This window comes from Sphaerodactylus townsendi, linkage group LG03 (genome assembly GCF_021028975.2).
Source record: "Sphaerodactylus townsendi isolate TG3544 linkage group LG03, MPM_Stown_v2.3, whole genome shotgun sequence".
NCBI classification, from domain to species: Eukaryota; Metazoa; Chordata; class Lepidosauria; order Squamata; family Sphaerodactylidae; genus Sphaerodactylus; species Sphaerodactylus townsendi.
Genome location: NC_059427.1, coordinates 125976290 through 126047881, shown reverse-complemented (window position 1 = coordinate 126047881; position 71592 = coordinate 125976290). Strand labels below are relative to the sequence as shown.

Below are 71592 nucleotides of genomic sequence, written 5' to 3'. Positions count from 1 at the left end.
AGAATGGGAACCTGCTCCCATAGGTGTAACCTGATGTTCTGATCAGTTCCCATTCTGAAAGAATACGGATGATTACTTCTTCAGATCGTCCTTTTGGTACTGCCCCATCACGATCTTAAAGGGCACGACTGGTCATGACATCATCCTGCAACCTTTCCTTGGTCTACAAATGCCATTTTTTGTGCACATAAGAGAGAGGCTGTTCCAGCCACATTTGCAGTTATCATCATGTTTTGTTTTTTGGAGTTCCAGCCTGAGGCTTTTATAACCTGGATTGCTATTCCCTGATTCCTCACAGTTTTAACCATGCTCCTTATCTTCTTTAAAATAAGGGGCTTGTTAATTTTGCTGTTGCCATATGGCCACCAGGTGGCATCAATACAAATGACCATGGTGGTGTATTTCAGTTGAATCACACATTGCTGATTTTAACTATTTTTAACCTGAGCTTGTATGTTTAAGCATTCAAATAAAAAAAAAACCTGTGCTTAGATTTGTATGTATGCATCTGTTACCCACTGCAAAAAACCCTGACATTAGCCACCTTTACCAGGTACAAGTTATGTAGCAAAGGGGGGGTATAGGCGTAGCTACCACGGGGTGGGGTGGGGACTTGCACCCCGGGCAGCCACCGTTGGGGTCACATGGGGGGTGGAAAATCCCACACGCCCCTCCTCCTTCCCCCTTGCCCACCAGAGGCCACTACATGCGCCCCGACCCTGACCCACCAGGCCCTGCCGCCAGCCAGCCTGGGAATTGTGCCTCCCGTCCAGGTTACCTCTCCAGTGACCAAGCACACGCTTGGGCACCTTTTACCTCCGGATGCCATGAAACACTCCCAATCCCGCGGGTTCTTCCTATCAGGACCCATCGGGTCTGCCCTGCGGAAAGCCATTGCAGAGGGATGACCCCCTTCTCTCTCCCCCACCCCTGCACTCATCAACTGGAGGAAGGGGAGGAGTTTCACTTCCACCTGGCTGCAGGAACCACACGCCCCCCTCCTTCCACAAATATCAGAATAAAATTAATATAGTATTTTCCCGGAATTGCAGGGGGAAACAAGCCAGCTCCCCCCCCCCCCCAGCTCAGCCTTAGCGCCGTGAGGACCAGGTGAGGCCCCATCCCCAATCTCCTGGTCCAGAGCAGGGAGGGTGCGCCCGGGCTCCAAGCATCCTTCCAGATGATGTTTGCATGGCGCCCTCCCTGCTGCTCCACCGGCACACCTGGGAGAGGAGATCAGCGTTTTTCCCCAGCACAGAAAAGGCAAGCGCGAAGGGTGGTAGTTTGGCCCAGGGGAAGGTGGCGATTGCTCCAGGTCCCTTTGCTCTCCGGCCCTTCGCTTGCTGTTGCAGGCAGCCGCTCTGAACTGCAGCCACGAGGGTTTGGACTGGCCGAACCTGGTCATGTTAAAGTGCAGAGGGAGATAGTCTCACAGTCTGCTCAGAGCCAACCAGCTGATCTGAATGGAGGATGCAGGTGAGGAGAGTTTCCAAGGAAAGAGGTGGTTTTCCACGGCCTGCCTCTGCCTCTGCATAGCAACCTTGGGCTTCATCCGAATTGTAATCAGGTCAGACCTGGCTTAGCGTCTGAGAGCAGACCGGATCAAGCTAGCCTGGGCAATTCAGAACTGCCCCGCCAGGCCCTGCCACTGGCTAAGGTAAGTGGGGCATGGGGGCCATGGAGGGGCGAAAATCTGGGAGTCTGCCCCAGGCTCCATTTTCCCTAGCTACGTCCCTAGGGAGGGGTAATGGCTTTAATTGTACCATCCTTTTTCGCCATGCTTCTCCTAACAGGAGATTGGGGCCTTACTTGTTAACTTGTTTTCTACTGCCCCTATTTACCTTTAAAGGTGAAAATCTTTTATTTATACCTTAGTAAATAATACTGTTAGCCTGATCTCATCAGATTTCAGGGTCAGCCTTGATTGGTATTTGGATGGGAGACCACCAAGGAAGACCAGGCAGTGATGCATACAAAGGCACTGGCAAACTGCCTCCGAATGTCTCTTGCCTTGAAAACCCTATAGGGTGATCACAAGTTGGCCCTGTCTTATTTTCGGGGAAACACATATCTGCCTTATTTTCTTTGCCTTTCTCTCTTTTTCTCCACATAGGAGCTTCTAATGCCTGAGCTGTGCAGTCCAGCCACCAGGCCAAGTCTAGTTACACAGTGCTGCCTGCTTCGCCAGGCCCAGTTGTTGCAAGGATTTTTGGGGGGGAGGGGGGCTCTTCATTTCCCCCTGTATCCTCCTTCCCTCCTCCTGGCAACTCCCATATCCTCATCTTTCTTTTCTTTTTTTCTCTCCTTCACATCCACCAACCATATGACTGGGGAAGCACACATTCAAGTATCTTGAGTGACTATTATCTATCTAAATCTTATGGAGGCACTGCAACAGAACACTGGTGTTTGTTTTTCTTCAAATGGGAAAATGTTGGAGACACACACACACACCCCCCCCCCCCCGCTCTTCTTTCTGTAAATTATCTATATAGATCTTACATTCTTTCAACTATTGCCATTAAGTATTAACATAAAGGAGGTTCTTTGGATTTTGAAAATGCTTGTCTGATGAAATAAACATATTAGGAAGTACAGAATGCACTGCTCTTCATCATTAGTGGTTAACATTGCTGAGCTCTTGGATTCAGAAATGAAATATGTTATTTGCTAGAATACGAATATGCGCTTCACTTCCCCGTCACCTTTGACCTTCAGATATTGCACAACTGTCGTCAATATCATCATATACTGCTAGTGTCAGGATTTATTTTGGTAATTCTGCTGGACAAACAAATTTTTCTTCCTCAAACTGGACACTGGATGAAGAAGATGGGATTTCCAACATGCATAATTATGAGGCAAAGGCCAAATTTATCTAATATCTCCACTACTTCCTTTTTTCTCTCTTTCCCCCCTCAATATTTAGACACTCTCAAGTGTCTGACAAGGGACCTTCTTTGTTATTCTGATGTCTCACCTTATTTCCAGTTGTCTACAGTTGTCTACAAAACTTGATCACTGAGGACAACAATAACCTATTGAATATGAATAAAACTCAAAGGAGAGCACAGCTCAGTAGTAAAGCAGGTGCCTACCCGGACGTTTGCCCTAGGTTCAAAGGAAAAATAAAAGTGGCGTATGTGTGGGTGTTAAGTGCTATCAAAATGCTTTGCAGAATGTTATAAAGGACACAATGCAAACAAAATCCATGAAAACAATTCTCTTTATAATGTTTGCAAGGTGTTTTATTTGTGTTGTGCAGAAAAAGCCAATGCCCTCCAAAGCACCGTATCATTAACAGCCTTTGTCAGGTCCTGCGAACTGAAGGCTATGGTTTCCTTAGTTGGGGGAGCAATCCCAAGAAGGTCTATGTCAGGAGTGGCGGCTGTCTCCTCCTGGCATTAGACAAAGGACATTGGGGATGACAACTGGGCAAAAGCGTATCATTTCTGCTGGGGTGGGGGCTCGAGCATTAACCTTCCATATAACCACACCTGTCATATGTTAATGGGCCTTTTCTTTGTTTAATTAGTAAGAGCAGCAGTGGCGTAGTGGTTAAGTTTGTTAGTAAGAGCAGCAGTGGTGTAGTGGTTAAGAGCAGGTGCATTCTAATCTGGAAAAAACGGGTTTGATTCCCCGCTCTGCCGCTTGAGCTGTGGAGGCTTATCTGGGGAATTCAGATTAGCCTGTGCACTCCAACACACACCAGCTGGGTGACCTTGGGCTAGTCACAGTTCTTCTGAGCTCTCTCAGCCCCACCCACCTCAGAGTGGGGAAGGGAAAGGAGATTGTAAGCCCCTTTGAGTCTCCTACAGGAGAGAAAGGGGGGATATAAATCCAAACTCTTCTTCTTCTTAATCTATTTCTATGAGCATAAACATGTAGATAACTAGGCTCATCAAGAAGCTCGAGTCAATGAAGAAATATGGGAGAAGAGGCTACAGAGAATGAACTTACTGCTGTTTGTGTGACAAAACTATGAAGACGAAGAAATGGGGGGAGGGAGAAAGGGGGGAAAGTATTGTTTGAAAATGTATGAAGAAGGAAATTACTATAAACTGTAAAATTCAAATGATACAATAAAAATGTATTTAAAAAAATAACTAGGCTCATCCTGCTGGCACTCCAGATGGGAGGAGGGTGTAGCGAAGGCCCGCAGGCACAGCCCAGCAAGGGCCTATTGCTGCCTTGGCCTTGGGATACTTGTCTTCGAAAACAAAGTCTTTCACACCTCATTTTCTCACAATCTCTGGGAAGTTGGGAGGGGGGAATTCAGGGGAGACAGAGAGGAATAAATATGACTATAAAAGCCAGGATTGCCAGAACTGGCTTTCTGAGGTTGAGTCTTTGAGGCCAACTCAATAAAGACTACTGATCATGTATCCAGAATCCGCTTATTGATTATTGGCCCTGATAGTCTACTCTGAAGGAAACCCCAGGTTATTGAATGGAGTTTACTCCCAGGATTGCAGCCTGAATCAACCCATCTCATTGTAGGTCATCCTTTGTTCCTTCTGCCTTCAACTTTTCTTAGCATTATTGTCTTTTCCATTGACTCTTGACTATCTGTGGCTGTTAGTACCAGCAAAAATGCTGTTTGAACAGATCTTTCTGTGCTAATGGGAACAAAAGACTGGTTCGGTGTAGTGTTGCTTGCTGCACTCATGAGAGTGAGTGATTATTTTATATAATGTCAGTAATTGGGAAAGTTCCAGGCCAGGCTTTTAAGTCATGTGATTGTGTTAAGGAAATGCCTCCTCCTCAACTTCTTCAAAAGTGCTAGCTCCAGAATTCCACCTCTTATACTTCTCTGGGTCAATTATGTATCTCCTGGTAACTGGCATTTTGATGGATAAGTGCAAGGAGAAATTTGTTGCAGGAGAGGGTGAGTACAGAAGGGTATGTATGATGGTCAGAGGTGCATACATGCCTATTAATGGATATTTTCTTTGTCCTAGGGGCTATGAGCCCTGCTTGGACTTTCCTGTAGTCCTTGCATGACCAACAGATAAGATACTGAAAGCCAATTTAAGCTTCAAGTTTGACTTTCCTTTTATGTGTTAGAGCACTAAACTCAAGAACCTAGGAAATCTCTGCAGATAAGCATAACTAAAGCTAAAGATGTATCCCTCTTTCTGGTGGAACAAGAGAAGACACACAGTGCTGGATTTGCAACTGCTGAGTACTGCGATTTAATTTAGCTTCATTTTATTACTCCAAAGTTTTTAAAAAGTGGTCAGAGCCCAAATGTTTTGGGGGTTGTTGGTAGAAGCTGGTGCAAAACAGCATAACAAAGGTATATTATGTCTTTGGAAAATAATTTCCTTCCATAGTTACAAATGAAGTCTAAATAGTGAAGTGAGATCTTTCTGCTGGACCAGACCACTTTGTGGGTAAACATACGGAAGGTTGCTTAAAAGGGTTCCAGATACAAACTCAGCTCCTTCTACAGTATGATACATTGGAAATGAATTAGAAAGGCAAGGAGGAGCTTTGCTAGAGTTGTACACACTGCCTGTCACTGAGATTTTTGTTTAAGAAAACACTACTCAGAGTTGGTTCCAGTACTTACTCTTTGATTATTCAGTTGCAACTTTCTCTTAGAATAGGTTTAGCTATCTCTGGCATTAAGCCCCATAATTTAATGAAATTAGGCAATGTTAACTATGACAAATCCAGGTGTAATAACTCTGCACTGTGTTAAGTTGCAGTAATGGAATACTTGAATCCTGTAGAAGATAAGAAGCACACAGCTCAGAAGGAAAGATGAGGTAGTTAGAGGAAGCAGACAAACTTGGCAAGGTGTTCTGAATGGCCCGAGTACTTGATGGGAAAGCATTTGTTGAGGTTCCTCACACGGATGTCACAGTCAATTCCTGGGACATTAGCTCCATTTCCATCCTTACTGCAGAACACTCCTGAGGGGAAAAGAATCAGAGTAAATGAGCAAATGTGGTTTATCAGCCTGATTGCACCACAAGCAAAATATTAGTTAACATTATGTTGTCTGGTTCACTTATTTATTTATTTATTTATTTATTTATTTATTTATTTATTTATTTAGTATTTCATTTATTTGCTGCCTTTCTCCCCAGTTTGTGGACCCAAAGTAGCCTCCTCCTCTTCTGTATTTTTTCCTGACAACTGAGATAGGTTAGCTTGAGAGTGTGTAATGTCGGCTCTGCCCCCAGGAATGCCCCCAACACTGGGATCAGAGTAGGACGCCGGCGCAGCCCTGCCGCAGCCCTAACCTCTAGGTTCTGCAGCAGCAAGGCTGCAGGATGCATGGGCGCCAATACATCTGCTCCCTCTGCCGGGGAGGGCAAACACACCAGCACAAGGCTGAACTGCTCCCACAAACACTTTCAGGCCCTCTCCTTTGGATGGGGCTGCCCATCAAAATACACCAAGGTGGCTTTAACTACAAGAAGAAGTATTAGTCATGACATGATTTTTGAAAAGAAATGGATTATGCATTGTGATAGTTTACACTTCTCACAAGGGGAATGTAAAATGAAAACAAGAACAGTTCTGGTCAGAAGGCATCACTTGTGATTGGTTTTGCTACACACAAATTATCTGAGAGATTCAAATTACAGAAAAGATTGCACGGTTTTGATTATACTGAGTGAATTTGATCATGTTATTGCAAAAGTGCATAATTATTGTTGAGATTTGGAACAGAAGAAGAACAAGTGAAACAATGTATGTCAATTTTCGGCTATTAACTTTAGGTATAATATTCAGTTAAAACAATGTGGTCAAAGGGGCTTAAATTTACATTAAGCTCCAGTTTGAGGAAGAACTTTTATAAAATGATTTATCATTTGCATATGATACCAGAGAAATTGACACAGATGTATAAAAATGTTTTGAATAAGTGCTGGAAATGGGATCACCAAAAAGGGACTTTCTAATGGCGGACTTGTGAAAAAGCTAAGAAATTTTGGAGGTTAAAACATTCAACAGTTCAAAAGATTTTAAAGATAAATATACAAATAAAACCAGAGGCTTTCCTTATCAGCAGACTTAAAGTGGAGCTACTTAGAGTAGAGAAAAAGGTCTAGTAGTCTTCCTGCACACACTGCAGCCTCCTATCACTTTAGGAAAATAAAACTGTCCACGCAAGAAAACTGTCCATCTTTCCAATAGGAAGGTTTTACTTAGCAGTTGCAAGGTTACACAAGACTATACTAGATAAGACTACAATGCTATACAGAACACTTCAGCAACATTATAACACTAGAGCTAGAACAGACTAGAAGACTAGAAACAATGCACAGCTTTCTTTATACATTCAAGCTAGGTACTTATCCCCGCAACAGCCTCCCATTGGACCAGAGTCACAGTTGAATGCACCAATCACATTAAAGGTCAACTGTAGCTGGTTGCCCCTAGACTTCCCCTCTCCTGGCCCTTGTTGCTGGACAAACCTTTTTGCTGCACCTGCTTTGTGAACCTTTATTTTATATATCATGACATTCCTGCTGGGACTTACAGACTATATATATATTTGGTAGAGATGGCCAAACTCACTTTAAATCCTGTTCTATTTATCAGTTCTGTTTCTTCCTGTATTCTCATAGTTTTGCATAAAACCTTTATTTTCCATTTATGAATTTTAAGCCCTGATTCCTTCTCGGATTTTTAAGGATTTTTAAGGAATTTATGGTATATCTGGCCACATGATGAAAATCTACCAGGTAAAATAGGATTTCGTTGGCTCCAGTTTTCCTCCCCTGCCCTTCTACTGTTCTCTAGCACTTGCCCTATCTTCAAACCAATCTAATTTCTCTGGAGTGAGGAATTAAGCTCAGGTCATCTCCTTAGACTGAACTTTTTAGTGTACCTGAACCCCTGGTCAGCCTTGATGTGCCTGGCCCCAGCTGCTTGTTTATGTTGTGTTGTTTTCCATCAGGTTGGCTGCACGGGCGGCTATCTGGACTTATAATCCTCAGTCTACTTTTGCTACGGCCAGGCTTAACTGACTCACTGGGTAAGTCAGGCTCTTCATGGGCTTGTGCAGTGATGCTTTGGTTAAGAAGGAACTGCTTCTGCACTGAGCACAACCCAGCAACAGAAATGAAACAAGGTTCCTCCTTTCTCTTTGCCTGATGACTAGCGATTTCATGGGGAAAGCAAGCTTCCCTCATGCCAGATTAACCAGGCCATACTTGAGTAACAGCCAAGGGTTTCCACTATTGCTTCTGGCACTTTAAGGTGCCCTTGCCGTTCATGTGGTGTTCTGTTAACCAAATAATTATTTACGAAAGAATTAAGAACAATACACTCTCAGGATTAAAGAAGTCATACACAACAGTGCACACTGTGTTCGGTAACCTCTCTACAACATGTGTACTGTGATATAGGCAGACTGCAAGTGTCAAAGCAAAGTTACCTTATACGGAGAGAAATTCTATTCCTGTCTGTTTTGAACATGAGGCCCATCCATGAGGCCCCCATTTAGGGTCACTAATCTTTCAGGAATCCAGAGCCCAGTGCTATCAGACAGGGGTGGTCTATGATGTTAAAACAGCACTGGAGAATGCTGAGACAAATGGTAACTATAGGGGCCACTCAGATCAGAACCACAGCAATAATAACAATAATGGGCCACAGCAATAATAATAATAATAGCAGGTATTTTAATGGAGGCAATTTTTGGGTTGGGGCTGTCATCTGGCTCCAGTGGAGGAGAGTAACATATCCAGGGATGCTAACTCGGATGCCCAGTTGTAGCACAGAGCTTTTGGCTAGCAAAGTCATGACATCACATTACTTGCTTAGCTTGGAAGCAAAGAAGCTGAAGGAGGGGGCTATTTGATATCACAGTCTGAATCAGAAAATATATAGGATTCTGCTTTTTTGAAAACATATCAGCCCTCATAATTCCTGTAGTACCTGGTCAGACTAGGATGGGTTGCAAACTCCAGGTTCAAAAATACCTGGAGATTCAAGGGAGAAGCCTTGGAGGGTGACATTTTTGAATGGAGAAGACCTCAGAAGAAGAGTTAGCAAAAGCATAGGAAGGAGAACCAGAACCCAGGGCAAAACGGCACCCATACCTGTCTGTAGCACATGCTGCAAGGCAGTGTTCCATAAGGCCACATACTCTTGACAGAACCTAAGAAGACTGGCTTTGTAGGTTAATAAAAGCTGTGTTTTAGCAGGTATGGTCCTGGCTTTGGGCTATCTTTCAAGTTATGGCAAGCATTTTTAAAATTATGATTTTTAACTGTAATGTAGGTTTAACATGTTGTTGTCACCCTAAGCCCTTCTGGGATGGGTGGGGTATAAAACAAAAAATGAAAATGAATTTAAAATTTTTTAACAGCATACCCATGAGCCTTTGCTAAACATGCAAATTAATAGCTTTCAGGTAGCTTACAAGCTCCTTTCCCTTCCCCCCACAAAAAACCCCCTGTGAGGTGGGTGGGGCTGAGAGAGCTCTGAAAAGCTGTGACTAGTCCAAGGTCACCCAGCTGGCGTGTGTGGGAGTGCACAAGCGAATCTGGTTCCCCAGATAATCCTCCACAGCTCAAGGGGCAGACTGGGGAATTAAACCCAGTTCTCCAGATTAGAATGCACCTACTCTTAACCACTACACCTGTGTAATGCCATGCCATGCCACCTTCCAAAGCATCCATTTTCTCCAGGAGAAGTGGAATAAATGTTTCAAAAAATAATGAATAAATAAATAAATAAGTGATTTTTGTAGTTGTAATTATGGGAGATATCCAGCTCCCACCTGGAGGCTGGCAACCCTAAGTTCCCCACTTTGTTATGAATCTTGCTGTGTGATCTTGGAGCAGACACAGAGTCAGCCTGGTCTACCCTAAAGGGTTGTTGTGAGAATAAAGTGGGAATGGGAGGACAATGTATGCTGACCTAAACGTCATAGAGAAAGTTTACTATTAAAATGTATTTTTAAAATTTGATTTATACCCTGCCCTTTTCCTGCAAGCTGAACTCAGAGCAGCCCACGGCATAAAATTCATTAAAACATATAGTTAAAACTATACATCTGTTCTATCTAGCAATACAGGTGCCCAGATTACACTTCTATATGATAATAGTGGCTGAACAAATTGTAATAGGAAGGCTACCTGGCAAATAGCAGTCAGCTGCTGCAGAAGGAAGGAAGGAAGGAAGGAAGGAAGGAAGGAAGGAAGGAAGGAAGGAAGGAAGGAAGGAAGGAAGGAAGGAAGGAAGGAAGGAAGGAAGGAAGGAAGGAAGGAAGGAAAAACGAGGGGTACGGAGTGGAAAGGGAAGTAAGAGGAGGGGAGTGGGGAGGGCAGCTAGTATATAAAACCATTGCTGTCTGCAACCATATGCCTAGTTGAACATCTCCATCCTACATTGCAGAACTGAGCAAAGTCCAGCAGGGCACACAGATCTCACTAGAGAGAGAGTTGCATCAGGCTGGGCTGAAAAATCTCTGGCCTTGGTTGAGAATACCTGGATAGATTTAAGGTCAAGGTTGTTGTCAGACAGGTGCAATGTTCTGAATTAGGATATCAGAAAGTTGTTGTCAGACATGTGCAATGCTCTTTGGGAGGGGGGCATACCGGGAGATGTAGTCCCATATAGAGGAGGGTTCAAGACCATTTAGGGCTTAAAAGGTCAATATATGAACCTTCAGCCTGATTTAGAACTCAAACTGGAGCTGGTGGGGCTCCTGTAAGGACCTGTGCCACTGCACTCTGGACCAGTTGGAATTTCTGGAGCAACTTCAAGAGCAGCCATGTGTAGAATAAGTTACAGTACTATTAGATACATAGATCAACCAGGGTTCATAATTTTAGAGCATCTGGGGCAGGGCCAGAGCGAGGGGGAACTGCGCCCGGGGTACACATGCACCCTACACCCCTGCCACACCCTCACCCATCCCCTCAACACCCCCGCAATGTCCTGGAATGCCCCCGCACCAGCACGCGCCCGGTGCATCACACCCCCCTTGGTGCTATGCCACTGGGGTGGAAACCATGGGGAAGTGCATCAGTGCAGTCCAAGGAGGTTGTGGAATGGCATCCTGTGCAAATGCTTCAGGTTGTTCAATTCTTAAGAAGAAGAAGATTGCTGAATCAGCCCTCCTTAAGCAAGATTCTATTTCCTGCAGTGCAGCTACCTACATGTCCTGGAAGGCCCACAGCTGAAGAACAGAGGCCAAAGCCATACCCTCTCCCCTTGGCGTTTTGCATTAATAGTTATACTGAGCATAGAATTCCCATTTGGATGCCATGACTAGTAGCCGTTTTCCATGGATATGTCTCCATGGATACTCCATGGATATGTCTGTGGCCTGATCTCCTCAGATCTCAGAGGCTAATCAGAGTTGACCCTGGCAAATAGGGTTGTGACATGAAGGCAGCCAGGGGCAAACCACATCTCAACATCTCTTGCCTTGAAAACCTCTACCAGGGGTTGCCACAAGTCAGCTGTGACTTGATGACTTTAAAAAAAAACTAGTGGACATCACTCCTTCTTATAGCAGTAAGTTCCACTTTATGTAAAGTGATTTGTTCTGAAGTTACTATTCATGACTCTCAATATGTGCTCCTGCATTCTAGACTTTTGGGAAAGGAGACAAAAGTTTCCTTTATCCACTTGCTCGACATCATGCCTGATTTCAGAAAATTCTCTAGTTTAAAAATTATGTAAGCCTCTGCTGTGCTAGTGTCTTGTAGCTAACTACTTGCTTTTATTAAGTTTCCTTTTTGCATCTGCAGCTATCCACAATATGGAAGTGCAGCTGGTGAATGGAAACTCCTTCAACGAGGGCCGTGTGGAGATCTACTATGATGGACAGTGGGGGACAATATGTGATGATAATTGGGACATGGCAGATGCACAGGTTGTCTGCCGCTCCCTGGGCTTCACAGAGGCCACAGAAGTGAAGACAAGTGCAGCATTTGGGGAAGGTATAGTACTGCCTTTCATACTATATGATAATGCAGAAGGGAGCATGTTGTCGTCCTCTTAACCCCAACACAATAGTTCCTGACTCCAAATCTGAATGCGTTTGGAGACGCTAACACTGGTTCTTTCAAGACAGAAACAGACAGTTTTCAAGACAGAAACAGACCAAGTAAGCAACCTGTAAGTGGCAGCAGTCGGTGTCCTGGAAATGGTGTGCCTGGGTGTCTGAGAAAGGATGAAACCAGTCGGAAGTGTAGTATCTGACTTTTAAAATGTTTAGTAGGATACCTGTAAATTTGGAGCACACATTGAAATTGTTCAAGAAGGTTTCAAGGAAACAAGGGATCCCTCTTCCCAGCCCAGAAAGGATTTGGCCACTTGGTTGAATGAGTAGGAGCGGATGGCATAGGATTATGTGATTCTGGTCCAAACGATGAAGCATTCCCACAAGTATGGTCACACTGTCTTGCTGTAACATCAAACATTCTGAGCATTAGGGGAGATCTGTTTGCTCTTTACCTCTCCTAACATGGTGTCCATGGGCAACAGTTGCTGCTTTATGGTACACTGCTCTTTCCTGGACTGGGGTCCATAATTTGCATAAGATGTTGAGCAGAGAAGAAAAGACTGACCAGCCATATGCTTGCATATCTCATGCACCAAAAGTGCTCATCTCCTTTCATGCCATTCTGAGAATATATTTCCAAACTGATATAAATAATTTAATTTGGAAGAAAGGTTAATACATCCTGCTTTTTAAAGAAGATGGTGACTGAACAACTTTGGGTATTGCTATGTGAAAAGGAGCATCTAGATCCTGTGTAGTCAAGATTCAGTTACAGAAACAAATTGTTTAGGCAGAGGCGTAGCTCCAAGGGACAGGGGGGTACACAACGCACTGGGAGCGCACCCCTGTGTAGGTGTGGCGAGGGCATTCCAGGGGGTGGGGTGGGGGCGTTCTGGGGTGGGGCGGGGGTGTTCTGGGGTGGGGCGGGGCGGGGCGGGGCGGGGCAGAGGACGCACTGGTGCACTGGGCGCTTTCCCCCCTTGCTACGCCTCTGCATTTAGGGACAAGAACATACCTTCATCCATGCATAGCAATGCTAGTATATAAAATGTCTTCTAGATCAGGGGCTCTGACATACACAATAAGTTGCGTTCAGGTCCCAAGCTTTCCTAGAATTTCTGAAATGTAGACTGGCAACTGGAATAATTCAGACCCCTGTGAGTACGGGAGAACCAACTCCTCAGAGTTCTCCTATTATAGTGTAACTGGCTGTATGTTTACTTTTTACACAGGATCAGGACCCATTATTTTAGATGACATCAGCTGCGTTGGGACAGAGACATCTCTAATACAGTGCGGTTCTGGAGGATGGATGAAGCACAACTGCGGACATGGGGAGGATGCTGGAGTGGTGTGTGCCAAGAGTGAGTCTCCAGTAGACTGTGTCACCAGAATCATGTTTTGTCCATTTGGTTTCTTGCAGTCACTGATGTACTTGTTAGAAGTCAGAAGGATCAAGCTGCCCAATTTCAGATTGTGGTCTTCCATTAAGGAACTTTCTCAATCGCCCTGCTTGTTTTTCTCTCTTAATCCCTCATTTATAATTTCCCAGATTATTTTTGCAGTCCCCTCTGATTTTCAATATGGGGCATTAGATCTCTAGACCATGGCCAGTTGGCCCCATGCTGGCAGGGGCTGATGGGAATTGTAGTCCATGAACAACTGGAGCACCATAGGTTGGCCACCCCTAGTCTAGACTAATATGGAAATAAAACACTTTGTTTCTCCAATGGCTTCAAATGTTCTAGTTAATCGATATGTAGGGTTTTCCAGCTCTGGGTTGGGAAATACCTGGCCATTTGGGGAGTGGAACCTGAAGAACAATAACAAAGGGAGGGGAAACTGTGCCTGGGGCATGAACTGCCCGTGCCCCCCCTCCTGCGCCACCCCTGAAATGCCCCCGATATGCCCCGCCCTGCCCCTGACACGTGACTGCAATGGCGGCGCCCGGGGCGAGCCATCTCAGATGTCCCCATTGCAGCTACACCTCTGCTGAAGTAAGCAGGGTTTGGAAAAGGGAGAAAATTCAGTGGGGTATGCCCTAAATCCCATCTTCCAAAACAGCTATTTTCTTCAGGTGAACTGGTTGCTGTTGCCTAGAAATCAGTTGTAATTTCAGGAGATCTCCAGTCACCACCTGGAAATCAGTAAGCGTATCTGTATGTAAGTGGTTATTTCAAGCTGGTGTTTCAGCTGTGCTGTCTCTTATTCTGTTGGGCAAATCTGTTGTTGGACCTTAAATTCACGGCAATCCATTTATCTGTTTAGGTCTTTTAGACTATTTAGCATTCAGTATTTGTATTTTGTATATTTAATTTATATACCGCCCTCCCACGAAAGGCTCAGGGCAGTGCACAACAATATAATAACACCAGTAATCATAAAATCATACAGCAAACATCAATAAACATAGCATCAATAAGCATAAAATCAATAATGTAACATCATAAACACAGCATCATAAACAACAACAAACCATTATAACACATAGCATTATGAGCAACAATAAACATAACATTATAAACAACAAACATCAGTAGCAATCAGTGGTGGGATCCAAAAATTTTAATAACAGGTTCCGATGGTGGTGGGATTCAAGCAGTGGCGCCACCGCACGCACGCACCTCCAGTCCCTATTGGGCAGGGAGGTTGCTTTAGTAACCCCTTCTCGGCCCTCAGAAAAAATTAGTAACCACTTCTAGAGAAGTGGTGAGACTGGTTGGATCCCACCTCTGGTAGCAATGTATAAGAAAAAACAATACAGCAATGAATAAGCATATGAATTTTGGGCCTGTCGTTTCAGCAATGGCAAACAATCCTGCGATTTTTGTTTCGGATTATTGTGGAAATTTTTCTGAAGATCTTGGCCTATTATATGACAACCAGCAAAACTGCGACATCAACATCACAGTCATAATATCAAACAGCTCAGAATCCCATGGTGTTACATGTTTACATAGTCTGATTCTTCGTACAAACAGTGAGGCCAGCATTCTGCTCCAGGGGAATAAAACCTCATACACACTGCTGTTGGAAGAGGAGTGTTTGCCTAGTGTGAACAGATTTTTCAGGTGAGAAGTTTATTACCCAACTCCAACTTGCTGTCTTGATTTACAGTGCTTTACCTATCCTCTCCCCCAGCACTCTCAGTGGAGCTTCCTAGAATCATTTAAGACAGTGTTAGTGTTGCTGGCACTAGGGCACGGTAAAGGCAGTCCAGCAAGCAAAGACATGATCAAAGAGTCCTGAATCAAAACACAGGCAGGAGGTCAGGCAGGCAGACTGAGAGCCAGAGTTCAGAGGAAGACCAGGTACATGGAGCTTACCAGGAAGCATACTTGTTATACAAATGATGCCAGGATCCTGTGATGACTCTGTCCACCTCTGAAGCAGATGCCTCCAGCTCTCAGAGCCTTCTGCCATAGCAAAAAGCAATGTGGGCACTTCTCCTTTTAGCACTTAGCTACCGTCTTTGTCTTTGCCTTCTTCATGCAGCTGGCTCATTAGCTCTAACTGATGGCTCTACCAGCTGCATGGTATCAGGCTCTGTTGCTGGCTCTACCTCAGCTGGCAGGGAGGAACATAGAGCTGCTTCTGCCTTTGCTGGCAGGACAGGGCTTGGAGCAGGCTCTGTTGCCTGCATCTCCTGGTCCACAGTGTGTCAGGGGGGTTATATGTATGTGATTGAGATGCATTCCCAATCCCAACTGCTTAAAGCTACAAATCAATGCTGTTAAAAGATATATGAATCCTGCCAGCTATATATTACCACTGCCATCTGCAGCATTCTTTCCTTGATCTTTTCTTTATGACTTCACATGCTTTGTAGATAACTAAGCTTTCCCTGATACCCTGGTCCCATGAGAGACAGAGTCGCATCTGTTATCTTGTGGGGACAGGAAGCCGGGCTTTCTCTTACTATCTGCCACTGACTTTGGGGTGCCTCAGCTCTGGAGACTGTTTTTTACAACTTCTTGAGAAAGCAGGCCCCCCAGCCCTAACATTTATCCATTTTACAGATGGAGAACACTGATGCAGAGAGTCTTAGGTGACCCTTGTGAAAGGGTTGTTCGACCCCCCCCCAAAGGGGTCCCGACCCCCAGATTGAGAGCCACTGGGCTAAAGGGAATGGCAAAGGCCAGGTTTGTCAGAACTGGCTTTGCCATGCTTTCGTGCTTCAACACCTCATCAATAAATGCTACTGATCAACACTACAGACTCTTGGTTGTGGTGGGTTTTCTGGGGTGTGTGGCCATGGTCTGGTTGATCTTGTTCCTAACGTGTGGCTGGCATCTTCAGAGGTGTATCACTTAGAGAAGTCTGTTACACACTGTGTCTGTTACACACCATGGCCACACAGCCCGGAAAACCCACCACAACCAGTTGAATCTGGCCGTGAAAGCCTTTGACACTACAGACTCCGTTTATTGGCTTAAGGTTCGAAACCTAACACAGTGCTTGCAGGCTCCATGTTGGAATCCTTGTCTCCCAGGGTTCATGACAGTGTTGAATATAGTTCAGAACAATATTTCCTTTTTCACTGTGCTCATTTTGAAGAGGCTGCTACAAACATCCCAAAGAGTTCTGCAGATACCTAGTAGATAGCCACTCATCTACTGTAAAGGAGAGGCCAATGTGAGCATCTTCTACTGAGGACTAGTCTCCCTGGTATATATAGGGCATCTATGGGTGTGCCTTTTCTACAGGACAGGTAAGGCAGCTTCTTCATTTCACCAAGAGCTTCCCAGGGCAGGAGAAATAAGGAATGCTGTTCAGGATGGGTTAAAAACTGAGATCGCATGCAGTAATTTTTAAATCAATAATATAACCAACTGAAACTTTAGCTGATTAATCACTGAGAACAAATTTTAATCAGCAGGACTGAGATTGAAGGGCATCTCTCTCTCTCTCTCTCTCTCTCTCTCTCTCTCTCTCTCTCTCTCTCTATCTATCTATCTATCTATCTATCTATCAATCATCTTGAAGCTATTTTGGTTCTCTGAAGTTACTAAAATAGGAAATTAAAAAGTAAACATGAAAGGCAAATGTTTCCAACCATGAGTGATAATTTCTAAATTAACAAACAAAAACTTGGATGTCTGCTATTGGACTTTAAAAAATGTATTCTGAGGGTTTAGTAATGTGCAAATGTATTAAATATAAGTCATTAAAATAATTAATTCGTTTAAAATAAATGACTAATCCGTTTTTAAAAACTGGATAGTGAACAATCCTAGATCATTTTTACATAGCTTTTCTGCCCCACTGCATTCATTGCTTTTGGGAAGTGGGTTTTCCCCCTTTTGCTGCAGCTTCATGGTGCATTTATGCACCACAAAGGAGTTCACTGTTTTTTCCCTCTGATCTCTCTCAAACTAGCTCTGCTCTGAAGCTATGAGAAAGATTTCTGTAAAGCCTGGAAGGTTACTGTGTGGGCTGGAAATTCAACTTTCCCAGTTTGAGTGGTAGCCATTTTTCCTGAAAGTGCCCCTCCAATACTGTCATTGGGAGAAGTGTTCAGAGTAGGATAGTCTACAGATCCTCTAATCAATCAAATGTGAGATATATAGGACATCTCAGAGTGAATTAATCTTAAATCTCCCACTGTGCCAATTTACTTTTGCTTTTTGTTCCATGCTTGGTACTGCTATTCTTTTCTTTCTGCCTGTCCCTGTGGCAACAGTTTCCTTCCCCAGTCACCAGGGGGCCTTCATTTTTTAAAAATGGCACTAGAATATCTTTTAGTCCTTTTCCTTATGGAGATATAAGGGAAAATACACATCTTCAAGAGGGAAAGGGCTAGACACTTATTTTTTTAAAAATGAAGACTCAGAATTAAGAGAACTTGCTACACCAATTGCTATATCAGTATATTGATATAACAATATTCTCATGCTGATTTTTTTAAACTGCAAAATTCCCACTGATGCTTCTACCTGCAAGGTTCCAGATGCATAATTACAACTGCAAAAATGCATTTTGGAATCCCACAAGGTGGGAGAAAGCAAGAACTCAAGGGAGGAAGTTTTGATCAACAGAAAAGCTTAAACACGCCCCCCCCCCCCCCCCGCCCTGATAATTCCTCTGCTCAAAACTGCAATACCCTGAGGCTATTTTTTCTCCAAAAAGGTCAACACTACTTGTGTGCAACCACATTGTTTGCCTCTGAAAGTGAACCCAGTTAAAATAAGTTATGGCTGAACTGTCATCCATTTAACCAGACTGACTCTTGCTTACATTTTGTTAATGTGTGGAAGGTCATGGAGACTGAGCATCTTAGTAAAACATCATTTCATAGTTGTTTACATTTTGGGCAGCCTGTCTTGGAAAATCATTCCAAAACCTTCACAATAAAATTTAGAATCCGACTGTTCACTCTTTTGTTGTTGTCTGTTTGTCCACTCAGATACTTCTACTCCCGGCAAATTGTAATCACGTTGGATTCAGTAAAGTGCATCCACAAGTTGGCTTCAGCCTTTGGAGCGCCAGAACTGCAAGCTGACTGCCGGAAGATCTTCCCATATCTTCTTCCATTGGACCCCTCCTTCCGCCGCCCCCTGGAGCTCTATAGATACAGTCTGTCTAGTAGAGATAGCAGCCTGCAGCAGCTCATTTTGCAGTACCTGGCCTGGAACTGTGAGGGTCTGTCCCGTACTGAGGTCTGGTTGAGCCTCAAACCAGAGACTATTGGAGATCTGCTCTCTCATACCGATGTGATGGTTGAGAGTGAGTGGTCACTGTTGAAAGCTCTTGACCGCTGGGCGCAGGCTAATGGGCCAGGAGAAATAATGAAAACACTTTTGGAAATGGTCAGATTTCCCATGCTCACCCCAGAACAGTTGTTTAAGCTGCAGTTCAACCTGACATTGTATGTGCGCTATAATGATGTCTTCCAAAGGAATATTCTGGAGGCCTTTGAATTCCACACGGTGCCCTTCAAAGTCCTTAGGCAATACAAATCCCAGGAGCTCAGAAGTGATGCATTTGTCCCTCGCTGTTATTCTGCTTCTACTTGGAGCATGTACTTAACACATGACCTCATAACACAGAACAATGGATCTAGTATCTCCCAGTTATTTGAAACCCCAGAACACCCTAGCTTTATTTTCCATGCCCAAAACATATCCTGGTCTTTCACTTACTATGACATTAAACAGGCCTGCCAAAATTATAGCTTCTGCTCCTCAGATACCTTCCCAATGCTCCATCTTGCACTGACAGGTTCCAAAGATAATACCATCTGGTATAAGAACAAAGCACTCCTGGTCTGCCAGGATTCCTATGTCATAGATGTCTTTGACTTTAAAAATGGTACAGTTGTGATCCCCAAAGCCAACAGGGTTGGCTTCCCGTGCCCAACTGGTCACACAGGTGTCATGGCTCTGGTGTGTCCTAGTTACAAGCTGAATGCATAAAAGGCTAGGTACTTCCTTCCTACTGATAGCCAAACTGGGCCATTTCCGGCTGTTCTTTCAGCCAAAGTATGCCAGTCAAGAGGAAGGTCAAAAAGGTCTTTTTTGAATAAAGGAAGCCCCAGCAAGAGAAAGGGCAGGGATTCATCCAATCTCAGGGGCCAGACCATTTATACAAAGCAGCAAGTAATATTGGTACATGAGCAGAACATATCTCTAGAGCTTTCCATCCATCTTAGATTAAAACTTTTCCCAGACTATTTTCTAAGTTTTTGTCTTATCTAGGTTTCTGGCCTGCTCGACCACATCTCCACAGTAACAGGCTTGAAACTTTTAAGAAAAAGGTATATTATTGTTCTACTGAAATACCAGGCCATAGGCCACAATTTCCCACTTTCTTTTTCCTCTTACATTGCAGTCCCTAATTTCACAGCAATTTTTGCGCTTGTTTTCCCAAGCGTTTAGGTATATATAACAAATTCACCTCTAGCTAGAACCATCCAAAATAGAGGTTCTTTGGTTCTTGCCTATCAATACCCATGAAGGTTGAGTGATCTGATATACAGCACAAAAAAGACTCCTGTGGGATCTCTTAAAAAGAGGTGACTGCCTCTTTTCACTCTGCACACCCAAAATAAGATATCTGGGGGGGATCTTAAAAAGAGGCAGCTTCTGGTATCCTTGCCAGACAGCACAGGCATCAGAGGAGGAAAGAAGCTGTTTCCTGCCTGACCGTTTTGCTATCTGGTCAGTTTCACCTTTAGCTTGTGCCTAACATTTTGTCTGCAGCTGAAGGAATACTCCCCACCGCCATTTGCTGAAGGTTGGCCCAGGATGTTTGCTCTGCAGGCTCCAATCCTGGGTTCCTTTTCAGTTCAAAAAGCACTCAGCTGGTCCTGCCAATTTTGGCAATATAGTTTCCCCTTTTTTAATCTTGGAAGAGCTACGCAGACATGCATCTTAGCTGCTCAGCTCCGCACCTAAGGCGTGTCTGCGTATCTTCGAAGATAGCTCCTCCAAAAAATGTTTTTAAAGGAAAACTATATATTGGCAGAATTGGCAGGACAAGCTGTGTACAACTATGTACTTTTAGGGCTGGAGCCTGCAGAGCAGACGTCCTGGGGCAACCTTCAGCAAACGAAGGCAGGGAGAATCCCTTCAGCTGCACAAAAACTGTCAGGCACAAGCTGAGGGTGAAACTGACCAGAGAGCAAAATGATTGGGCGGGAAAAATAAGATACCTCCTGTGCTCTGCATTCTGCACAGCCAGGCAGGAACCGTCTTGTAAGCAGCTTAAGGCGGAAAGGTGCACTTTGAAGCGTTCTCCAAAAAAGACGGTTTGCGCTAAAATAAGACGTCCTAATGACATCTTGGGAAGAAAACTGTGCCTTCCAGGATGCCTTTTTTTTTTTTAGCATCCCCAGGATGTCTTATTTAGGTGGTGCGAAACAGTCATATTTGGTATGTTTATACTGTCAATCCAAAAAGTTAAACTTTCAGAATATGACAATCCTTTATTATATTTGGAAACATGAGGAGAGACCAGAGGTCATTGTTGGAGCACATAATATGCCATGTTTAGTCTGTAGAAACTCCAGTTAAAGGCTCTCACATAGTTGGGTTACAAAATACCCTGAACGGCTACCACCAGAGTAGATGAAACAGTGGTCTTCTGATCTAAGGCAACTTCAAATGTTGGGTTGAAGTCCCTTCATAAAAGGTCTGCCCTGCAGAGATTGGGGGAGCCCAAGCCACTTTGCTTGCTGGAACTCCCTTGATTTGAATAAAGACCTTTTGTCTTTCCTCTGATGGGATGCTAAGGAACAGCAGGTACCATTTATAATACCTTGTTTAACTCAAAAGAAGACTCCATTTTCCTCCACATGTGCTGTTATGAAAAAGAGAACATCTTAAATTTTTGTGCAAATCAAATGTATAACAATGAACAACTTTTTGTATACAACCTTTTAAAAGATGAATTGTCTTACATTCCGGATTGTCCTCCTTTTGGATTTGTAAAATGTGTGAGGCCAGAAACTCTAAAGAAAAACAGACTGCAAGGTTTTTGGGGTGGATATGAAACAGGAGGAGTTTCCTAAGGGAGATGGGTAAAATGAAGCAAGGCCATGAGACAGTCTTGCCCTTCCTGGCAGAAATATAACGCAAGGCAAGATCTCCCTCACACCATGGGTGGAGGGCTTGCAGTTGATCTCATAGAAACTTCCACCCTTTCTCCAAGGCTCAGAGGATCACACGCAATATGCATTGGATTTTAGTACACACAGAATCCTGGAAGACATTCTGGGTATTTGGTGTATCGTAGTAAATGAACAATAGATTACCATTAATCCCCAAGCAATTTGTGCGCACACAAGAATAAACATCCTTTTTTTTGTTAGGGGAACAGAAAAACACCTCAACTCTCCATATTAGCTTACTTAGTAAAACTGCTCCATATTAGCTCGCTTAATAAAACTTTTTCTTCTGATGCAATGTGTAATTTGACCAAGATTTCTGGCCTTGGTTTGATACCTCTCTCGGTATGGGAAACAATATCCCTGGCTTCTCAGTTTCTTCTAGATCCTTTTTTAGATCTTTTACTTACCGATTTAAATTAGAAGCACATTAATACAAACTGGTATTTGCTCTTTAGAATGACTCAAATACAGGTTTATATAAAGACTTATAACTGCATAATGAAGAAAATTATTCAGTTTTATGACACATCAGTAAAGGATCTAAGGCTATAATCCTGAACATGCTTATTTGACAGTCCCACTAAGTTCTGAACCAATATGATTAAAGTCAGGCACATATTTAGCAGGACATAAGGTAGCAAAAGCTTATTTTAGAACAGATTTATAAGGAAGGAGATACACGAAATTATCCTCATATAGATATTCACCAGCATCAAAATTAGGATTCAAAATAGGGAATTATGACTCTTCAGATTTGGAAAAGCAGGAATTTGTCAATATTTTGAATTCTAAATCAATAAGAAAAGCAAACTGCTTCTGAAAACAATTCTCTCATTCCCCAGTCCTTTCCTAGTACCTGTGCCAGCCTTAAAGAGCGGAGTAGATGTGGCAAATGTACAGCAACAACTAGGCATCAGGGCGGAGCCAGGGGTGGGATTCAAATAATTTAACAACTGGTTCCGGTGGTGGGATTAAAATAATTTAACACCTGGTTGTTACAAGCACCATTTTAACAACTGGTTCTGCCAAAGTGGTGCAAACCTGCTCAATCCCACCACTAGGCGGAGCACTCACGGGGACATGTGGCGTGCACCTAGGGACCTACGTGCACGCCAGCTGGTCGTGTGTGTGTGTGGGGGGGGGGGAGAATCACCCCCCCACCTCTCCCCTCGGCCCGGTCTCACCAGGCTGCTGCTTCAGCTGGCAGAACCTCTGCCTGCTGAAGGAGCAGTCTGGCAGGGCCGGATTGAGGGGCGGCCTGCAGCATGCTCCTGCAGGCTAAGGGGGGGCACAGGGGGCACCTGGAGCAGGTGTTGCCCCAGGCGCCATTCCCCCCCCACACACACCTCTGCTAGTCATGCTGGGAACTCTGTGAAGAACATGCTTACTCAACTAAAATATATTGTTTGAATTCCAGTGATTACACAAGGTGAACTCCTGATTGGTTCATTTCAGTGTTCCCTAATTTAGTATTAAGAACATAAGAACAAGCCAGCTGGATCAGACCAGAGTCTATCTAGTCCAGCTCTTTGCTACTCGCAGTGGCCCACTAGGTGCCACGAGCCTATTACTATGCTGAGGAGCTTTGTAACTGCTGTTTACTTATTGTGGCTTGCAGCTTGTTTGCTCTGCATACTCTACCTCACAGGGCTGTTGTGATGATAAAATGGAGAAAGGGAGAGAACCATGCACACTGCCCTGAGCTCTATGGAGGAAAAATGAGATAAACATGCTGTGAAATATCATGAGATGACACTGCAAGGGGGCCCAGTATATGGTTTTCAGGAACAAAAACCAGTCAAAATCCAGGGGGGATGATTACATGTTTATAAAATTCCAAACATTTCCAAAACTGAATTTTATAATTCCAGATATTAAGAATTCTGTGGACTCTTGTAGGAAGCAGGCTGTGTGTATACATACACATACACTTCAAAATAAAATTTAGGATTGCTATAAATATATTCAGACAAACCATTCTTGTTTTATAGTCCACTGAAATTTTCCCTTGCAGAATGGGCATGTGCTAATGCTAGTTACTTCTTTTCTTTCACACACCCCCACACCCTGTTCTAGGATCCTAATTAAGAGGAACGATTTTGAAACAAAACAAAAATCAAACTCTGCACATATGCATACTATGCTAAGGTCCATTGGTTTCCGCATGCTTCTTCCAGTCTGTGTCTAACTTGCCTTACTTGCCCACTAAACAGCTGGCAGGCTTGCTTGAACAGCATAGTGAGGTAAGGCACAAGACAGCAGGAGCTTCACCTATTGCTCAAATGCCCCATCTCTGTAAACACCAATTCCCATTTTACATTAGAAAGTACTGTGTGCTGCTATCCTTAGTCAATCAACCACCAATGTGACTGGGGGAGACGCCTCTGTGTTAGTAAGTTTCTACTGAGTTGTTCTCTTCACTCCTTTTTTCCACCCTCTAGAAACAATTGTGGAAATGGAACGAATGCAGAATACATTTGCTCACAGTGTAGCAGCACCGAGACGGTTTGAGTTGGAACGTCAAAGGGTGTAAATGTAACTTCACTTGGATTATTCAGCCTCCTGAAGTTAAAAACCAGAGTGTTTTCAGCCCAGGTTCTGATCAGCTATTTTCAAAATTAATTTACGTAGTGGGTGATGACGATCTCCTGACTCCTTGACAAAGTGCACTGCCGTGGGGGAGGCACAGACTGAGTCTTCATTTCTGGAGAAGTTTCCATCTCTGCCCCAAACAGACCGTTGGCAGAACAGAAGGTGGTCATTTCCTGTGCACAGTCAGCCTTTTAAGGGCTGATTACATCGTTCAGGTGTGCAGCCACTCCACAACCACTGAAGCACTTTAGACCACAACTGTTGTAAGACAAAGAGACTGTGAATGCCTACAAATGCCTTGTAAAGAAGTAAAACCATAACAGCTGTGTTGGGGCACACAATATACATAGAGGAGGTCAGTCTGTATTTTATTCTGGCAACGAAGGTTGCCTCAGCATGTGATTCCCATTTTGTGTATAATAAGGTAGCAAGGAACTATCCTGTCTCATTCAAAAACAGACTCCCATAGTCTGGCCTCTTATATGCTTAGCTGAATTCTATTCATGTTTCTTGTGCCTGTTTTTCTCCTACAGACGTGCATTGCTGAGTTTTCTGTCGTTCAAATATTCAGTTTTTTAAAACTGTCTCAATTTAGTAAAGTTAAAAGCATGTTTAAGTCCCCCAGAGATTCCGACCAAACAGACTTCTTGTGGCGTACCAGCTAGAGTCATGTGTTATACAGCTCACAGAGCTAATCAGGAATTTCCTATGACAGAATCACTGGGTTTTATCTTCTTATAATCATTTACCTATTGAATTTTGTGAGAACAAAAGAATTCAGAAGGTGAATTACACCAGTATAATATCTATTGTGAATTCAATAGAAGGCCACCTTTACAAAGAAGCAGTTCTCTTTCATTGCTACTGTAATTACGCCCATTTGCAGCAACAATTGAACATGTACATGATAGAATGAGAAGTGAACCCCGTTCCTTGCTCGGGCCATTCTGAAGCTTCCCCTTCCTATTCCTTTCCAGACAGTCTGGATAGCAGCTGCTGTACTTTTCCTCTTATAACTCCTCAATGAAAAGTGTTAGACTTTAAAAATGAAAGCTGAGAATTCAGGGGAACTGGTAGATTGTGAAAATAAATTGCACTATTATAATGCAATACCAACTTACCCCTGTGGTATAGCCTGGAGCCAAGGAGGAAGAAGTGGGATCTGAGATAGCTAGAGTTGTGACAAATGGTAAGACCATCTTATAGGATGCTTTTGAAAGCCAGGAGATGGTGGTGAAAACTGTGAGAAAGGATTGTTTCACAGCAGGCTTTCAGGGCACAGTGGTCCAACCATAGCACTGAAATTTTAATACTTGGCTCAACTTCTACACCCAACACAAAAATTAAGTCCAGGGTGTTGCCTGCTCTATATGTGGAGCCTGATACAACTTGGGAAAGTCCCAGTGCTGCCATGGAGGACACCAGGTCAATGGCTTGACCAGAGGTTGTATTGTCCACATGGGTGTTGAAGTCCCCCATAACCAATAACCCGGGAAATTCCAAGGCCCAGGCTGCTACCACTTCTAACAGTGAATTGAGCAAATGGTACACTGACTAATAAGTCATACACTTCTCAGTCTCCCACACAATCAATACCTGGAATTTCTGGGAGTACTCTGTAAGAGAAAGACTCCCAGGTCAACATTGATATTGCTACCCTGATCTCCCTGGAGACCATGGGATACAACCCTAATTCTGTGCTTTTAGCAGGCCCTGTCCTGCCTTGAGCTGTCTTTTCAAGTTCTGGTGAGCATTTCAACAATAACTTGAAAAAATAGTCCAAGGCAGGACTAGGCCTGCTAAAAGCAGGGGAATGGGGGCCATGTTCCTGATCTCCAAGGTCAGCACCTTGGATTATGTTATGGTGAGCATTTCAACAACATACCCATGAGCCTTTGCTAAATATGCAAATTAGTAATTTGATCAGTCTTCTTAAGAAAGAAGAAGATCTGGGAGCAGTCTTGAATCTGCATACCCGTGGGACCACCTCTCCCCATACTGCCCCTTAAGATCCCTCCATTCCTCAGTGGAAAATTTGCTGATGGTCACTGGCCCAAAATATATCCGGCTTGTACCTGGTGGAACAAGCCCCCTAGTGAGATCAGGGCCTGCGGGACTTGAATGGCTTCTGCAGGGCCTGTAAAACAGAGTTGTTCTGCCAGGTTTTTCCATCAGGCAGCCAGATCTGAATTACAATCAAATTGTTGTTGTGGACTCTCAGGGATGTGTCAGGGTGTAGGATTACTGTGAATGTTTTAAACTGTTTTTATGTGTTAATATTTATAATTATCTTGTTTTACTATTGTTGTTCACCACCCTGAGCCCTGTGGGGAAGGGCAGTTTAAATAAATAAATAAATGAATGAATGAACAAATAAATAAATAAATAAATAAAAGGATCACTGTAATTTTAATTGCCTGTTCTGTGGAAGTTCTTGGCATTAGAAGTGGAAGGCAGGAAGGGTATGGCTAAGTTTGTCCATTAGTGCCTGGGGAAAATTCACTCAAATGTGTCTCAAAACCAAATATTGTCAGTTCAACGCTGGATTGATTTATAGGATTGTCTACCTCTACAACTGCAGGTTGTTTCTCAGCTCAGGATTTGCATTAGGATATGTGCAGAACATGTAGTTATACGCTAGGTTGGCAGTGAGTGAAACCATTGTTGGACTTGGGTGTAAGGATACCTCTGCAGGGGCAACAGTGGCCATGGGAAATACTGACCACCTTTTGGATCATCTGCTTTCTCCATCCCTAGGCTTGTGTTTACTAAGTATCCACGTTTTGTGTGCTATGAAAAATAAAGCCACAAATGGTTGCACATGTGTTTCCATTTAACTCCATCAGCCATGACTCACTGCTGGGCGCTCCGCCGGCTCCACTCCCTGACTGTGAGCAGGACCCGCCTCCATCCTGGCTTCCTGACCCTAGCATTGACAAAACATCAACTTAGATTCTTCTGGGCCCAGATCAAATCTCTGTACATCATGGGGCATGTTAAAGGTGTCCACTGTCACCTGCTTCTCAGAAACTGGGTCTGAGTTCAGACTAGGAACTTGGGAGAGCATATGGGGAGGTAATGCCACCATAAAAGTTCAGAGATGGTTGATGGTTGGTAGACAGCAAGATTAAGTGCCTGGATGAAATTCCATGGGAGGACCATAGAGAAAGGCTACAGAAAGTTGTGGGAAAGGAGCACTAGTGAGCAATTTAGCTCAACAGTGACTGTATGGAGGGGAAACAAGAATCAGAACAAAGGGGAGGTGATAAGAACAGATATTATCCACTCCCTCTCAGCCTGCAAAAATTGATTAGGCCCTGATCTCGAGGACTCAGAAATGGGGAAAGCCAGCATGGCATAGTGGCTAAGAATGGTGAGCTCTCCCAGTGGGAAATAGGGGGAAACTTTGGCCTCCATGCCTAGCTTGTAACTCTTCTAGGGACATCTTTCTGGCCACTGAAGCAGAGCTAGATGGTGAACCAACCTTATGGACCACCACTCTGATGCACCTTGGCTGGTCATTGGTTAAGAGGAGGTGCACTCTAATCTGGAGAACCAGGTTTGATTCCCTGCTCTGCCACTTGAGCTGTAGAAACTTATCTGTTGAACAGAAGCACACAGGGTCTAGGCTACACCCAGAGACAAAGCCTTCTCTAAGGTCCCCCATTCCTGCTGCCCAGAAAGCCACACCCACCTACAAAGCATGCAAAGTTGGCCATCTAGCAGCTCCACACTTGACCTCCCTACAAACCACCTACTTTTAGCAGGCCCAATCCTGCCTTACACTATCCTTGAAATGACAGTTAAACCAGATAATTCCACACAAACCAAAACCTATTATAAGCAGGGGATGGGGTCATGTTCTTGATCTCCAATGCCAGTGCCTTGAACTATGTTTTCAAGTTATGGCGAGCATTTCAACAACATGCCCATGAGCCTTTGCTAAATATGCAAATTAGTAATTTGCATGTTTAGCAAAGGCTCATGGGTATGTTGTTAAAATGCTCGCCATAACTTGAAAACATAGTTCAAGGCAGAAATTAGTCTTGTTAAAAGTTGAAAGCTTAGGCTATGTTCCTGATCTCCAAAGAGGCACAACCCTATATGTAGGTTGGGGGTGGTTTATCCTTCTAGGTGTCTTGGGGAGGCTTGATTGCTGGCTCTCTGATAATGTGTGTGGGGGTAGGTTTTGTGTTCTCCCATGTGATCAGATGGTGTGTCCCCAGAGACATGGGTTGCCCCATGTTCCTGTGCAGATATGTTGCTGCTGGCGAGCCAGATCAGCTTGTGCTCTTTCAGTCCTATCCACCTCACAGAGTGTGTGGGGGGTGGAGGGTTGAGACGGGAAAAGAGTTTGTAAGCCCCTTTGAGCCTCCTTACAGGAGAGAAATATAAATCCAAACTCTTCTTCTTTCAATACCATCACTTCAGAAACATCTGCTAGAGTGCCTGCTTCAATTGTTGTTCTACAAACAGCGGTTGGCTCTTGGGGGAACATCTGATACCCAATACCACACCCTTAAACTGGCAGCAGATCCTTGCTAACCGCTTGTCCATGAGCCTGGATGTCAGGGACAGGACAGCTTTTCGCTCAGGGCAGACCTTGTTTCAAAGGTGCTCTCTGAACGGGAGGAGAGACACCCACATCATCTTTGATCCAGGCCAGGGTTGTCGATAGATATTAGGGAAAGATTTAATGAGATGGGTAGGGCTGGACTAGATACTGGACGCGATCTATCGGTGTCGCCGGTTCTGAGGTTTCAGCGCGCAGAGGGGCGTCACTTCTGCATTTGCCCTGAGGTGGAGCAGGCCACGTCACGTCGCCGTGTGTCCTCTCTGGTCACGTTCCTAAAAGACGGCTGCTTGGAAGCGTTTCCTACTACCCGCCCCATCTTTTTTAAATCTTCCCCCAATATCTGTCAGCGCGCTCGGTCGGCGCTGAACGAGCTCAAGTGGGGTGATCCTCCGTCTCCCCCGGGGCTGGCCTGCGGTTGGACGGAGAGCCCCAGACGGAGACAGCTGTCAAGCGAAGGAAGCCCGCGCGAAGCAGCAGCAGCAGCCGCCGCCGCCGCCGCCGCCGCCGAGCCTAGCCGGGGCCGGAGGCGAAGGAAGGGAGAGCCGCGCGAGAGCGCTGAGCGGAGTAGGCGAGCCGCCCGCCCTGGCCCCGTGCCACCGAGAGGAGGGGCAGCGAATCCCCAGAGCCCATTAAAAAGCCAGGCTTAGCAGAAGCCAACACCTCCATAGAAGGCAGCAGCAGCAGCAGCAGAGCAGCCGGGCGACCGAGAGCGCCCCTTGCAGCGGCCGGGTCCTCGCCCAGCTTCTCCTTCTCCTCCCCTGCCCGGCGAGAGGCCCAGCGCGAGCCAAACTTTCAGGGCTGCTGCTTCGCCTGCTGCAACCCGGGAGCTTCCGCTCTCCCCTCCCCTCCCCGGGGTCGCCGCAGACGCAGAGCCCGGGCAGAGAGCGAGCGTGCGCGCGCGCGCCCCTGGATGAAGCGGCTGGAGCGGTGAGCAGCGAACCTCGCCCGCCCGCTCGCCCCCCTCTGCAAGATGAGTGCGGCGCTGCCCAGCCTGGTGGCCTGGCTGGCTGTCCTGCTCCTGGGAAGGATGGACCGCCTGGCCGACGCCTGCAGCTGCTCTCCGGTGCATCCGCAACAGGCGTTTTGCAATGCAGATGTAGGTAAGGAAAGGACGCCCGCCCACCACCCGCCCGCCCTTCTCTGCGGCTCCCCTAGCGGCTTCTTTTCGTGGCGTGAGCCAACCTCGTAGGTCTTTCTCCAGCGGGGGCTGCCTCGTCTTCTCCCGCTGCAAACTCACTTGTTAACAGCCAAAACAACCCCACCCCTTCATTCTTGCAAGAAAAAAAAAAGCAGCCGCGGGTGTTTTGGGAGGGGTGTGAGGAAGATTATCCTGTTCTCCCCGGCCCCGGATAAATCCTGCTAGTTTCTATTGTTAAAGATTGCCCTTCATCGGCTTGCCCTTCCTTCCGCCGAGTGACTCCCCCTCGATTGTCCTTTCCCCCTTTTTCCCCCCCCCCCCCCCCCCCCCCACGCCCAAACACGCTCCCTCTGACCCGATCCACAGGAATTCATTTGAAAGCACAAAGGCAACCACGGACTCAAATTCCTTTTTCTGGTGATGGCTCTCTGCCTGCAAGATGTAGGAGGCTGCCAGGCGCTGGTGGGAACAGCTTCAGAGGTGGAAAGTGGAAGGGAAGAGGTTAGGTCAGGAAATCAAAACTTCACAAACGCAAACAAAGTGTAGGAACACCTTCCCAAAAGGCACAGAGGCAGAAGAGGGAAGGAGGTTTCTTTCTTATCAACACAGGATCATTATGTAAACACAGGCACATTTGAAAAGACTGATTTCCAGAATATCTCACCTTGGCCCCAGGAAACCCTCTGCCAGTTGGCAGTCGGTGTGAAGCTCACCAGGTTTATGGGCTGTACTAGTTTAAATCGGCTTGTGCTCAGAAGTTTTTATTTACCCGTCTTGAAGTCAAAGTGCAGATTGCTACGATCTCTGTTTTGGGATTCTCTTACACATGCTTGTTGTGAAGCAAGGCAGTTCCCCATGAAGTCATCTGTTTGGAGAAAACCTCAAAATGAAATGCTGTTTCAGCCTTTCCATTCTGGTAGCCCTCAGAGGCCTGAGGGGCCTTCGACCTACAAAGTGGAGGAAACCCGAGAGACCGAGGGAGGGAGGCATGGCAGGATATGAGTCCCCTGCCTGGCTGATGGTAGTAACAGAGAGGCTGAGGGGGACATAAGTAAGCCAGGTCGACACAAAGTGGAAGCTTGATTCTCATGTTCTTCCTGCATATAAATATCTTCTGTCGCTCAAGAGCCTGTCTCTCAGGAGCAGCTTAGCTCTGTTGCCATTTTTGCTGCATTCATGCCAGCCTGCTTTTGCATTTAGGGGCATGTGTAGCCAACCCCTGGATTCCTGGAAAACAGCATTTACTGTATCTCAAAGGCCTCTGCTTGCCCCATCAGCATATCCTTCCTGTTCAGCAATCAAACTGGAGTCCCATATTGCTTAAAATCCATCTTTCATCATGTCCAGGACCCTTTCTTATTGGTTTATCCCTCTCCCAGGAAATAATTGAGTCATGTTGCTTAAGGAGAGGCATAAAGTCAATATACTTTCAGGAACTCTAGCTATTTGCAACAGTTTGTCTTTGCATTGGAAGAGCCTGTGATTGGGCTGGCAGAGTGCCTGCGTAGCACTCATGCCAATGGCTCTTACTTTGGGGCAGTTTATTCTGGAGAAAGCTGAGAAATAGGTGCGGTATCCTCTTGTCTTCCAAGCCTCCTGTGTTTGACCATTTTGTCCAAATAGTTGGTGTAATTTGAGACAGGTCTGTTCAAGCCCACAAAACTTTTTTTCAGGTGTAGCTCTGGAAGTTACAACCATGAGAAAAATGTCTCTGAGTGCATGTAATGGACAAGCATGGTTGATCTACAAACACCTTGTACTTTTAGAAATTAACTAGTGCAACTCAGTGTATATTTTTTGGCTCAAGAGGAGAAGAGAATCTCTGTCCAACTCTGTTAATATTGTGAACAAAGACTGTTGGGGGGAGTCTGAAGAACAGTTAGATTTTATATTTTGCTTGGTCTACCTTTCAGGATCACTTAGTTGCTTCCCTTCCCCACAGCAGACACCTTGTGAGGTAGGTGGGGCAGAGAGAGTTCTGAGAGGTCTGCCTCTTACACCCAACAGGCTTCATATAGAGGAGTGGAGAATCAAACCCAGTTATCCCGATTAGAGTCCACTGCTTTTAGCCACTATACCCTGCTTGCTCCCTTAATTTCCCTTCTACCTTTTGCCTTGAAAAGTTTCAAGAAATATAGGATTTTGGAGTCCGTTCCTAGCTGTCTCCCCTCTTGTTTCTTGAAACTTAATGCTGTGCATCTTGGGAACTGTCTTTTGAGTGTAAGCTGAGAGATGTCTTCACCATGGCCTCCAGCTCAGCATGCTGAGCTTCTAATGAGAAAAATTAGCATTGCATGTTTCCATCTTGATTCAATCAAAGTTTCCCTCTGCAGGCTCAGCAAAATGCTAAAAGGAGGGCTCGATCATTCCTTTTCGTGATGTCATTGTGTGTCTTTTTGCACAGTTTGGCAATTGACAGGAAGAGCTGAATGGGTAAGACTACTCTGCCCTTCCAGCCTGGCCGCGTTGTGCTGGGTCACTCCGCAGTTGCTCTTTTATTTGTAGGCGTTGTCTGCCTTCCTTTCCAATTTGCTCAATCTGGAAGCTGTGGAAAGGCAGGGCCTGGCAGGGCCTGGAACTCAAATTCCTTTTCCCATGAATAATCCCCTTATTAAATCTTAGCATATTAAACAAACAGCCCTGGCCCTAGCTTCCAGATCTCACTCCAGAGATGGAATTTGGAAATACTTTGGCAGTGCACCCACTCTGCTCCATTGATGGTGTCAATTAGGAGATCCAGATTCTCTCTATCTGTCCCAAGCTGCCTTCCCAGATGTTCAGAAAATGGAGCAGCTGTTGTCAGCAGCGGCTGTCTGTGGTTTCATTTTGCTTTGCAGTATATTTTCCTTCCATAAGAATAAGTCATTTGTATTTTCTCCTGGGAAGAGATTTTGAGCGTATGAAATCTTGCATGTGGTTCCTGTGACAGCTTCTTTGGTTCCTGGGGATTGGACTTGATGGACCTTGGGATCTCTTTCAACTCTATGCTTCTAAGAATGAGCCCTATTTACAAATGCATTGTCATTGGGACACCTACCCTGACAGTTTTAGCAGCAAATAACCCCTCTTGATTATTTATTTAGGTATTGTGGCTTTACAACATCATTTCCCCTTCTTCCATTTTATCCTCACACCAGCAACTCTATAAAGTTAAGTTAGGTTGAGATAGTGACTGGCTGATAATCACCCAGAAAGGTTCCATAGTGAAGTGAGAATCTGAAACTGGACCCCCCAGATCCTACACTCTGGTACTATAGCCATTGAATCTCACTGGTTGTCTGCTGCTGGCAGCAGTCAACCAGGGTAATCTGAGAGCTGATTCTCTTCTAGGTATCCGAGCATGCAGTTTAATCTTTTCATTCCTCCTCTTCAGTATTCCTTAAATTTCACATCAAAGGTTAATTTATAGCACTGCAAACAAAAAATTTAGCGAGGAAAATGAATAGTCTAACAGGAACCAGGAATTAGAGAGAAGCAATATCGATTATCAAGAAAATATAAAACCAAATATTTCTCATGTGGACTCTCATAAGATTACTTCCTCCCACAAGCTTCTGGCCACCATTTTTGTTGTCTGGGGACAGGCACCCAGAAATGGGAACTGAGATCTCATGAGAAGAACAAATCTCTCAATAGTTTATGAAATGGCACGTTGCTTTGAAAAGAATCCTGGGAAAATGAGGGAGGAGAGTTATCTTTGGTAGCTGTAAGGCAGGGGTGGACATTGAATGGGTCTTAGGTAGGCAGGCAGCATGTGGAAAAAGGGGTTAGTTATCCCCCAAATCTGCTGTTTGAGGCAACCACCTCAAATCACCTCATTGTAAAAGTTGGTCCTGTCAACTGGAATGCACAATCTAAGGCTGTCTTCTGATACAGTTGATAAGGAGACATCTTGCTGTAGTGTTTGCTGTTTTTTTAATGTTAAGGACCACTACCCTTTCTTATATCATAAAATAATAGGTCATAAAATACTGATAGCTGCTCCTAGTGTTTCCTTCCACAAATCTCAAAAGCTGCCCAAGGTAGACACAGAGACCCATACCTTCATGTCACAAGGGGAGGTTCCCAAAACGCCTTGCTTTGAAGAGAAGGGAGGAACAGCCGTAGAATGGGTGACACCCATGGAAAAGGAATCAAGTTAGAACGAGACAGGAAATGTTAGTCACAGCAGTGGCCTGTCAGCAGGAAGCACTGTACGAGGAATGATTGACCTAAACATTCTTGGTAAAGGGCTAAACAATATATACAACAACCTACATCTTAGCATTCTAATCTTACATTTGGAGTTGGTGGAGAGAGGAAAGAACCAGCCATGTGAGCTCCAGTATTGGGGAAGAAGGCAGTCTGGTGGCTTCTGGGGGTCACAAGATAAAGATAAGGAGCCAGGATAAGGTGTAGGGAAGGCCTGATGGGTCCTGTTTATTTTTTGCTGGCCAGATTCCATTCCCACAAGCAGGGCCAAATCTATTAAAAATGGTGCCCTGGGCAAACATTGCCCAGCATTGAGCTGTGCCCACCCTAACTCCACATGGAGGTCAGAGAGGCGGCTGCCATTCAAGGCTGGGCTGGACTGGAATCCAGCTTTAAACTGTGGGTTCTACCTCTAAAACCTGGAGTTTAACGCTGTGCCTAGTCAGGCCGGGCCCAACTTTGAACTGCGGACTCAGCCTCGGCCATGCCCAGCTTTATATTGTCAATTCCTCCCTCGGAAGTTCTCCTTCAAAGTTATGCAGACTTCAGTGGGGGGAAGGGGAGCCAGCAGTATAAAGCTGAACCCAGCCAGGCTGAGCCTGAAGTTCAATGCTGGTCTCCGCCTGGCTGGGTCCAGCTTTAAATTTCAAGCTTTGAGGCAGTTTAAAGCTAGACCCAGCTGCACCCAGCCTTGAACTATGCACCCTACCAATCCATGCAGAGTTCGGGGGCGGGGCACAAATTGACCACCGGACCTGGTCCCAGACTCAAACTGCATGCTTCACCCCTAAACTCCACATGAAGTTTGCAGGGGTGCAGCTCTAAGGAGGGGTTCTGAGCTGGGAAGGATCTAGGCTGCTTGGCAACCCCCACAAGCAGCGCCTAGGGCACGAGCCCTGACTTACCTCATCTTTTGCCCTCAAGTGATACTTTGGAACCAGAAGTTCCTATTCCTACCTTTCTCTATCTTTCCACAAAACCAACTGTTTCATTTTATAGGTGATTGCTGCTCATGGCCAGTTTCCCAAGATGGTAGTGGAAGGGTGTCAACTGTGTGAATAAAAGCATAGAAGTTGCAGCAAATGACCTAGAAATGAATGTAGTTCAGCAAGAAATGCTGGTGGAAAAAAAGTCCGTATAGAGCTCTTTATATTTGGTGTATCTGAGATTTCTACTTTTTTTACCTGGGCAAATGAGTAGACTTGTGATGGCAGAGAAGAAGAAATGATGTGTGGCACTCAGAGGTGTAGCGCCAAAGGGGTGGGGTGAGGGTGGGTGTTTGACGCACCAGGTGGGCACCTCTGCGGAGGCAGGGTCGGGGTGGGACAGGGCGTTCTTGGGGCTTGGAGGGGCACGTGGCACGTATGCGCACTGGGCACACTTCCCCTTCGCTTCGTCCCTGATGGCACTTTCCCTTGACTCTGCTTCTTGCCTTGTGTATTTCTGTTTTTGAGTGGAAAGGTAGACATTCTGATATGTTTTGTTTTGCCAAGGGGTGTCACAGCCTGTATCAAGTGGTTGTGGGTAAGGTTTACACAATCACACACACTTTTCACTCATGGCTGTCGCTTTTAAAATGATTCTTTGGCTTAAAAGAAATAAGAATTTGTGGGTCATAGATACAATAATAGTAGTTAATCATGATAGATAAATGGAAACAACATGTTCAGAGGCATGCTGCCTCTGAGCACAAGACTCTGGGGAACAATGACTCAGAGTGGACATCACCTTCCTACTGAGCATGTGACTTTACTAGAAGATCTCGCAGGTTGCTGTTAGAAACCAAGGGCTGTACAAGATCGTCGGATGCAGGAATACAGCTCATGTGTCTGTATTCCGTTATTTCTCACATATTTGGGCATGCACTTCACAGACCCATGCACATTTGTGCTATTTTCACTTTCTTTAGCTGACTTGGCCCATGAACAACCAAGAGATATCTGTTTTCTCTACTTGCATTCCATTGCACTGCCTTGTAGTAGAGCCTGTAGAAAACTGCAGTTGGGCTACATATTTTCCTGCTTGACATTGCTTTTCATGTCGTCAGTGATGAGCACTCTGCCTTATGGTGGCATAATCATCAGGCTCTGTTCCAAATCTGGAACTTGTAGTGGGAACCTTATGCTGCACCAGACAGCTGGTGCTTGTAGGATGCTCTGCTTCCTTCCAGGTCCTTTAATTACCTTGGAGCTCTCCCAGTCCATTGCCTGTCATGTCAGATCAGCATAGGAAGCCCAATCTATGACTTGCCCCAGCCCATCAAGCTCTTCCAGATTCATTAAGCACATAGACATGAAACTGTAGGTTGCTCTGGCTGTGCTTCTTGGTGCCTGTCCCCATCTTGTATGTATTATATGCCTTAAAGTCACAGGTGACTTACAGCAACCCCAGCAAGGGACTTTTAAGGCAAGGTTTCCCATTGCCTCCCTCTGCACAGTCTTTCTTGGTGGTCTCCCGTCCAAGTCTGAGCTTGCTTAGCTTCCAAGATCTGACAAGACTGGGCTACATAATTCTGACTTCCTTTCCCCTCTCTCCATCTTAGGCTGTGTACATTTCAGGGTGATGACACTCATAACTTTTTAGGAGCAGTGAGGCTGTTACGGAAAGTGTTCTTGCAATAGTCAAAATATGCCCTCCTTTCCAGTGTAACCCCCCACCCCCACTCACATACCAAAAATCAACCCCCTCAAAACCTAGTTCTTTAAATGTGGTGCAGAAACCAACTGTGCACAGCACTAATTGGCTGCCGCTGTGACATCTGCAAAAAATCTATTCTCACCTTTAATCTTTAGAACAGTTTTTCATTTTTATTTATTTATTTATTTATTAAACTTATTGGCCACCTCATCCCCGAAGGGCTCGAGGCGGTTCACAATATGGCTGTTCTTCAGGACAGCAAATCAAAGCAACATAAAACTTAACCCATTAAAACTTAAGCAGCAGTTACTCAACAATTATAGATTAAAACAACAGAAATTGTTTAACAAAAGTTGTTTAAAGCAGGCGCCCGATCAAAAGGCCAAAAAGAAAGGGAGGGAGTAGGCAGGGCCCGTGATGGAATCGGGAAATCAGGCCCAACCAAGTTGACAAAAGATGGAGAAAAAAATCTTATTTTAAAAATAAGATTACAACTGAACAAATAAATGCACAAAACATTAATTTTTTTGTAAAAAAAAGTGAGGGGGAAGGTGGCATGCATGATGCATATGGGGAAGGGGCAAGACTGATAGCTGACTGGAGTTTGGTTTGCTAGCATCGCACTGCGATTGAAGAATGAGCTATGAGCTCTGTTTTAGTATTGCATCTTTCTTCATCCACACCCTTCCACCCACATATACACACCCCTAGCTCCAGCCCTTAGATTCTGCTCTCAGAATGTGAAGGTTTGTCTCTAGTTCTTTCTGTCCAGACTACTCTCTGAGGACTGAGTATCCTGCCAAATGTCCTCGTTTCTAGCTGTTCAATGCCAGGGTCAAGAATGTGACCCTTGCCTGCCCAATGTGACCCTTGCCTGCCCATGGTGTTTTCAAGGCAAGTGATTAAGCAGACGTGGTTTGCTATGGCCTTCCTCTGCAAAGTTTTCCTTGGTGCTCTCCCATCCAAGTACTGAACCAGTTTAGCTTCCAAAATCTGATTAGATCTGATTATACCAGTGGTGGCAAACCTATGGCACTCCAGATGTTCATGGACTTACAATTCCCATAATCCCCATGCTGGCAGGGGATGATGGGAATTGTAGTCCATGAACATCTGGAGTGCCATAGGTTCGCCACCACGGGATTATACTATACCATTCCACAGCCCATGGATGCTAATAGTCTATGGAAATCATTGGCAGCAGAGTAGTGAACCAGTCTATGAACCAGTCTGTGCAGCTGGAATAGCCTACATTCTTCCAAATTCAGATTATGGGATGGGAATCATTTGAGACAACTTTCTTTTTATGTTGACATTCCTAATATATAGATGTTGCAAAATGGTGACTTCAAAATGTAGGATGTTGATACAGAGGCTGAAGTATGCAAACGATTCAGGAAAACAATACGCTTGCGGGGGAGAGGGAAATGCATGGATGGTGCATCAGAAGGATTACAGAATTCAAGTATTCTGTTACTTAGTTAACGGAAACATTGTACTAGTGGCTCTGGTGGGTTTTCCGGGCTGTGTGGCCATGGTCTGGTGGCTTCTGGCCATGGTCACCAGACCTAGAAAACCCACCAGAACCAGTTGAATCCGGCCATGAAAACCTTTGACAATACATCATACTAGTGGCATTAACAGAAGTGGCCCATACATTTTCAAGGTTTTCTTCTACAATTGTGACCACTGGGTTGTGTTTTTGTTAGTAAAGGAATACCTAAATGTTGTCAGACTCTCCAGTGGCCTGATAGATTCCACATTGTACATCACACTTGCAGACACACAGATTTCTAAATTCCTTGCCCGTAAAAAGGTCACTGATTCATTTCTGTGCTACCCCCGCGTCTGTTCTGAATTCACACTGAAAATCTCCCAAATAGCACAGCTGTAAATCTCAACCTGTTGCTTAGACACCTTCTTGCCTTGTTCTTTGGGATGTGAGAGGCAAGTGAATACCACTTGCAATGTTCAGCTCTGAAAACCTGGATTGCCCAAGTTGTTTTCCCTTACCTCTGGCACGGCCTAGAAAGGGCCAGTATGGCTTGGCCTGGGTGCCCTGCTGGTGAGGCTGCTGTCATTGTCTCTTAGGAAAGCTTTCCGAGTGGTCAGTTTAATTGCAGAGAAAACATAAAGGCAGCCTCCTTTAACCTTTTCCAGGCTCAGGATTTTCCATGTCAGCACTCACTGTTTCCATCATTTTGCTTCAGCAAAAAGTTGGTACTGCCACAACATCACACACGCTTTTCTGTGGCTCTGTTTGGAAACTGGGTTTGTACTACAACCCACTCTGTAATTAAAAGACATTGTTTGGGTTGCACAAACCCACCTACCTTTGTTCTAAATTCATCCTGACTGCAATCCAGTACATTTAATGAATTCTCCCTGCTACAGTAGAATACAAAGTAGGTTTTTATTTTCTGTTGCTCCCTTTCTCATTGTCACATAAATTCTTTTTGATATTAAAGGAACCATTTCAGATTTCTGTGTTTGTGTGTGGGAGGGGGTTGATTAACTATAACTTTCAGAGCTATACTTTTGGATAGATTCAGCATTTGACTGCAAACAAGCAATGCCTTTTTATGAATGTTTGTACTTATTACAATTTTAAAAATCCTCATAAGAGCAAGGTTGTCAATATATGACAGTCTCAAATACCTTTAGTTGTTTATAGTATGTAGAACCTGTAAGCTCACTAGATTTGTAAGTGCTGCTGGTGAATAATCACATGAGTGTTGATCTATGGCTACCAATCTTGATCCTCCTTGGTCTGAGATTGCAAATGCCTTAGCAGACCAGGTGCTCGGGAGCAGCAGCAGCAGAAGGCCATTGCTTTCACATCCTGTATGTGAGCTCCCAAAGGCATCTGGTGGGCCACTGTGAGTAGCGGAATGCTGGACTAGATGGACTCTGGTCTGATCCAGCAGGCTCTTTCTTACGTTCTAATAGATCTGAGCAGTTAACCGGGGGGCCAGGTCTGGCTGGGGACTGCAAAATGGGGTATGCATTTTGAGGAGTAGGAGAAAAAACTGAAAGGGAAAGGGAGGGATTTTGGCAACTAGTTAGTGTGAGATAATGACAATAATGGCTGGTATAGAGGTTGAGAATACTAAAATGTCATGGTATTAATGAGCTCGTTTAATTTGCTGTAAGATATTTATTCAGTGCATTTTTATCCTGCCTTTCCTCCAAGGAACGAAGGGCAACATAAGTGGATATTTCTTTGTCCATTCTATCCTCACAGGGTAGGCTAGGCTGAGAGAGAATGACTGCCCTAAATCATCCAGTAAAATCCTTAACAAGTAGGGGTTTGAGCACAGGTCCCACTGGTGCTATCCCAAAATTCTAACCACTGAGAATACTTCCTGGGGAGTAAGCCCCAACATTGAACCTGCTTCTGAATAGACCTATTTTGGCTTGCTCTCTATACCACTCTGCCCCCAGGAAACATCTCTGAGACAGCACTGACCATAGCATCCTCAGATAATGCTGGGAGACAGCATGGTGGTTCTCAGATGCAGTAAGATCTTGGAGTAACAGAGCAAGAAAGTGCAATAGAAGACAGTAGAGGAGGGTGTGTGTTTGGAGCAGTTATAAATTATGCCTGGTGGTGTAGATGGGAAAGGGGTCTAAAGAAAAATGTTCCTCCCTCTCCCATAATATTAGAATTTGACATTATCCAGCGTATTGATTCAGGACAAAGGGAAAAACCACTTTATACTATATATCATTAACGTATGACACTTGTTCCACAAAATATGGTGATACATCATAGCCGAGGTGGGTTTTGAAAGGGAGTTACATAAATATATATATATATTAACACCCGTTAGCCATGACATTGAAATGGAACCTCCATGTTCAGAGGCAGTGTATCCCAGTTATAGGACAGGGGCTGTCTGTTTAGCATATAGCCAGCTTTTAAAGGAAAGTATACTTTTCCCAAATAGGCTGGATGGGTCCCTAGTATGGTTCAGTCAGGCACTTCTTACGTATAGTGCTGATGGAAAGGCATAATTGTGACCAAAGTCTAGGAGGGTTTTCCCGAGAGGCCCAGAAGGTCCAAGAGAAATGGAAGTTGGAAACTGTAGCGGCCCTACCAAATGACAGCACAGATATTTGAACATGAATGCTCAAGCAGCATGTGGTGCTCTGCTCTTTTTTCCAGAGGCCTTTGCAGATCTGTAAGTATAGTGTGTAAAAGAGAAGCTGATCTCTGGGTGTAATTAAAATAGTTTGGACTGCTGCAGAACGGCTGTTTTAAGAATTGAGGACAGCCGTAAAATGAGTGAATCGCAGCAACACCTGTGTGGGATCATCTTGTCATTGGTTAGTCACATTCAGGAAAGGAACACCAAAGTAACAGGAAGTGTCTCCCAGGAAACGTGTTGAGGGGCTGAAAGCAAACTTGCTTCTTAATTGTTCAGTTCGCCGATTTGGCCTACATTGAATTCTAGCTCCACTGGTTCTAATCCCCAAAGAGCACCTGACTGATTTTCCATTTTGGACATTTAAGCTGCATAGTTGGCACTTGCAACTGTGGTAGTTTAGGGGGAATCATAAGTATTTTCCAGAGCAACGGGCCTCTAGGGCATTGGCAGCTTTGCTATGGTAACTAAGGTACCTAACAAGAATTTAAGTGGCTTAATTTCAGGATTTAGTAACAAGTTAAAAACAAAACAAGGGAAAGACATTACTCAAAGCTCAAACCAGAGATAGGGAGTATATAGTTCATGAGTTCAGTGATGTTTCTGTGTTTAAGATATTCTGTATCTGTAGGAGTAAGTGGCTCATTAGCAGAGGTGTAGCAAGGGGGGAAAGCGCCCGGTGCACTGGTGCGTCCTCTGCCCCGCCCTACCCCCGGAACGCCCTTGCCACGCCCCCACAGGGGTACATGCCTGGTGCTTCGCTCCCCCTTTCCCTTGGAGCTACGCCTCTGCTCATTAGTCACTAGAATTTGGATCCTTGGCAAATTTTTGAGAGGGACCAGACTTTGAATTGAGTAAGTGATGAATATTTAGCAATTTTAACTCGCCCAAAGTTGTAAAGGCTGTTGTTACCTTGTGGTGTTGATGTTCATGTTGATGTTGAATTATTTGTATGCCATTAAAGGTGTTCGATTCGAAGTATTCGAATATTTAGCAGTGTGAGTGGGAATATTGCTGGCTGTTAACACTGAGTGATACTGGATAGCCATTCATACTGGAAAAGTGGGAAGTCAAGAATCTGATACTTGTGAGTCATATGGAAGAAAGTAGTTGAGATGTGCCCTAAGGAATGTTTTTGTGATTGGGCGCTTTGCTGGGGGCCAGATTAAAGTCCTGGGCTCTATTTGTGTACTTCTGCATTAGAATGATAGCACAGAATCATTGCCAACTGACTTGTGTGGGGCTTAGATCGAGAATCTGATGAGTTACTGTGAAATCCTGGACAGTTACACCCTTCCAAGTTCATTGAGGTCACAGCTTGGTTGTGCTTGGCTCTTGAGAGATCAGTGAAACCCTGTAGCATCTTCTGTTTTTGTTTCTTGAGGATTGTGCTGGTCACTCCTTTGGCTCAATTTTATATGTGCTTTCAATCAACCCAGTGTTCATGCCCCCATTCCCCAGTGTTAGCTAGGAGAACATTCCTTGGACTTCCTTGGTGGTCTCCCATTCAGATACTGACCAGGGCCGACCTTGTGTAGCTTTCAGCAGTGGCGTAGTGGTTAAGAGCAGGTGTACTCTAATCTGGAGGAACTGGGTTTGATTCCCTGTTCTGCTGCCTGAGCTGTGGAGGTTTATCTGGGGAATTCAGATTAGTCTGTACATTCCAACACATGCCAGCTGAGTGACTTTGGGCTAGTCACAGTTCTTCTGAGCTCTCTCAGCCCCACCTACCTCACAGGGTGTTTGTTGTGAGCGGGGAAGAAAAGGAGTTTGTAAGCCCCTTTGAGTCTCCTATAGGAGAGAAAGGCAGATATAAATCCAACTCTTCCTCATCGTCGTCGTCGTCTTCTTCTTCTTCATCTTCATCTTCATCTTCATCATCATCTGACAAGATTGGACCATCCAGGTCATGCCATAGCTTACATGCTTGTAATCCTCCTTCCACAGATACTTTCCCCCTCAGCTCTGCTCACTTCTTGCATTGGAAACAGGCACTGGGGGAGAGTGGGAGCATGAAGCTGTATGTTGAAAGATGGAGGAAGAGGTTGGGTTCAGCACCCTTGACACATGTACTTTATTGGCACTTAAAATCAGCCCCTCCCATTTCACAAGAGACAGATGAAGCTTTACACCATATGAGTCATGGACATCCTGTTTCCCCGCCCCTACCAATATTCTAGTTTAGTGTTTGCAAAGTTAACTGTACTGATTTAGTTCAGTCCAGAGGACCATGGCTAAAGACCGGGCTTACTGTTAAATTCACTTGTTGGGACTTGTTTTGCCTGGCAGTTTATGCCAAAGATTGGCAGATCAGTGCAGCAACTGCTCCTAAGAATCTTAAGCTAAGAAAATCAGGATGCTAGAAGAAGATAAAAGTGGAACAATAGAATATCACAGACTAAGAAAGGGTGCAGAATGAATAGTCGACTCCCTATCAAAATTTCATAATGGGGCCTCATTTTTTAAAGTTAGCAGTTATGTATCTTGTGGGTCATTTTTCCCCCTTATATTTTATTTAGTTTGAGAATCTCTTTGGGACATCTGCCGGGGAATCCATTTAAACCTCATTACTGCTGTTTGTTGCATTGCCAGTGCTTTTGAGCTCTAGATCACAACTGGGATCACATTACTAGTATTACTTTTTAGACTTTCTGAGGGTTTTTTTGTTTATACCCCATCCTACGATTAGTCAAATGTTATTGGCATTTTTCATTTGCATTCAAAATAGTTTTTTAAATGGCTGGGTTAAATTTCATATGTGCTTTTTTGACATCACTGTTCATTTAGATGTTTTAATAAATCTGTAAGTACCAGGGGGGGGCTTGGCAAAGACATTTCTCCCAGTTTTAAAACAATGAAAATGAATTGCAGACATCTGGTGAATCTGGATAGGGTGAGAGTACATTTTACACCACAACATGTATCTCAGTGTGTTTGGCTTGAATTATCTGGGTTTATCTTACTAACTCTATTTTTTGTCTAGGGCCAAACCAGATGAGACACTGGGAATTCTGAGTCTGGAGCCTCAGGTGTTTCTACAACTCCATTATCAAGTACTTTATTGCCTGATATGGATGGAGGGGATGTTTAAGCCTCTGCAGTGTTTTGCTGGTCTAAAATAACCCCAGAGAGATGCTGTTTACTCCTTTGGGAAAACATACAAGTAACACATATTTGTACTCATATGTTTCCCATACAAGACAAATAGTGTCTCCCTGGAGCTATTTTAGATTGGAAAAATGGTGTGGGGAGAGGGTTGAAATGGCTCTGCCCATATAGAATTGAGTGCTACACTGACTGTCACAGCCCTGGAGATATGTCTGGTATTCTGTCACCCTCCTGTCTCAATCCCATAACTGCTAAAGAAATTATTCCTGTTCCCAGTGAGTTAAATTATTTCCTCTTTAAAGGAATCCCCCAGGACAGCCTGAAGTGTTGGCCATAGAGGTCCCATCTAGGTCTCCAACTCCCATAGCAGCTTCTTTCATGTTTAATAGGTGTGATATGCAAATGGTAAGGGAACGCTTGCCCTCTGAAGCACATGATAAATCTGTTAGTCTTTAAGGTGCCACAAAAGTTCTGTTTGTTTTTGCAGTTACCTGAATCTGGTTAAGTTCAGCATCTGTACCTGTTGCTGTGATGATAGTATTGTGGAATAACGTCTCTTACAGCAGAATGTACATTTAAAAAAAGAAATGGTGTGGCATGGGACAGTGAACACAATGTCAACACTTGCTTGTAGAACGGATCATGTAGATTTGGTTGTCTATCTAGTTTGAAGTTGTCCCATGGAAAAGATTCCACCTAGATGGTTCTTGAGGTACTAACAACGAGGAATTGGTTAGTCTGGGAACGGATTCTCCTTGGCTTGGCCTTTGTCAGTATTGAGTTGGAGCCTTGTGTAACTTCAGCAGATACAGATAAAACATGAGGAAGTTGTCTGGTCTGTGCTAGATGGATGATCTCAAATGTCTATTCTGTGAAAATCTCAGAAGCTATTTGTCACATCGCCCATGGTCTCATGCACTGTTTCTTCCAAAGTGTAAGGAAGGGAATAAGAATACTAAGGAATAACTATGCAATCTTAATTTAGATTCTGTTAATGATTAAGCAAAATATGGGAAGGAGATGATAATAAGGTTTTATTTAACTCTGACATCATGCTGAAGGGGGTAGAATGACTGGAGTTGGGCATGAGTCAATGCTTCTTTGAAGAACGGAAAGGTTCCAACTACCTTGGCAGTCATGTAGTATCTCCTGAAGAAGCCTTCCTTCGCCCCAAATAATGTTAATAGCTGTCTCACAGCTGCAAATTCCCCCTTTTTGGCTTGGGGGCATGCAAATCCAGATTTTCTTGGATGAGATGAATGATTTCCGTCTGGCTTCAGGCCCGCTTTTGAAAGTGAATCCACCTTGATGACCTTTGCTGGGGTAGACAGGGAGAATGGAACTCTGTTTTTTTTCTGTAGGACTTCTCAGCAATTTCCAATACTGGCAGCCATGGTATCCTTTTGCATTGCTTGGCAGAGACCAGTGTCTATGGCACTCTGCAGATTGTATTCCAAAATGAGATGCTAGGGCCAAACATCTGGAGCAGTTCCCACAGAAACAGTTCCTGGCTTTTGAAAAACAGCCAAACTGGGAGGCTAAAATGTCTTGGGAAGCCTGCCCCCACCACGCGCTCCAGACAAAGAGAAGGTTTACTCTGGATGGCTGGTTCCAGAAAATGTTACTGGGGAACTATTGCTTGACTGGTGTCCTGCAGTGTCCCATTTTGTCCCCATCCTGGTTATTACAAGGTTGGTTAACTCTTATAAGCACACAAGACTGTCTGATTGTCAGATGACAGATTGGAGATTACTGTACTCTTTCCCACCAAAAGATCTAAGTAGCATCCAGCTTCGCAACATCCTTTTTGAGACTGAATAATTAGAATACTATACCATATACCAAATGTAACATTGTAATATTGCCTGTTTTATTTTCAAACACTCTTCTAATAATTCATAGGATGAAATTTGCCTTTTACACTGTTGACGTTTTCACTGAGCCAGCCAACTTGATCTCTTCTTTTATCACTGCCCGTTCAGACTCAACCGCTGTGCATATAAAGCTAAGACAGTGGTGGCGAACCTTTGGCACTCCAGATGTTATGGATTACAATTCCCATCAGCCCCTGCCAGCATGGCCAATTGGCCATACTGATAGGGGCGGTAAAGTGAATCCTGGAGTATCAAGAATTCCATACCATGAAACTAGGATTATTTGCCCTAGGTCGGAGAGGTTGAGAAGCCTCGCGGCTCTCCAGATGTTCAGGAACTACAATTCTCATCAGTCTCTGTCAGCATGGCCAATTGGCCATGCTGGTAGAAACTGATAAGGAGTAATTCCTGAGCACATCCTGGAAACGATTTTATTCTAGATGCATTTTTCTCATGATTACAGGATAGTTTACCCATCTTTAGAAGATTTAGGAGGAAGGAAACTGACCGCCATCCCATACACAATGGCAGTAAGTTTATCCCCTAGAGCAGGGGTAGGGAACCTGCGGCTCTCCAGATGTTCAGGAACTACAATTCCCATCAGCCTCTGTCAGCATGGCCAATTGGCCATGCTGGTAGAAAACTGATAGAAGTGGATTCCTAATTTGGCAGGTTCTAAACTAAAACCATTGCTTCTTCCTACCTTCTTCAGGCTGTGACATGGATAGTCAGGCTAGCCCAGGGGTCTGCAATCTGTGGCTCTCCAGATGTTCATGGACTACAATTCCCATCAGCCCTTGCCAGCATGGCCAATTGGCAGGGGCTGATGGGAATTGTAGTCTGTGAACATCTGGAGAGCCACAGGTTGCAGACCCCTGGGCTAGCCTGATCTCATCAGATCTTTGAAGTTAAGCAGGGGTGGTTTGGATGGAAAACCAACAAGTCAGCCGAGGGTTGCTACACAGAGACAGGCAACGGCAAACCACCCCTGAACATGTCTTGCCTTGAAAATCCTACAGGGTTGCCATAAGTCAGCTGTGACTTGATAGCAAAGACAAAAAACACTCTGCCAGCTTTCTTCAGAGTCTTTGCTTTCGGGGAGGAGTGAGATCTGTCTGCTTCTCCTCCATGGGGAGATCCAGAACAGTCCTCCTGGTCCAGTTAAATGATTCCTGGCTCCGTGGAGCATAGAAGCTTTAGGGACAAATGAAGTGTGTGCGAGAGCTTCCTGCCCTCTCTGAATCTGCAGCTGGCTCAGGGGTTGTGTTAAACTGAAAAGAGGAGAGGGAACCGGCCTTGTGTCTGAGACCAGTTCCCTCTGTCTGTCAAACTGCAATGAGCAAACCCCCTTTGCAGGACAAGAAAAATGGTTTAGGAAGATGTTATGCCTGAAGGCCCCTGAGGCTAGTTCCCTTCCTCGCCCTAGATCAGGGGTCTTCAAACTATGGCCCCCCAGATGTTCGTGAACTACAATTCCCATCAGCCCTGCCACTTGGCCATGCTGGCAGGGGCTGATGGGAGTAGTGAATCCATGAGCATCCATGGAGAATCCCTGGATATAGTTACCCTGGATTCAGAAGAACAGCCGACTTGGTCCTTTCAGCTGAACTCCCATCTCGGGTGGCATTTCTTTATTTATTGATTGCCTTTCTCCCTTCCAGGACTCCAGACAGCTTACAATATAAATAAAACATTATGAAAACACAGTAAAAATAACAATTACGAAACCCATAAAACCACAGTTTAAAGTTTGAGGGGTTGGATACCGTTCTCTGATGCCTTGTTGTGGATGTGGGTAGCAAATGTATACAGTTTGACTTCACCATTTTTGGAGTTTCTTCAGTCTCATCAGTTAGAAGCATGAGATAGAGCTGAGTGTTACCTGCATATTGGTGAACCCAGCCCAAATCTCCATGTGACCTTGCCTAGTGGTTCCATGTAGATGTTAAAGAGCAAAAGGGATAAGATGGAACCTCATGAGACCCCATAGTAGTTTCCCTAGCACCACCTTTTGAAAACTACTCTCCCAACTACAACCAGCTCCACAGAAAAGTGGTAGTTCCCAGCCCAGAAAGATACCATGTAAACAGTATCAAAAGCTGTGCCCTCTTATAGTCTCCTACCCTGCTGTTTCACCTAGTATATTGCCTTATAAGCTACCAATTTTACTGTTAAAGGGAATGACTACAGATGGAGCTAAACAGAGCTGAGCTTTATACTTTGACTATAGTATGTTACTTTGAAAGACACAAATACCCTGTCAAGAGACATGCCAAATATTGCCGTTTGTGGAAATGTAATATAGGAAGGGTAATATAGATGGCAGTTCTGTATTTAGGCCATCCTGTTTCTCTATTAAGAAATGAAGAAGTCTTCAATTTAAACAAGCTGTGCTAATTATTGTAGTTGCATAATTTACCTTATGTTGCATAAGTCTGCATCTTTTCTGTTTTTCATCATTTTGGTTGTTGATCAAGGGAGAAGCAAGGTCACTGAAGCTTCACCCTCAAGCACTGAAAATCTTACTCAGCATTCCTCTGGTTTTCCTATCTATGTCAGCAGAAATTAATCAGGCATTTTCCAGCATATCACTGCAATCATAAGGGCTAAAAATGGGATTTAAAAAGTAAAATTGGGATTCACAGGAAGTTGGATCATATATGCTCTACTGAGCCCTTATATTGATTTGTTCAAATATTTATATCTTGCCTTTCTCCAGGGACTCAAAGTGGCTAATAATTTGCCTAATTGCAATTATGGAATCACAATACAACAGCACAGTGCAAACAACAAAATAAATTATCAGAATGTAACAACCAGCCGCCCCCTTGAAAACTTTATGAACATAGCTGTCTTCGTGAAATTCCCTTGAGCTTGGTGTTCTGACTTCATTAAATTCTTCATTAAATAGCTTGGTGCCCTGATTCCTTTGAGTAAGCCTGGCTTTAGCAGAGATGGAAGATATATGGATTTATCAGAAGATACCCAGAACAGAGATTGTGCAGAGGAGCAAAACTGGTGTGTGTTTGTGTGCCCTTTTTCTGTTCTCCTGAGCAACATTGTTCTACACAGGGCCTAGTAATGTTTGTGTGTGTGTGTTTGTTTATTTAAAAAAAAGATGAAGAGAGAAATTAATTATAGTCCATTCTTTATAGTCTTTCTTCATTACCTCACCTACAGATACCCTGACCCTATTTCATCTGAAAAAATCATTGCCATATTATTTCACTCTGGAACTGGTGCCATGCTTCCTCTTGCTTTCAGAAGACCTGTCTTCCTCAGCAACCATTGTACTGTGCAGTATTCATGAAACTAACCAATGTTTAATCCGTATAAACAATTTATCAACCACAGTCTTAATAAAAAAAAGTCCAGTATTGTATTTGTCTCTCAACAAACCATAGTTGTCAAGGGGATAATCCCAATTCCCTGTGACTTGTTAAATCTGCTCTTATCTGGAAAACTGCAAGCACAAAGACAAGGCTGCATGCTGTTAGTGGAGTCAGTGTGCTGAGAACAGAAATGTGCCTTGGGACAAGGCTGGGTAATGTGGACAGTGGGTCTAAAAAGTCTTGGTCAACTTTTGGTTTTTCGTAACATCCATAAAAGTAGCATTTCTCCTCTATTAAGTCAATTGCGCTCCTCAGTGGATCCCTCCTCTACTTGGAGCTGCTAGGGTCCAGCATGGTTCAGTGGAGGGCAAGGGGAATCTTGTTTGTGTCCGTCTGAGGAGCAGTGGACTCCAAATACAGCAAGAGCTTATGGTACTTCTTTATTATTCTTTTCTCTTCATTATCTGAGCTTCAAATCCTTACTCTGCCAGGTAAGCTTGTTGGGTGACCTTAGGCCAGTCACTCTGATTTTACCTGCCTTACTCCACAGGGTTGTTGTTGTTGTTGTTGTTGTTGTTGTTATTTATTGGGTTTATAGACCGCCCTCCCCTGAAGGGCTCAGGGCGGTGAACAACATATAAATGGAGCACAATATCAGGTTAAAATTCAATAAATATAAGCTAATACGGCTCTAATAAAAATAAACCCTTCCCCATTTAGTGTAGAATGGAGGATAGGAGACTGATGGGTCCCCACTAGAGGAAAAGTAGTGTGTACATGAAGTTAATAAAATACATAATAAAAAAAATTGAGGGCCCTATAAACAGGATGCATGCACCTTCAGGTGATGTGGGAAGAGTATTTCCTGTATCAGATTCTATTTATGGGTTCCATGATTGGGGGCGAGAATTTTAATTTTAAAAGTCAATGAAAGTTCTGGAGGGATACAGAGATTATTTGCAGTTTGTAGGTCTGAAAGAGAGAAGACTATTTTATGTGTCTCTGCAAATTATTATTACAGACCAAAACTCTTTTGGCGTTTCATGGCAGCCGGAAGCTTGGCTGAGTCAGCAACTTTCACCGGCGCTGACCCGAAAGAGCGCTTCGGACGATCCATGGGCGGTCGAGGCGGGCAGCCCGGTACGCAGTGGAGCGCCCGGCGCCATGCCTGACCGGCTTGTCCCTGGAGCCTCGGTAGCGTCGCGAAGGCCTGGGGTTACCGCCCTGGCCTGGCGCAACTTTCGCCTGCTTTCGAGCTCGCGCCCAGGGCAGAGGCGTGTCCCCAGACATCAGCGGCAAGCGAACAAGTCGTGTCTTTAAAGGGCTGGAAACCAATGCACCGAGTCGGGAGGAGAGTGCCGTGGAAGCGCTTACCTGCGTTAAGCCCGGCAGCGGCTTCACTGCTGGCATATTCCAAAAGCGCTTCTTAAGCCGTTCACCGAGGAATCGCCGACTCGCTTGAGGCCAACCGGGCCCGGTCGCGAGAAGGCGGCGGCTGCGCTGCAGCTTCTTGCCGCCCGATGCAAATGGCAGCCTGGAGAGCTGGCGTTTTACGTCTCCAGGCGTCATTTTTCCTAACGCCCGTTCGGAAAGCGACGCTTTGATTTTTTTATGAAGGAAAAGAAATTCCACCTAAACATTAGGAAGAACTTCCTGACCATCAGGGCTGTTCGACAGTGGAATTCACTGCCTCGGGAGGAAATTGGTGGAGTCTCTCCTTCTTTGGAGGTTTTTAAACAAAGGCTGGATCAGCATATGTCAGGTAGATTAGCACGACTGTGTGTTCCTGCATTGGCAGAGGTTAGAACTTTGATAAGCGCCCTTAGAAGGGTCTCTTCCAACTCTTTGATTTTATGAAAACCATATGCACCCGTGTCCTTGTCTCAGATGAGCACACATTTCTTAGGGAGGGAAGAATTCTGTACTCAAACAAGACCTTTAGAGCAAGCACCCTTTGCTAGGTGATGGCTATGAAAGGAAGTCAGTACATGAGAGTTTCCTTTTCTGAGTCTTTTTCCCCTGGAATCCATGTACTTATGTATCCTCATGTATATATTCTAGTTCTCTCTTCCCTGGTCCCTGGGTTGGCTGAACTGCTGGATGCTTGGCTTAGAAAGTGCAAACCAGCAATTCCCCCTACAAAGCCGCACTGTTCAGAACAAAAATTCTCCTTCAATGAGGTTGCATTTTTTGCCAGTGATTCAGCAGCACGTGAGTGGAAAAGCCTGAAGCCATAACTATTAACCAGGCCTAAAGCTCTCAGCCACTGTCACACAATCATCTCAGCCAGGCCAAAAGCATTTGAGTCAGGCCATAGGCAGTCTTCTTGAAATTGAATTAAAAGAAGGCTATGAAACTGAGTTGGATGATGAATGCACCATATGTGCACTATGCTGGGACAGGACTCTGCAAGCACAGATGTATCGTTCCCCTTTTCAGTGATGCTGGAAATTGCTGGCTGAGACTAGCATAAAAGAAAAGGGGAGTAATGCAGAATCACAAATCTAGAATTGACTTCTGAGGTCCTTCTGGCTGTAGCTCTCTGTACTAAATGATACAGCCTCTCCAAATTCACAAATTCAGAAAAAATAACACATTTATTAGGATTGATCAGGGTGTGTGTAATGTAGTAAGCTTTTAAGTTCTGCAGAACATGGGCTTAGTTTGAATGTTTGCAAAAATGAAATTGTGTTTCAATGAGGGAGAAATTATACCAGAACCTTCCCAGTCTCTCTTGCAATTAAAGTACTGGAGAAAGTTTTCTGTGAAAGCCTGTTTCAGAACTGATTTTCTGTATGGAATCATACAACCAGAAAGGCCCAAAGCTCAATGGCTGGTAATATGTTTTGTTTGGAAATTGTCCCATGTTCAATCCCCAATATTTTCAATGACAAAGGAACTCTGGTAAAAAGGGCTGGGAAAGGTCTCTAAGCCGATGACCTTAGAAAGTCCCTGCCATTCAGCCTGGACATGATGGGTCAGTACACTGTACTGGTATCATGCAGTTTCAGATATTTGTAGGCGGACTGTGCTTGGTAAACAGGATGTTGAGTCACGATTGTGCTCTTCTTAGCAGCACAGGGAAAAGTTATTCACTCTGAAAACAGCAAAACTTTATTCTAGGGAACTTGATGGGCAACATGTGTATAGATAACATGATGAAGTACAGTACTACTTAGCATAGCACACAGTTAACAGAGGGAATACATTGCTACGGGATGTTGCACAGGTTTGATAAAAGCCTTAATTGTTTTCCCTCTCCTCACTTGTTACACTGAACTTTAGTTTCACCCTTTCCCCGTTCCTTAGGGTTTTTTAAAAATTTAATCCTTGCAGCTAATGGTTCTCAACCTGTGGGTCGTGACCCCTTTGGGGGTCGAATGACCTTTTCACATGGGTCGCCTAAGACTCTTTGCATCAGTGTTCTCCATCTATAAAATGGATAAATGTTAGGGTTGGGGGTCACCACAACATGAGGAACTGTATTAAAGGGTCGCAGCATTAGGAAGGTTGAGAACCAATGAGCTAGAAGCAGGAGGATTTGGTTGTTCCGTGTAGCTCAAGATATGCAAGGTCTGAATGAAGACGCTGGGATCCATGTCTCTGCATGTCTTTCTTGATTGCAGTCTGTTTGGTGGAGCACCCGTGAGAAAGAAATAGCAATTCTTCCCAGCCATTTGGTGCAAATTTCTTAGAGACAACCAAACCCAATTTCTAAACAGTTTACAGTGTGTGTGATTTTGGTTCCCTTTGTAATGTGTGGCTTGGCTCATGGGCTCTTTGTGCTCTTAGGTGTGGTGGAGCTGCTGGATAGCTCCTGCTTTGTTTGTGGCATCTGCATGGGCTGTAGGGTGTGGTCGTTGAATGCATGGATGGCCATGCATGATTTGCTTGGCCGTGCCACCATCTGGTGTTTCTTGTTAAAAAAAAATCCCTGGGCTGAAGGGTAAACTGCTGCTTGTTCCAGGAGTCAGTTCTTGGTGGATTTTGTATCATTGTTATTGGTGAACGTGGCTTGTGCCAAAGCAGGAGTGTGTGAGAGAATTTCAGGGCATAATTTGAGCCCTTGTTTTGCCAGCTCGGAACACTACAATTTGTGAAACAGTAATGATAAGAGGATGCCTCTTGCTCATTGTATTAGACCTGAGATATATTTTCTATGCAACAACTTAGTCCCCAGTTTTATGTGAAGCAAATCAGATGGGCAAGGGACTTTTTATTATTGCTGAGAAGGTTCAGGGATGGGGCCTTGTGGAACAGACTTAAATTTACCCCTTTCTGAATGCTGGCACATGATGTGTGATTACTGTCTGGAAGGATATGATAGAAAATAGATCAGTGGGTGGAGAATATATTAGTATCTGCTAGAACAGTAGCAATAGTAATAGACTGTGTGTTCAGAATTGACATAGGCAAGTCTAACAGTAGCTAGTATTGCCTGTGTGCAATTTGAGCATGCCCCTTCTCCTGGTAATCTACATTCAGTCTCATAAGTCATGAAAGGAATATATCCATGTTATTTCTGAAATGATATTATACTGATGCAGATCATCATCATGGGCTCTTCAGGACCTGGGAAAGGGTTGCCAGAACTGCTAGAAGCTCTCTTGGAGATGGTTAGTGGTAATCTATAGTAATAATAGAAAAGCAGAGAGTTGACCAGAGAGAAGGTATATTATTTGCAGCATAATGCATAACCGGTTCCCTGAAAAATATACAACGATTTATGGCTTTAGGTCTGTCTGCTGGTACTGTTATTGGGTGTAGGGAATGGTGAGCAGTGAAATGTACTGCTGCTAGGACTTCAATAAGCCTCAGAAGGGTTGGCACCAGAACTGGCATTCAGAGGCATATCTGGGGGAAATGGCGCCCAGAGACAAATTGTCTCCGCCCCCTGCCACTGAGGAAGCGTGGGGCTCCACCCCCCCAGCCTGGCTGCTGCCCCTCCTGGCTCCCTGCTCCCAGCCAGCAACCGGCAGTCCCTTCTGTCCTCCCCTTCTGCCGTCCCACGTCAGCTGCTTTTATAAGCACTGAGGCTGGGGTCAGGGCTTGGGGTGTGTATCCCTGCCCCAGGGGCGTGGCCTTGCCCCTGGCCTCAGTGTTTATAAAAGCAGCTCTTGTAGACAGGGGACAGCAAAAAAGGCTGCCGGCTGGGAGCTGAGAGCTGGGAGGGGGGGCAAGGCTGGGAGGGGGCGGTGTCTTCAGGCTTCCTTGGTCCCGCCCATGTCGATGATGACATGGGTGGGGTCGAGGAGCCCAACGATGACGAAGCAGCAGGACTTCCTGCTGCCTTGCCTTCTTCCTGGTCACGTAGGGGGCGATTTGCACCCCGCAGTGACCAGATTAGTCAGTGCCTATGAGGGACAGAAGGTTACCCCTCATCCCTAGGCAAATGCATGCCTAGCTAGTATTCCATATGTCCACTCATTTCTTCTGTGTCTTTGCATTTTCAGTGATCAGAGCAAAAGCTGTTTCTCTGCGAGAGAGGTGGACTCCGGTAATGACATCTATGGAAACCCCATCAAACGTATCCAGTATGAGATCAAGCAGATAAAGGTAAATAAAATAGCTTAATGATGGTCTTATTTACATGGAACAACAATTGAAAATTATTAAAAGGAGCACAGCATTGTGCTAAGAATAAAAGATAAAGTGAGTCTACCAGCGTGGTACCTTTGTGTTGTTCTAGCTTGGGCAATACATTGTTTTGTTAACAGAGCAAACGGTGTCAAAAAAAGGCTCTGAAGGGCTCTTAATATTTATCAGTGATATCTTATAGGTGATGAAATCTCTCTTATTCTAGTTTCTCAAGTGCCCAAGTCTAGAACAACAAGAAATCCACAACTTGGGACTCACATACCAACTGTGAAGATTTAATTTTTTTTATTTTATTATATTTATACCTATCCATATATATATTTATACCCCATCCCTTCCTGTGATTAAAAAACCTATAGTCCAGTGGTGGGATTCAGCAGGTTCACACCACTTCAGCAGAACAGGTTGTTAAAATGGTGTTTGTAAACAACCAGTTGTTAAATTATTTGAATCTCACCACCGGAACCGGTTGTTAAATTATTTGAATCTCAACACTGCTATAGTCCATCCTGTTTTATGGTGAAATAAGGCACACACAGAGGCGTAGCTGGGCCAAACTGCGCCTGGTGCGGACTCAGCATTTTCCGCCCCCCATGGGCCCTGCTCCTGCCCCTCCGCAGGGGCCCCCCACGGTATCCTGCTCCCCCCACTTACCTTAGTTCTTAGTTTCAGGCTTAGTTTCAGGCTGAAAAGCGGCCTGTTAAGTTCAGGCTGAAAAAAAGCCTGGGTGGGAACTATACCCAGGAGCCCTTGGGTCTCCTGGGTAGTGTAGTTCCACAAGGGCCCATTTTAACCTGAACGGAACAGGCGGCTTTCCCGTACAAGCTGGACTGTCCCCTTAAAACTGTCTGGACTTTGGATCACCTAGTACCTCTATGGCTAAAACCCTGATAAAGCTGATGGGAGAAAAGAGTAACAAATGCTGATCACAAACCTTGTCTTTAACTACTTTTCTGGAAGAACTTGGATTTTCACTCCTTCTAAAATGAGCTTTGTGCCATTAAAATGACTTCAACCTAATCCATCAAGCTGCAAAATATTAATTTCTAGCATAAGGTGGTTGTCATTTTGACAAGTAAGAACTTGTATAGTACAAAGAGTTCAGTGTGTCCCTGTTAATAAAGCATCATAGGCTGCTGAGTGATAGTGCAGCATTTTATCTTACTTTATCATCATGTGGGAGGGGCTGTTGTCATTGGCTTTGCCAGACTTCAGGCCTTGGGGGTAGAGTTAGCATCCCCAGTCCAATGTTTGCATGTTTTTAGTTTGGCTCAAATGGGGATTTTGGGGAGGCTCATTATGACATAATGCCAGCACCTCTTTTCTAGAGCAGCACAATTAAGTAGAACACAACTGATATGTTTTGATACCAATGTACCTAGATTTTCAAAGAATACAGCCAGTCATTACCCACTGATCCTTATTTGATCTTACAAGCCTGCGTTATAGTGGCTGGTTTTAAGGCAACCTTAAAGAAGCAGCAGTGGTGTAGTGGTTAAGAGCAGGTGCATTCTAATCTGGAAGTACCGGGTTTGGTTCCCCGCTCTGCCGCCTGAGCTGTAGAGGCTTATCTGGGGGAATTCAGATTAGCCTGTGCGCTCCCACACATGCCAACTGGGTAACCTTGGGCTAGTCACAGCTTTTCGGAGCTCTCTCAGCCCCACCCACCTCACAGGGTGTTTGTTGTGAGGGTGGGAAGGGAAAGGAGTTTTTTAGCCCCTTTGAGTCTTCTTACAGGAGAGAAATGGGGGATATAAATCCAACTCTTCTTGCTGGCACCATGGAGGGATAAACTGTTTATCTCAGAAACCACTAGTCGCTTAAATTCAACAGCATCTTGTCTTGTGTTCTCTGGATTACCTGCTTCACAGCAATATGGGTACTGGTGTCTCCTGCAATTGGCCTTACTAACGTCTTCCTCTCTAGATGTTCAAAGGGCCTGACCAAGCCATTGAATTCATCTACACGGCTCCTTCATCAGCAGTGTGTGGGGTGACGCTGGACATTGGTGGCAAAAAGGAATATCTCATTGCAGGTAAGAAATAACTCCAACACAGAAGCATTGTTTCTGGCTCACCCCACCCCCCCACCCCACCCCCGAAAGGTCAGGGAGAAGGACAACAGGCAAGTTTAATGCTTCTGGAGGATGTAATTTTGAGTGCCGAATGTGGGTTTCCCTCATTCAGCCCTGCACTTCACTATGAAGAAACATCCCTCAGCTTAAGCTACCTCACCGATCTGTTGTGAAAACTCTGCCTTTTGAGCTCCCTGGAGAAAGGATGTGATGCAAGTATAGAATCCAGGAATTCCCTGAGATGTAATCAAACAATTCTGCCCCTTATGATGGCTTCCAATGCCACTAGGGTGATATGCCCTTCCCACTGAAATAAATGCAGTACCTCTAGCTCATGGGGCAAGCAGAGCTCTTGACATACCGTAAATGACACTTGGCTGGCACTGTGCTGATACCAGAGTGCAGAGCTGGAACTGGAGTCCATGAGCTGCTTTTGCTATTAAATTTTGGGCAAAGAGGTTTGCCAAGCGCCATCTACTGGCATTTCCATGCAAGGACCACCAATATCTTTTCTGCAGCCAGCTCTGTTTCAGCAAGACTCTGTGGGCTGTGATGAGGCATGCTATTCAGCAATCTTCAAAGCAGTGATGTAGCTGTAGATTTTTAATGGGGTGGGTTCAGGGGCGTGGACATTCCCCCACCCACCCCGGGGGCGTGGTCACGCCTCCCAAGCTCCGCCCCCACCTCAGTGCTTATAAAAGCAGCTCTCCCGAGACCGAGACCGGGGACGGCAGTCTCTTCTCCCTGGAGGGGAAGGAAGAAAGGATTACCAGCTGGGAGCCCAGCTGGTGGGGGTGAGGGAGGGAGGGGGTGAGCAGGGGGCAGAGCTTCGGACATGTAATGCGGGTTTGAACCTGTGAACCCCCTCCTACCTACATCCTTGCTTCAAGGCAGGGTTGTCAGTCCCCAGGTGAGGTCTTGAGAGCTCCCGGAATTACAACTAATCCCTAGACTTCAGAGATGTGTTTTCCTAGAGAAAATGGCTGCTTTGGAGGGTGGATTCTACAGCATTATACCCTGCTGAGATTCCTCCTCTCCCAAACCCTGCCCTTTCTAGCCTGCACCCCACATCTCCAGGAAGTTCTCAACACAGAGCTGGTAATCCTGCATCAAGGGTTAAGTCTGCTAGGATGTGACCAGAGGCGTAGCTGGAGCCAAGGAGCTCGTCTGGTGCACTTTCGGCTCCCAGCCCTCCTGCAGTAGCCCCTGTAATTCCACACACACCCACTTTAGCAAACTGAGCAGGCTGGAGAACAGACCTTCCTGTTCTGGTGGGAACTACATTTCCCAGGGTCTCCTGGGAAATGTAGTTCCCTGCTACAACCTGGAGCTGACAGAGGCAATTTAACTTCGGGTTTGCTAAAATAGAATTGGAGGCTGACGGGAGAAAAAATTCACCCGACCCCTTCCCCATAGCCTCCCACTTGGCGCTCCCCACACACTTACTTTGCTTGGCACTCAAGCAGGCTGGAGAACAGGCCTGTCTATGTGGGAACTACATTTTCCAGGAGACACTGGGAAATGTAGTTCCCACACAAGCAAGCTGAGCCTGTTCTCAACCTGCTGAATTATAAAGTAAAACACCGATGAACTATAAAAATGAGTGTGTGCCGAGAGAGGGGGGTCAGTGTCGAATCAGAATTTTCCGCCCCCCACATGACCCAAAGCCGTGCACTCGGTGCATGACGCCCCCCCCTCCCCTGGTAGCTTTGCGACTGGATGTGGCATGTCAGAGCGCCCTACAAAATAAGGCTTATCCCAATTATTCTTTTCCCCTTCTCCAATCATGGAAACAACGTAATTCCTGCTATAACAGGCTGTCCCCAGTGTGGTGCTGCTGGATGCATGGCACCTGCTAACAACTTTTTGGGCTCCCACTGAGTGTTTTTAGAAAGTGGGTGGGGCCAGGTGAAGCTCTGACTGTATTGGGAGGTATCCTAGGTTATTGGGAAGGCTTGGTATCAACGTCCTTTTTGCAGCCCACACTTGCATAGTTGGCACCTCTTGGCCAGGGTGAAAAATATGCAAATTAATAAATTGACTTTGGAAGCTGATTAAGAAAATATTTGATATGGAATCTCAGTAACTGCATGTGTGTGTGTGTGTGTGTGTGTGATGCACGTTCCAGTTATAAAACACTTTTTTCCTGCTAGGAAAATCTGAGGGCAATGGCAACATGCACATCACACTGTGTGACTTCATTGTCCCTTGGGATTCCCTCAGCGCTACCCAGAAGAAGAGTTTAAACCAGCGATACCAGATGGGATGTGAGTGCAAGGTAAATCCAAATATGACAGAATCGTACATTTCAGGTTAAGGCTTGTGGATCTTGTGGAGAAGCATTTTAGGCACTTGCTTAAGATATGAAGGATGTGTTGAAGTGAATGTTTGATGTGAACATCTTATGACCATAACAGGAGGCAATGGCTAACTATCTCTGCTTCTCACTTGCCTTGAAAGCCTCTTGCAAGGGTCGCCATAAGTCAGCTGTGACTTGATGACACTTCACTCACACACACACACACACAAACTCTCTCTCTCTCTCTCTCTCTCACACACACACACACAATTGAGGCCCAAATAGAATGCATTCCTCAAGTTAGGAAAGGTACTGCCAACTCTAAAAGGATGCCTTTGCGGCTAACGATCCCAGTCAAGGAAGCCATAAAACGCAAAAAGAGCGTATAGTGGTTAAGAGCAGGCGGACTCTAATCTGGAGAACTGGGTTTGATTCCATACTCCTCCATATGAGTGGTGGAGGATTATCTGGTGAACCAGATTTGCTTCTGCACCCCTACATTCCTGCTGGGTGACCCTGAGCTAGTCAGTTCGTTCAGAACTTTCTCAGCCCCAAGGTGTCTGTTGTGGGGAGAGGAAGAGAAAGCAGTTTGTAAGCCACCTGGAGTCTCCTTACAGGAGAGAGAAATCAAGTATAAATCCAAAATCTTATTATTATTGTTGTTTTTCTTTTAGTAAATAAAAGACAAATTAGTAGAAATTGTAATCAAAGATGGAATCGTTAGGCATATAAAAGGACAAAGCCTGCTGAGGGAAAATCAGCATGGCTTCTGACTTACCAGTCTTATGGAGTTGTTCAAGAAAGTGAACAAACTCGTAGATAACAGAGCCCCTTTAGACATTATATACTTGGATTTTGGAAAAACATTTGACAAGGTACTTCACCAAAGCCTCTTAAGTAAATTTAGTAATCACAGGATAAGATGATGGGTCCTTTTATGGATTAAAAATTGGCTAAACACTTGGAAGCAGAGAACAGGAAAAATGGACAGTTCCCTCCACGGAAGGAAGTAAACACTAGGGTCCCACAAAGATTGACCTGTGGTTGGTGCTGTTTACACTGTTCATAAATGGTCTGAAACTGGGATGAGCAGCATAATGGCCAAGTCTTCAGATCACACGAAATTATTCAGGATGGAGGAAACCAAGATTGAATGCGAAGAGTTCCAGGACAATTTCTACAAAATGGGTGAGTGGGTAATAACGCGGCAAATGCAGTTCAGTGTAGTCAAGTGTAAGGTGATGCATATTTAACAAAAATTCTCAGTTTCAAGCATATGCTAGTAGAGTCTGAACTGATTGAGAGGGAAAAGGGACTTTGGGGTTGTAGTTTATAACTTAATGAAAATGTCAACTCAGTGTGCTGCAGCAGTGAAAAAGGCAAACCCTATGCTGGGGATCAGAGGTGGAGCAAGGGGAAACTGCGCCCGGGATGCGGCATCAGCCCCACCCCCACCCCAGAACGCCCCCAGAACGCCCCAGAATGCACCCTCAATGGCCTGGCCATGCCTCCACTGCTGCTCCTCCCAGGGCGTCACGCCCCCACCCCCACCCCATGGGCGCGACGCCACTTCTGGGGATTATTAGGACTGAAAATAAAGTGAACAATATTATAATTCCCCTGTGCAGATCTATTGTGCAGCCACATTTGGAATACTGTGTACAGTTCTAGTCACTGTACTTCAGAAAGGACATTGGAGAGCTGAGACGGTACAGAAAAAGGCAATCAAGTTTATTAATTTGAGGAAAGGCTGAAAAATCTGGAACTTCTTAGTTTAGAAAAGAAATTTGTGTGTGTGTGTGGTGGGTGGTGGTGGAGGAGGTTGATAACATTATGCACAATGGAGATAATAGGCAGAACATTTTTCTCCTCCCAATGGCGTATCGCCCTAGGGACATGCCCCTGGGCGCACACCTTTCAGTCACATGGGGGGGCGCCGAGCACCCCCGCCCACATGATGAAAGGCTTGCACCTCAGCCGCACACCACCAAGTCCCATCCCCTGGACTCCCTGCAGGCCGTCTCCTGCTTTTGCTGGCCTGTACAGAGGCCGGGGGGGCGTGGCTTGGTGCCCCCGAGTCCCACACCTGGAGAAGGAATTGTCCCCTGGTGCCATTTCCCCCCAAATGCCTCTGCCCTCTCCCCAAAAAGAACCTGGAGGCACCCAATTAAATTGATGGGCAATAGATTTAGAATGGACAAAAGGAAATACTTGTTTACTCCACAAGTGATTAAATTTGCTGCCAGAGGATGCAGTGATGGCTACATGAATAGATATCTTTAAAAGGGAATTGGACAAATTCTTGGAGGATAGGTCTGTCCATAGCTACTTCTCATGGTGACTAAAGAGAACCTCCACATTCAGAGGCAGTAAACCTTTGAATACTAGGCACAAGGAAGGCCTTGGCCTCTATGACCTGTTGGCCCTCCACACTAACTAGTTGGCCACTGTGTGAGACAGAATGCTGGACTAGATGGACCACTGGTCTGATCCAGCAGACTCTTTGTATGTTAGGCTTTGGTGATTCATTGGTGAAGAAATGAATTCTGCAAATGCCAGTGGGAACTATCTTTTCTGTGACTGCAACTGATGGACTGGCTGGATGGGAAACTGCAAGTTGATGATGATCTACTGATGTTGGGTGTGTGTGGAAAACTAACAGGAAGAAGTGAGGTGTGTGGCAAGCCCATGCAACAGTTGAATGAATGACAATAAATGTCTGGAATGGCTATGCCTTGTCTGCTTTTAATTGTGTGCTTCACATTTTGAAGAAAATTTACGTCTGCAATGAACCTAAAGAACGGCTTGATTATTTGCATATTTGCTACTGAGCAGCTGAAAAGATGTGCCTGTGGAGGCCCTTAGTTGCTCAGAGCAAGAACTCCTGCCTGGTTTGATAGCCTGGGTTACAGCTTCCCTTGTTTTCAGGAGAAATGCATTTGTACAAGAAACAGCAGCCTCCCCCAAAGCGGAGAAATATCCACTAGCAATCAAAATGGTTGTCTCTTCTCTCTGCAGATCTCCCGCTGCCCCTCCATCCCTTGCTATGTCTCTGCTCAGGATGAGTGTCTGTGGACTGACTGGGTGACTGAGAAGAACATCAATGGGCGGCAGGCAAAGCACTATGCCTGCATCAAGCGGAGTGATGGGTCATGCGCATGGTACCGTGGAGTGGCCCCGCCGAAGCAAGAGTTTCTTGACATTGAGGACCCTTGAGTCCCCAGCGCCATGGCAGTCCAATAACCAATAGCAACAAAGCCTGCAAGAAATTAGACTGGTCCACCTCTGACATCATTTCCTGGAAACAGCATGAAAAATAAGGTCTCCTGGGCAGGCACAATGGTGGTAGAGGGGAAGGATGTCTAAGCCACTTGTATATTGGTTTCTTCCTGTGTTGTGACAAGTGGTTTCTTACAAGTGGGATCACAGTTATCAACATGCCAAGGCATGGGGGAGGGGGGGGACCTAGAATGGACAGTATGAATGGCTGAGAAGTATTGCCACTGATTCTGTGTAGCAGGCCTACCAGGTTCTTATTGTCTTGAGAGCAGCCACCGCTGTGGGGACAGCTCCCATCCCAACCCTATTGGCTTCTGCCTGTGTAAAAAGCCTATCTTCTCCTTTATATACATGCACATAGACACACAGCACACATAGAACTCCACCCTCAGTGCTTTGGAGTCTTTCCCTTCTCTGCCGCACATGCACACAGCTAGTGGACTAAGAGCAAACCTAGCCCTCAGAACAAGAGGATTGATTTGCAACAATACTGGTAAACGCTTCATTCACCTTTCTGTTGCAAATCATCCTTCTCCTGAGTGCTGAAAGAGAAGAGGGTACTCCCTGCTTTCAAGAACAATGTTTTTGTGACTTGTTGGCTCACAGAGTTAGTTAATGGATGTTAAACCTTTGTGTGTATGGGATAGCTGTGTGCAGATTTTAATTCTGCACTCTCAAGTATAAAGTTTTAATAAAAGAAAATTCACAGCTGGGTTACCTAATAAGTCTCCCAATCAACCATTCTACTGCATGCTTGTGCCATAAATGTAATTTTAGTGCCAAAGCCCTTCCCAACCAGTGGAAAGATTTCCTATTCCCTTCATGTATTTGGTAGACCAAAGTGGTCCTTCTTCTCCCCTCATCTGAAATGTCATGCTATACATTCATGGTTTTTACTTGAGCAAAGTTGCTTCAAACTCTATCATCTGCCTGGTGTAGAAGTGAACCTTTGTCGGAAAGAATTGCACGGAAGGTGAGAGTTTGCATGTCCTCCTCCCAAAAATGTGATCACAGGAGCCAGAAAGTCGAGGCATACACCCATTTAAACTGTGATTAGAAATGTTCCTTTGGAGTCACAAAAGGGACACTGGCTGCCTGCAAAATAATCACATCATCCAGCGCTGCCTCCAGCTGATCCTTCTGGATCAGCTCTGTTTATTTGCTGGGGCTCCCAGGCTCTGCATAGCCACCCCCATTTGCAAGACCCCAAAATTAATTGGGAGGGTGCCCAGAAGTACTGTTAACCAGAACTATTTCCCCCCCCCCCCCCCCGGCCTTTTCATGCTGTTCATCAAGGTAACATTTTAAAAAGATGTCATACTGGACCAGTCTGTTTGATTTTCAAGATATTTTAAAAAAGGAAAAAAATCTGTTCAATCCAATATAAGACTCCTGTTTTTGCCTTCTGTATGGTTATATCATATGTGACATTTACCTCTCTCTGCTGATACTCTTTTGATTGTAATGTTTTCCATTTGTTTTGGCAATCAGTTGTATCATTCCTGTGCTCCATTATTATTATTATTATTATTTTAAATTTCTTTGTTTAGCTGTTAGATTTGCACTTACTATTTTAAAGGGGTTCTGCATTGGAAGCTTTCAACATACAGTGGGAAGAATGTCAAAACGTATGGAGGGTAGAGACCTCCGGTTCTTTTATAATGCCAGTGGCGATAATATTTCTCCTTCTGTCTTCTTCCTCCTGCCCCTACAACTGTTTCCAGAGGTTGGAGGCTGGCTGTGATGTACGACTGCTTCTTGCTAGCCAAATTGCAGTCCTAGAACCTGCCAGGGAGTAAGATCAGCGTGCCATTCCGGTAGCTGTATGAAAAGCGGCCATTGTGAAAAATCTATTTATGGAAAAAGCAGTTATCAAAAGCTCTTCAAATTGGCTTAATTTATCTCTGTGGCTTCTGGTGCCACACTGAACCTTCCCTGAAACACACAAGGACACACTTATACACAGTCTCCCCTTCTTCCTCGTGCCAGCAACTCAAAATATTTAAAAGAAAGTTTACATTATTTTCAAATCTTGCTTAGTAAGTATGAAAAATAAGCATCTAACTTGCAGCCATAATTTAAAGCTTATTGGGGAGCTGGGATGTTGTTTGGTGGGTGAAGTAATATTGGGGGGAGGGGTGGACCTTTTTTTTCCGTTGGATTCTGAAAGCTAAGATTTTCTTGTGCTGGGAACACATGAAAGTTGTTGAATAGACAAGCAGACTGTGCATGTCTCAGACGCTTTGTATAATTCATACGTGGACATTTGAGTCTTCGGACAATAAACAGTATTATCAAATAAAACAGAAACGGTATCTCCTTGTATGGAAAATAGCTTGACTCTGCAGAAGGGCAGTGATTGGAAATGAACACACTAAAGTCTGAGGGTTGCCACTTAGGCCAGGGGTGTCAAACATACGGCCCGCCTGGGAAAAATGCAAGTGGATCATGAGCCAGCTCTATTTCTTTGCTGTGGTTCCCAAGCTCTGCATAGCCACCTCCATTTGCAAGACCCCAAAATCAATTGGGAGGGTGCCCAGAAATACTATCCCCGCCCCCCTGCAAGTGCTGCTGCAGTCTGGCAGGGCTGCTGCAAATTCCCTCAGGGCCAACTCCCTTCCCTCAGTGCTTATCTGGCAAATCTTGATAGTTGAGGTAGCCACCTCCCCTCCCTCCCTCCCTCCCTCCCTCCCAGCTGACATAGGCTGGTGACCTCGTGGAATTCATTGAGTCAGCATGTAGTGACGGAGTGTACATAAGTTGGCTTTGAAAGGGGTTTAATATGATCAAAGTTTAATAGCATCAATCCTTCTGAAATCAAGAAGAAATGTCTAAATGTGGTCTTTCCATAACTGTAAGGGTTAGGATAACATCAATTTTCCCTACTATGTAAATATTGTTATCTATTCAGCAGGGAAGACCACTCCTTAGTCTTGATTGATAGGCAGATCAAATCAAGGAAACTGCAGTGTGAAACAAGAAGAAGAGAAGAGTTTGGATTTATATCCCCCCTTTCTCTCCTGTAGGAGACTCAAATGGGTTTACAATCTCCTTGCCCTTCCCCACTCACAACAAACACCCTGTGAGGTGGGTGGGGCTGAGAGGGCTCCGAAAAGTAACTAGCCCAAGGTCACCCAGCTGGTGTGTGGGAGTGTACAGGCTAATCTGAATTCCCCAGATAAGCCTCCACAGCTCAGGTGGCAGAGCTGGGAATCAAATCCGGTTCCTTCAGATCAGAATGCCCCTGCTCTTAGCCACTGCTCTTAGCCACTATGCCACTGCTGCAACAGTGCTATGCACTACAAGATAAGTAGATGCAGTTAGGGCAGTTTATAAAACTATAGCTGAACTAATTCACACTGGCAGAAGGGTGAGCCATCTAAGTTATCAGAGTCTATAGTGATTGAGGAGACCCATGATCCTATTCAGAAGAAGACATTGAATCAGAGGGGGTCAGTTTTGCTTCTGAAAGATATCCTTACTGTATAGGGAGAGCCTATCTAATTAATTAATCTATTTTTGCAGAAATGTGCACTCTAAAATGCTAGATGGTGAGGAGAGGATAGTTTAATAATTATGAGCTGCTCCCCTGATTTATGGGGGGGGGGGAGGAGGAAAAACAAATCATTTCAAAAGTGGGCAATAAAAATAGCGGGGGGTATGAAGATGATCCAGGTTAGCCTGATCTCAGCAGAAGCTAAGCAGCAGCATTGGCACTGGTTACTTCTAGGATGGCAGACCATCAAGGAAATCCAGGGCTGCTACTAAGGGCACTTTCCACCAAGTATATGGTGAGAAATGGAACACCTTGCAAGGCCCGCCATGCCTGTATGCACATATGCAGAGAGAAGGGCTGTCCCTGCAGCACCAGGAAATCACAGATAAAGGGCCAGCGAGAATGCACTGTTTTAGCCAATTTTAGGACTACAGGAACAAAGTCCAGATATGAAGGCAGAAAGCCAGATATGAAGGCAGAAAGCCAGCAGGGGGATGGGGGCTTTCCAGTGTTTTGCACTGAGTGTTACATGTATGACTATCTGCCACTAGGACAGAAGTCGTGGGTGTGCCCTCGCTGCAATGAGCTCCTGGCACTCAAGGAACGTGTGCATTCTCTTGAAGCCCGCATAAGGTGGCTTGAACTTGGAGAAGCTGAAAGAGGCAGAGAGGGTGACAGACGAGGCTTTCAGGGACCTAACAACCGGGTCCCACTCCCAAGGTGACATCTCTTCAGATGTCATGGAGAATGAAGGTCTTGGGGACGGAGGGTGCCAGTCTGAGGTGGGGGAAGATGCTCCCTTAGATGGGATCCCTTCCTTAACTGGTGATCAGCTATCCTCTCGCGACTTTGAGGATACCCCTCGAGGAGGTGGGGTGCTCCTCAGTGAAGTGGGTGATCTCGATCATTAGGAAATGTAGAGAGTTGGAGTTTGTGAGAGGCTGCTGATGACCGGTGATAGTGACTTGCCTCCGCTCCTGGTGCGAAGGTTCTTGCGGATGTCACGCTTTCCGGTCTAGATAGCGGCTTTTAGACAGTGCTGGGGTGGAGTCAGTACAGTTGTGGTCCCACATTGGCACCAAATTGACATTGGGAAATGTAGCCGGGAGGTTCTGGAAGCTAAATTCTAGGCTGCCTAGGAAACAGGTTGGAAGTCCAGGACCCCCCAAGGTGAGCATTCTCAGAAATGCTACCCGCTCCCTGCACCGCAGGGCAAGCTTAGGGCAAGCGGAGATACAGGGTCCCAATGGGGCGCGTGGATGAGGAAGGTGGGTGTAAGGCAGAGGGTTTCAGATTTGTCAGGAACTGGGGAAACCTTTTTGGGACAAGGCAGGCCCTGTACAAACGGGACCGGGCTTCATCTTAATCCAAAGAGGAAATCCAGGCTGCTGGTGCTCCAACATTAAGTAAAAGGTGGCAGAACAGCTTTTAAAACTGGAGCCCTGGGGGAAAGCCGACAGGAGCTGAGGTGGACTTGAGTTCCGAATACAGTATCTATATAGGGATGCAGACAGAGAGGGAGGTTTTTCTAAATCAACCCACATGGCCAAAGCTTTGAGGAACATAGAAGTATGTGCATGTGACAAGGGATAGTGTCTACAAAAAGACTTGAGGGTAAAGCACATAAATCCCAGGTTAAGGATTACAGAGACAGGTATACAGGTGTCTCTATGCCTAATAGTAGAAGCTAATTCCTCGAAACCTCAAAAAATGGGGAGCTGGAGTACAGAGTTTTGAAGGAGGACTTAATCTGATATGAGTGGGCATTACAGAGACATGGTGGAATGAGGAAAGGAGAACCAGTGGGATGCTGTTATAATTGCCAGGCTACAGGCTCTATAGGAAGGATAAGTGCGGACAGGGCGATTGTCAGGGTGGAGCGTTGCCCTTTACATCAAAGAGAGCATAGTATCACAAAATAAAATGGCCAAAAAAAGACAATGCAAGGGGAGCTGATTCTTACAGAATCACTGTTCGGATATCAATACCAGGTGTGAAGGACAGTTTAATATTAGGAATATATTATCGGCCCCCCCCTGGACCAAAGTGCACAAGAGGATTCTGAGATGGAAAAAAGAAAAAATTAGAGAGGTCACCAAAACAAAACAACAAAATGTAGTGGTAATGGGTGATTTTTAACTATCCCCTATATAAAACTGGAAAAAATGCATGTTCAGGTCACTTAGTAAGGAGAGAGCATATCCTGGATAGGCTAAATGACTGTGGCTTAGGAGCAGATGGTTGTGGAACCAACCAGGGAGAGGTGATCTCTAGATCTAATTCTATGTGGGACACCCAGGACCTGGTGAGGAGAAGTCAGTGTTGTTGAGCTCAATAGGGAACAGCTTACCACAATGCTGTCAGATTCAGTGGTTCTCAGCGCATGCTGAACAAAATGGCAACTCACTAATGTTAAGTTACATTCGCCCCTTCAGAAAGGGGAAATTTCTCAAAGATGAGGGGATAGTGCGCAGGAAGCTGAAAGGGAAAAATCAAGCAGAGTCAAAAACTGTCCAGGATGCTTGGAGGTTATTCTAAAAACACAGTAATAAAAGCTCAGCTGGAATGTGTTCCCACAAGGTTAGAAAAGGCAGCATACCCGGTCCAAAAAGAAAGCCACCATGGTTAACTAACTAAGAGAGGTTGAGGAAATTACTCAGAAAAAAAAGAAAATCGTCTTTTAGAAAAAAATGGAAGTCCAGTTTCGACTGATGAGAGAAGAATATGAGAGGGAACACAAATGGTGGCAAAAAGAGAAGCCAAGTTAGCTGTAAAAGGAGCGCAAAAAAGGAGTTATGATGGAACGCATGGCTGCGAACATCAAGACCAGCAACAAACAGTTCTTCAAGTAACATCAAAAGCCAGGAAGCCAGCAAGGGAAGCGGTAGGCCCGTTAGGATGACAAAAGGAACAAAAGCGGTGTGCTAAAAAGATGGCAGGGAGATTGCAGAGAAGCTGAATGAATTCCTTTTGGCCATCTGTCTTCACCCAAGAGGAGGTGAGGAACATTCCTGCACTCATGAACCAAGCTTCAGTGAGGCGAATCTGAGGGAACTAGCTAAGATAGGTCGTAGACAAAGGCGAAAGAAGTTCCTTGGCAGCCATTGATAAACTAAATGCTACCAAATCCCCTGGCCCCAGATTGTATTCCACCCAAGAGTTCTTAAAAGAGGCTCAAGCTAATGAAATTGCTGATCTTCTCACTTTAATATGCAACTTATCCCTGAAATCAGGCTCCATCCCTGAAGACTGGAAGATGGCCAATGTCACACCAATCTTTAAGAAAGGATCTAGGGGGGACCAGGGAAATTACAGGCCAGTCAGTTTGATATCTGTTCCTGGTAAATTAGTAGAATCTATCATTAAAGATAAAATTATGTAGAAAAGCAAGACCTGCTGAGAAAGAGTCAGCATGGCTTTTGCAGAGGCAAATCCTGGGTCTTCTACAAACTCTACTAGAAGTTCTTTTGAGGGTGTAAAAAAACAGGCATGTGGACAGGGGTGAACCGGTGCGACATTGTCTACTTGGATTTCCAAAAGGCTTTTGACAAAGTTCCTCACCAGAGACTGTTGAGAAAACTCAAGCAATGAAAAGCGAATAAGAGGGAAGTCCTCCTATGGATTAAAAAACTTGGTTGGAGAAACCCAGGAAACAAAGAGTGGGTTGTAAATCGGGAAGTTCTCTCACAATGGAGAGATGGGTCGGAGTGGTGTCCCCCAAGGATCCGCTTTTGGGACCAGTGCTCTTTAACCTATTCATAAAATGAGACCTGGAAGTAGGGGTGGGTAGCGTGGTGGCCAAGTTTTGCAGATGATACCAAATTATGTAGGGTGGTGGAGAACCACAAAGGATATGCTAAGAGCTCCAAGCGGACCTTGATAAATTCAGGTGAGTGGGCTCAGAAATGGCAAAATGTCACAGTTCAATGTAGCAAAATGCAAAAGTGATTTTCACACATAGGGGCAAAAAATCCAAACTTCACATACACACTACAGGGTCGAAAGTGCTATCAGTCACAAAAGACCAGGAAAAGGGATTTCAGGGCGTCTTTAGTTGATAGTTCCATGGGAATGTCAACACAATGCATGGCAGCTGTAAAAAAGGCAAACTCTATGCTATGAGGATCATTAGAAAAGGAATTGGATAATAAAACTGCACCAAGATTGTCATGCCCTTTATATAAAGCAGTGGTGCGACCAAGCAAGATTCTGAGTACTGTGTCCAGTTCTTGGTCACCGCGATTCTCAAAAGGATATCGAGGAAATAGAAAAAGTGCAGAGAAGGGCAACAAGGATGATTGAGGGACTGGAGCACCTTCCCTATGAGGAGAGGCTGCAGCGTTTGGGACTCTTTAGTTTGGAGAGGAGGCGGCTGAGGGGGGATATGATTAAAGTCTACAAAATTATGCATGGGGTAGAAAATGTTGACAGAGAGAAATTTTTCTCTCTTTCTCACAATACTAGAACCGGGGGCATACATTGAAAATGCTGGGGGGAAGAATTAGAACTAATAAAAGGAAACACTTCTTCACGCAACGTGTGATTGGTGTTTGGAATATGCTGCCACAGGAGGTGGTGATGCCACTAACTTGGATAGCTTTAAAAGGGGCTTGGACAGATTTTGGAGGAGAAGTCGATTTATGGCTACCAATCTTGATCCTCCTTGATCTGAGATTACAAATGCCTTAACACCTTCTACATGCAAAGTAGATGCTCCAAAACTGAGCCCCTGCAGTGACCGAGTGGTTTTCATTTTCATCTTTGCATGTAGAAGGTGATTGGGAGCAACAGCCGCAGAAGGCCATTGCTTTCACATCCTGCATGTGAGCTCCCAAAGGCACCTGGTGGGCCACTGCGAGTAGCAGAGAGCTGGACTAGATGGACTCTGGTCTGATCTAGCTGACTTGTTCTTATGTTCCTTTTCTGGACATGATTCATTCCCGATGAAAAGCACCCAGTGCAAAATGCACAGAGCAACTAATTTGTTATTTAGATCATTTGGTTTTTTCCCTATAAATCGATTTGCAGAAATCCAATTTATAAGCTTTAAAAAAGAATATCCTTTGTGTTTGCTGTTCAAACAGTGTAATATAAAACCATTTCAACTAGACTCATCAACTTTGGTAACATTGAACTCCTTTTGACTATATTGTAGCACTATTTTATCCCTAGGTTCATCCTTCTTGCTTCCTGTTGATGATCATAGGGCATGGCAAAAATAGTAGGGATTTTAAAAAATTATTTAGGTATTTTATACCAAACTTTTGTCCCCAATGGGGGCCCAACATTCTCCCCTTTTTCATTTTCTCCTCACAACGATCACCCTGTGAGGTAGTATAGGTCAAGGAGGATTGACTAATCCAGTCACTCAGGAAACTTCCGTGACAGAGATTTGGATCCGAATCTCTCATATCAAAGTCTGACACAAACCACTACACCACTGTATAGGATTTGTTTTGCTCTTCTAACAGGGGGATCTTCTTGATATCTATGGCAGCAATACCTGCCTTTCTTTCCAGTGCACTCCTTCCCTGATTCCCAACATGCACATTTGTTTGTTTTCAAAGCTGATCCACTCCGTCACTGCCAAATATAGGGGCCATTGCCATGGGCAGGGGCTCAGTTTTGGAGCATCTACTTTGCATGTAGAA

General features: G+C 44.8%; 3 protein-coding genes across 6 annotated transcripts in view; all 3 read left to right on the top strand.

Moving 5' to 3' along the window:
- CANT1 (calcium activated nucleotidase 1) overlaps window positions 1-493 on the top strand; it is a 10209-nt gene extending 9716 nt beyond the window's left edge. For all 4 annotated transcript variants that reach the window (XM_048490918.1, XM_048490919.1, XM_048490917.1 and 1 more), the window contains exon 4: window positions 1-493. This exon is cut by the window's left edge and continues 2832 nt beyond it. The gene's annotated coding sequence lies outside the window, so the exon portion shown is untranslated.
- Window positions 494-7939: 7446 nt separating this feature from the next.
- LOC125429084 (galectin 3 binding protein) lies at window positions 7940-20020 on the top strand. The gene is made up of 5 exons (XM_048489859.1): window positions 7940-7999; window positions 11733-11924; window positions 13222-13353; window positions 14793-15060; window positions 18396-20020. The coding sequence occupies exons 2-5, from the start codon at window positions 11744-11746 to the stop codon at window positions 19402-19404; spliced, it is 1590 nt and encodes a 529-aa protein (XP_048345816.1). The 5' UTR covers window positions 7940-7999; window positions 11733-11743; the 3' UTR covers window positions 19405-20020.
- A 9595-nt stretch (window positions 20021-29615) lies between these two features.
- Window positions 29616-64755, top strand: TIMP2 (TIMP metallopeptidase inhibitor 2). Its single transcript, XM_048489860.1, is given in 6 exon segments — window positions 29616-29867; window positions 54649-54668; window positions 54671-54751; window positions 56720-56828; window positions 59021-59145; window positions 62185-64755. Coding segments are annotated over 6 exon segments (663 nt in total). The 5' UTR covers window positions 29616-29737; the 3' UTR covers window positions 62383-64755.
- The last annotated feature ends 6837 nt before the right edge of the window (window positions 64756-71592 follow it).

Excerpts from the sequence above, each read along its gene's own strand:
- LOC125429084 (XM_048489859.1), top strand. The coding sequence starts at position 11,744 with ATGGAAGTGCAGCTGGTGAATGGAAACTCCTTCAACGAGGGCCGTGTG. Across the intron at positions 13,354-14,792 it reads TGGAGTGGTGTGTGCCAAGA|CAATGGCAAACAATCCTGCG; the intron begins GTGAGTCTCCAG and ends CTGTCGTTTCAG. Across the intron at positions 15,061-18,395 it reads AGTGTGAACAGATTTTTCAG|ATACTTCTACTCCCGGCAAA; the intron begins GTGAGAAGTTTA and ends TTGTCCACTCAG.